Source organism: Triticum urartu, chromosome 5A (assembly GCF_056163025.1).
Source record: "Triticum urartu cultivar PI428250 chromosome 5A, HENAU_Tu73, whole genome shotgun sequence".
Lineage (NCBI taxonomy): Eukaryota > Viridiplantae > Streptophyta > Magnoliopsida > Poales > Poaceae > Triticum > Triticum urartu.
In genome coordinates this window covers 361,651,754-361,723,672 of record NC_141877.1, presented here as the reverse complement: position 1 = coordinate 361,723,672, position 71,919 = coordinate 361,651,754, and the positions used below count along the sequence as shown (strand labels likewise).

The 71,919-nt window shown below is 45.5% G+C and overlaps 4 protein-coding genes across 4 annotated transcripts; 2 read left to right on the top strand and 2 right to left on the bottom strand.

Moving 5' to 3' along the window:
* Positions 1-26,053: 26,053 nt before the first annotated feature.
* Positions 26,054-30,775, bottom strand: LOC147971399 (uncharacterized). Its single transcript, XM_087523959.1, has 6 exons — positions 30,284-30,775; positions 29,834-30,201; positions 29,676-29,758; positions 29,153-29,595; positions 26,521-26,794; positions 26,054-26,439 (listed from the first exon to the last, which is right to left on the bottom strand). Exons 1-6 carry the CDS (start codon positions 30,767-30,769, stop codon positions 26,054-26,056), a joined length of 2,040 nt encoding a protein of 679 aa, XP_087380085.1. The 5' UTR covers positions 30,770-30,775.
* Positions 30,776-32,648: 1,873 nt separating this feature from the next.
* LOC147971398 (uncharacterized) lies at positions 32,649-33,359 on the top strand. Its single transcript, XM_087523958.1, has one exon. The coding sequence runs from the start codon at positions 32,649-32,651 to the stop codon at positions 33,357-33,359; it is 711 nt and encodes a 236-aa protein (XP_087380084.1).
* Positions 33,360-33,380: 21 nt separating this feature from the next.
* Positions 33,381-33,872, top strand: LOC147971397 (uncharacterized). The gene has a single exon (XM_087523957.1). The coding sequence runs from the start codon at positions 33,381-33,383 to the stop codon at positions 33,870-33,872; it is 492 nt and encodes a 163-aa protein (XP_087380083.1).
* A 952-nt stretch (positions 33,873-34,824) lies between these two features.
* On the bottom strand, positions 34,825-38,537 carry LOC125509028 (O-Glycosyl hydrolases family 17 protein). Its single transcript, XM_048673872.2, has 2 exons — positions 38,011-38,537; positions 34,825-36,404 (listed from the first exon to the last, which is right to left on the bottom strand). The coding sequence occupies exons 1-2, from the start codon at positions 38,361-38,363 to the stop codon at positions 35,279-35,281; spliced, it is 1,479 nt and encodes a 492-aa protein (XP_048529829.1). The 5' UTR covers positions 38,364-38,537; the 3' UTR covers positions 34,825-35,278.
* Between the last annotated feature and the right edge of the window lie 33,382 nt (positions 38,538-71,919).

Genomic DNA, 71,919 nt, shown 5'->3' with positions numbered 1-71,919 from the left:
GAGGGGAACCCAAAACTTTTCAAAAAGGAAAGTGAAAGTGAGAAAGACAAGCACTGTTGAAGTGGGAGAGCTCCTTGAACTTTGTTCATGCTCACGGCAACTTTGTGAATCTTGATTACAGAATCTTTTCAACAAAAATAATTATCCCCTTGTACAATTCCATTGTATTATAGAAATAATGTGCCAAGGTTTGCCTTTAGGATGTTTACGATGCTTGTTGGTTTGTGCGGTGCAGGACAGAAACTTTGGCTGTAGTGCATGGATTTTAATTTTTTTTACTGGAACGTCAAATGGTTCTGATTCTTTTTGCACTGTCTTGTTGTACAAATTGTTTATTTTTCCTAATTTTGGCAGAATTTTTCAAGTATCAGAAGTATGGTGAATGTTCAGATTGCTACAGACTGTTCTGTTTTAGACACATTCTGTTTTTGATGCATAGTTCGCTTGTTTTGATGAAACTATCAATTTATATCAATGGATTAAGCCATCAAAAAGTTATAGTACAGTAGACACAATGCAACAACAAAATATGAATTGGTTTGCAATAGTACTTATAGTGGTGATTTGCTTTATTATACTAACGGATCTTACCGAGTTTTCTGTTGAAGTTTTGTGTGGATGAAGTGTTCGATGATCGAGAAGGTCTCGATGTGAGAAGAAGGAAGAGAGGCAAGAGATCAAGCTTGGGGATGCCCGAGGCACCCCAAGTAAATATTCAAGGAGACTCAAGCATCTAAACTTGGGGATGCTGGGGAGGCATCCCCTCTTTCTTCAACAAGTATCGATATATTTTCGGATTCGTTTCGTTCATGCGATATGTGCAATCTTGGAGCGTCTTTTGCATTTAGTTTTCATTTTTCTTTTATGCACCATTCTGGTATGAGATAGTCCTTGGTTTATTTATAGAATGCTCTTTGCACTTCACTTATATCTTTTGAGTATGGCTTTATAGAATGCTTCATGTGCTTCACTTATATCATTTGAAGTTTGGATTGCATGTTTCTCTTTACATAGACAACCGCCATTTGTAGAATGCTCTTTTGCTTCACTTATATTTGTTAGAACACGGGCATATCTTTTGTAGAAAGAATTAAACTCTCTTGCTTCACTTATATCTATTTAGAGAGATGACAGGAATTGGTCATTCACATGGTTAGTCATAAAATCCTACATAAAACTTGTAGATCACTGAATATGATATGTTTGATTCCTTGCAATAGTTTTGCGATATAGAGATGGTAATACTAGAGTCATGCTAGTGGGTAATTGTGGATTGTAGAAATACTTGTGTTGAGGTTTGTGATTCCCGTAGCATGCACGTATGGTGAACCGTTATGTAACGAAGTCGGAGCATGATTTATTTATTGATTGTCTTCCTTATGAGTGGCGGTCGGGGACGAGCGATGGTCTTTTCCTACCAATCTATCCCCCTAGGAGCATGCGCGTAGTACTTTGTTTCAATGACTAATAGATTTTTGCAATAAGTATGTGAGTTCTTTATGACTAATGTTGAGTCCATGGATTATACACACTCTCACCCTTCCAACATTGCTAGCCTCTCTAATACTGCGCAACTTTCGCGGTACCATAAACCCACCATATACCTTCCTCAAAACAGCCACCATACCTACCTATCATGGCATTTCCATATCCATTCCGAGATATATTGCCATGCAACTTTCATCATCATCATATACATGACTTGAGCATTCATTTTCATATTGCTTTGCATGATCGTAAGATAGCTAGCATGATGTTTTCATGGCTTGTCCGTTTTTTTGATATCATTGCTACGCTAGATCATTGCACATCCCGGTACACCCCCGGAGGCATCCATATAGAGTCATATCTTTGTTCTAGTATCGAGTTGTAATATCGAGTTGTAAGTAAATAAAAGTGTGATGATCATCATTATTAGAGCATTGCCCCAGTGAGGAAAGGATGATGGAGACTATGATTCCCCCATAAGTCGGGATGAGACTTCGGACTTTACAAAAAAATAAAAGAGGCCAAAGAAGCCCAAATAAAAAAGAGGCCAAAGAAGCCCACCAAAAAAATAAAAAAATAAAAAAACTAAAAAAAATGAGAGAAAAAGAGAGAAGGGGCAGTGCTACTATCCTTTTTCCACCCTTGTGCTTCAAAATAGCACCATGTTCTTCATATAGAGAGTCTCTTGAGTTACACTTTCATATACTAGTGGGAATTTTCATTATAGAACTTGGCTTGTATATTCCGATGATGGGCTTCCTCAAATGCCCGAGGTCTTCATGAGCAAGCAAGTTGGATGCACACCCACTTAGTGTCAGTTGGAGCTTTCGTACACTTATAGCTCTAGTGCATCCGTTGCATGGCAATCCCTACTCACTCACATTGATATCTATTGATGGGCATCTCCATAGCCCGTTGATACGCCTAGTTGATGTGAGACTATCTTCTCCTTTTTGTCTTCTCCACCATCATATTCTATTCCACCTATAGTGCTATGTCCATGGCTCACGCTCATATATTGCGTGAAAGTTGAAAAGGTTTGAGAACGTCAAAAGTATGAAACAATTGCTTGGCTTGTCATCGGGGTTGTGCTTGATGTGAATATTTTGTGTGGTGAAGATGGAGCATAGCCAGACTATATGATTTTGTAGGGATAACTTTCTTTGGCCATGTTATTTTGAAAAGACATGATTGCTTTATTAGTAGGCTTGAAGTATTATTGTTTTATGTCAAATGATAGGCTATTGCTTTGAATCACTCGTGTCTTAATATTCATGCCATGATTAGATATGTGATCAAGATTATGATAGGTAGCATTCCACATCAAAAATTATCCTTTTTATCATTCACCTACTCGAGGACGATCAGGAATTAAGCTTGGGGATGCTGATACGTCTCCGTCGTATCTATAATTTTTGATTGTTCCATGCCAATATCATTCAACTTTCATATACTTTTTGGCAACTTTTTATATTATTTTTGGGACTAACATATTGATCCAGTGCCCAGTGCCAGTTCCTGTCTGTTGCATGTTTTTGGTTTCGCAGAATATCCATATCAAACCGAGTCCAAACAGGATAAAAACGGACGGAGCTTATTTTTGGAAAATATGGAAAACTCGGAAGGAAAATCAATGCGAACCAGTGCCCGAGGTGGTCACGAGGCAGCCCCCCCTTAGGGTGCGCCCCCTACCCACGTGAGCCCACCGTAAGGCGGTTGACGCTCTTCTTTCACCGCAAGAAAGCTAATATTCAGAGAAAAATCACGGCGAAGGTTTCAGGCCAATCGGAGTTACGGATCTCCATATATATACGAAACGGTGAAACGGAGCCAAAAGAGAACGCATAAACAGAGAGAGACAGAGAGACAGATCCAATCTCGGAGGGGCTCTCGCCCCTCCCATGCCATGGAGGCCAAGGACCAGAGGGGAAACCCTTCTCCCATCTAGGGAGGAGGTCAAGGAAGAAGAAGAGGAAGGGGCCCCCTCTCCCCTTCTCTTCCGGTGGCGTCGGAATGCTGCCGTGGCCATCATCATCATCACCGCGATCTACACCAACACCTCCGCCATCTTCACCAACATCTCCATCACCTTCCCCCCTCTATCTACAGCGGTCCACTTTCCCGCAACCCGCTGTACCCTCTACTTGAACATGGTGCTTTATGCTTCATATTATTATCCAATGATGTGTTGCCATCCTATGATGTCTGAGTAGATTTTCGTTGTCCTATCGGTGGTTGATGAATTGCTATAATTGATTTAATTTGCTTGTGGTTATGTTGCTGTCCTTTGGTGCCCATCATATGATTGCGCGCATAGATCACACCCTAGGGTTAGTTGTATGTTCATAGGACTATGTATTGGAGGGCAAGAGTGACAGAAGCTTCAACCTAACATAGAAATTGATGCATGCGGGATTGAAGAGAGACCAATATATCTTAATGCTATGGTAGGGTTTTACCTTAATGAACATTAGTAGTTGCGGATGCTTGCTAATATTTCCAATCATAAGTGCATAGAATTCCAAGTCAGGGATGACATGCTAGCAGTGGCCTCTCCCACATAATACTTGCTATCGGTCTAGTAAAGTAGTCAATTGCTTAGGGGCAATTTCGCAACTCCTACCACCACTTTTCCACACTCGCTATATTTACTTTATTGTTTCTTTATCTAAACAGCCCCTACTTTTTATTTACGTACTCTTTATTATCATGCAAACCTATCCAACAACACCTACAAAGTACTTCTAGTTTCATACTTGTTCTAGGTAAAGTGAACGTCAAGCGTGCGTAGAGTTGTATCGGTGGTCGATAGAACTTGAGGGAATATTTGTTCTACCTTTAGCTGCTCGTTGGGTTCGACACTCTTACTTATCGAAAACTGTTGCGATCCCCTATACTTGTGGGTTATTATCGTTCTTGTCATGAGCGTGTGTGAGATCCCCTGGCAATCTCGTTGCACCCTTCCGCCGCTGGCTTAGGTCATTGGAGCAGCTCCGACGAGCTCTCCACCATCTCTACACCCTGGCAAGCTCCTCCTCTGTTTTCCCTCTCCGCCTCTCTGACGAGTGGGTATACCCCTCGACAGGCTTGGTCAACAGGTGTTGAGCCCCTCCTTTATCAGATCTCCCTCTATAACCTAGTGGTTGACCACGCACGTCCGAGCAAGGGAGACCCGGGTTCGATCCCGCTCAAGCGCGTATTATTTCTCCCCCTTTTCTTTTTTCAACATGCGTGTGTATGATGGGGTGACCCCACATCTCATAGCCACTGCCCCCAGGGCCCTACCTGCCATCCTCTAGCAACCCCTCCCTCCTTGTTATTTTATTTTTAGCCCAGTGAATTTTCATTTCTGGAAAGATGCCATATTCCATTTCGGGCTAGTCCATTTCTGGACATTTCTCTTTAGGGAAATTGCCAATTCTGTCATATTCCCTATTAGGCAGGTTTTCACTTAATGCATTTATGAGCATTTTTCTATAGCAACATATGCATATTATATATGTTTTTGGGCTAGAAAAATCCAATGAATCCATTGGTGGCATCCATTTCATCAGTTGATCAAGTTTGCACCCATGCCATTTTACATCATATTGTTGTTTTGTCATTTTTGTGTGATTAAATTCAAATATGCTATGTGGTAGTCTGGTACATGTACATCTTCATTTTCATGTCTACTTCATGCTAGAATTTATTGCATGCCATATAGTGCACTGTGATGAGTGCCACAAGCTTGTAAACATGCTATCATGAATCTGTTTCTGCCATGACATAAAATTCTACTAAGTCTGAAATTAGTCATATCACTTGCCATGTTTGCATTGATGCTATCATCATTTCTGTAGACCTTTGGAACAAGTTCAGTAAGGGGTTTTTGTTAACTGCGTTTAGTACTAGCATTCCATGTTCAAGTTTTCCATGATAGGTTCCTGTAATACGTAGTTTACTAGCTCTAAACTTTGCAACCTGATGTTGTTTGTGTCATGCTCAGTGAATTTCTGCTAAGTCTGTTAAACTCATATCATTTGCATTTTTGCCATGCTATTTTATACTTGTTCTAGTGAGTTCTAGCAAAAGCTCAGTGTTCATAATCTGTAGAGCTTCACCTATACTTCACTGCCATGTATTTTGTTTTCATGTTTGGGTGTCGTAGCATATTTAAACTTTGCATCTAAGTTGCCATGCTACTGTTTCCAACATATTGCATTGCATCTTGTCTGGCTTGTCATTTGCAAACCGTGCATCCGTTTCCAGTGATCTTCATATCGATTTCAATTGGAATCTTTCAATCTTTCCAGTGGCATGCCTGGGTAACCAAGATTATGCCCATATCCTTCATGACCCCATAGTTTCCTTCTTGTTGTCCGTCTCCTTTGTTCCGATAGATCCGTAACTCCGTACATACTGTTCTTATTATGCATCCTCGTTAGTCTTGCATATAGAACATGTTCTTGCCATGAGTGGTTGTTCACTGTATGCTTGTATTTTCTTTGGTAGGTCCGGGAGACGAGTTTGAGTACGAGGACCCTATCGAGTATGTTCACGAGGAGCAAGCTTTCGACACCCCAGAAAACATTGCAGGCAAGATGATCATTACCACCCCCCCCCATATCACTTCTATCTTTGCTTGCTATTTGTTCGTTCTATCGCTATGTCGCGCTACCTACCACTTGTTTATCAAGCCTCCCATATTGTCATGTCAAGCCTCTAACCCACCTCCTAGCAAAACATTGTTTGGCTATGTTACCGCTTTTGCTCAGCCCCTCTTATAGCGTTGCTAGTTGTAGGTGCAGTGCAGGTTGTTCCATGTTGGGACATGGATATGTTGGGATATCACAATATCTCTTATTTAATTAATGCATCTATATACTTGGTAAAGGGTGGAAGGCTTGGCCTTTTGCTTAGTGTTTTGTTCCACTCTTGTCGCCTTAGTTTCCGTCATACCGGTGTTATGTTCCTTGAATTTTCCGTCCCTAACACGGTCGGGGTTTATGGGCCCCCCTTGTCTCTTCGCCTAAAGTAAAGCTTTCCCGAGGAGATCCAACATCGGTTTTACCATTTGCCTAATAACAACTAAAATTTAGCATAGGGAGTAATTAACTCGAGGATTCTTAATCAACCCCCAGGCCAGTGCTCCTCATGAGTGTTGGTCTACCTACCTAGCAGTCGGCGGTGCCGCCTCGAGGAAACTCGAGGTCTTTTGGCTATCGTCCACTTAGCATAGACAAATGAGTCCGTAGATAGAGAGCGCACGGCTCTGGACACGGGTCTGACTCACCGGGAGATCTCCTTGGGATAGTTTTCCTTTCTTCAAAGAGCTTGTGCACCGGGATTCTGAGAATACTCGGGGTGTCCCACGATGGAGGATTGTCTCTGCGGATCGTGAGCTTGTCATGGGCTAAGTTGGGACACCCCTGCAGGGTTTAATCTCTCGAGAGTCGTGCCCGCAGTTATGTGGCAGACGGGAGTTTTTTATATCTGGTTGTAGTGAACTTGAAACCAAACTCTTTAAAATACACCAACCGCGTGTGTAACCGGGATGGTCTCTTTTCGACGAGGTTCGGGAAGAGAACACGGTGGGGTTATGTTTGAACGTAAGTAGTTCAGGATCACTTCTTGATCATTGCTACATTACGATTGATTGTGTAGCTTCTCACCTTATTCTTACATTCGTAAGTTAGACACCATACAATGCTTAGGCTGTGTTTGGTTGAGCTGCAGATTCTGTAAAAGCTGCTGTGAGCTGTGAAAAAGCTATTGTGAACTTTTAGCTGTGGAAAAGCTAGAAGTTGTTTGGCAGAAACAACTGTGAAACTATAGATTTTGTTGTGAATTGTCTGTAATGCCCTTGGGCAATGAGTGAATATGTTTATATGCAACTTGACCGTAAAATAGTGATATGGACATTGGTAGGCAATAGAACGACCATTTGCAAAGGGAAATTATGACAATATAGATGATTCATAGCTAACACATACAAATTCAATGATTATACTTTCATGTTGCATATTACATATAAATAGATATTGACCCCATAATAATATTACAAAAATGCATGCACTATAGAATATACATCAAATCTGCAGCAAATTATAACGGTCGTTCTATTGGCAAGATTATGGCCGTAGCTGCCGGAAGAAGGAACTGAGAACTAGCATCAAATTAACATCTTGTACATAACATCTTCTTAGAACTAGCATCAAATTAGAACAAACATAATATCTACGCAAAAACCTATCAGCGCATTTCATCAAACAGCTTGGGCGCGTCCAAAGCAAGAGCCCGAAAAAATTCAGAAAAGCAAGGAGGGGATTTGGGGGAGGGGGGAGGGAGGATGGAGGAGCCGGTCGGACCAATTCCTGCCAGCGGCGCCGGCCCACTAGTTGGCTCCAAACCTCCAGATCTCGCCGGTGCAGGAGGTAGGCAGTAGGAGGGAAGGAAGCGGGGAGATGGAGGAGGAGAAAGCAGGGGCGAGAGAGGAGGGAGGGTCTGCCGGTGGACATCCAAGCCGGCGCCGACGGTGGCTGCGTCTTGTTTTTTTTCCTTTTTGACGAGGAGCGAGGAGGAGGGTTGTTTGGTTGCTTGCATCACGTGCTCCTGTGAAGGAAAAGAATGAAACATTTTCCACTTGCCAGTGGCAAAGGTGGGTAAATACTACCCAACTTCTAGGGGGCATTCAAAAATAGTTGGTTGAGAAGCTGGAAAAGTTGGGGTCGACCAGCTGCGGGAATTGCACTACGAGAAGTTGCAACTTATTACGAAGTTGATTCGCTGGAGACCCCCTTTGGTTTAGCTTATGGCTTTTGGATCCAGAAGTTCGAAGCTAAAGCTCAACCAAACACAGCCTTAGTGCTTGCTGCAACTCCACCTTATATCCATACCTTACCTTACCTTTAAGCTTTGATAGTCTTGACACCGTGGGTAATAGGATTGCTGAGTCCCAGTGGCTCACAGTATACTACAAACACAGTTGCAGGTACCGATGAGACTGATGTAGGTGATGCCACTGAGCTCAAGTGGGTGTTCGACGAAGACCTTGGTCGTTACTATGTTTCCTTTTCCGGATGATTAGTAGTGGTGCCCAGTAGGGTCGATCGGGACTTAGCTTGGGTGGTTGTCTTTTATTCGTTTGATTTCATCCGTAGCCGGACTTTGTGTTCATCTTGAATGATTGTATAACTTGATGTTATTGTGTGACATTGTGGCGATTGTAAGCCAAAGCTCGTATTCTATCTATTCAGTACATGAGATGAGCAAAGATACAACCACTCTTACGACCATACCAATATGCGCTTATGCCCCAAGTCGTGCCTCGACACGTATGGAGTACAGTCGCATATTGGGTGTTACAGATATGAGCTGTACTTGTTGGCCAGGGCACCATCTTCGATTGTATTGACTTACCAAGGGTACGAGATAAATGGGAATACATTTTACACGATCGCCCAAGATAAAAAGAGCTCCAACCAAAACAGTGGTGTCCGCTTTGATGCAGCAACCAACAGGGGAAAGGACGCGTATTATGGTTACATTGTGGACATATGGGAACTTGAATATGGACATGATTTTAAGGTCCCTTTGTTTCGGTGCAAATGGGTCAATCTATCAGGAGACGGGGTACAGGTAGACCCACAGTCAGAATGACAACAGTGGATCTCAACAATCTTGGGTACACAGACAAACCATTCTTCCTAGCTAATGATGTGGCGTAGGTTTTCTATCTGAAGGACATGTCGACCAAACCGAGAAAAAGAAAAATATAAGGAAGCGAATACATCATACGATGAGCCAAAGCGCCACATAGTTCTTTCAGGGAAAAGAAACATCGTGGGAGTGGAGGACACGACAGACATGTCAGAAGATTATGAAAAGTTTCATGAAATTCCTCCCTTCAAAGTGAAGGCTGACCCAAGCATCATGTTAAACGATGAAGATTAACAATGGTTACGGCGTGAAAGTGCAACTAATCCCCGTGTGGCTTTGATAATTCATAACAACACATAGCTCATTGAACTAATATCTATTCAAGTTTAATATTTCAGAAAGTTCAATGCTATAAAAAGTAGTGATGATTATATTTATAGAACTTGTCATGATTATGATTAACCTTTTTCTGAACATTACTCTTTTAATGTGGAAACAATTTATAGTATTCGAGTTTCTTATGATACTCTCACTATTCCGAATGAGAAGAATTTTGCTTATGTGGAGAGTAGTAAATTTTATATGCTAGTAGATCATGAAAAGAATGCTTTATTTCATGGTTATATTGTTGAATTCATTCATGATGCTACTGAAAATTATTATGAGGGAGGAATATATTCTTGTAGGAGTTGCAATAATATCAAGTCTCCTCTCTATGTGTTGAAAATCTTGAAGTTATGCCTGTTTTACCTTCCTATGCAAGTTGATTCTTGTTCCCATAAGTTTTTTGCTCACAAAATACCTATGCATAGGAATTGGGTTAGACTTAAATGTTCTAGTCATATTCTTCATGATGCTCTCTTTATATTTCAATTCTTATCTTTTATGTGAGCATCATTGAAATCATCATGCCTAGCTAGGGGCGTTAAACGATAGCGCTTGATGGGAGGCAACCCAATTTTATTTTTGTTCCTTGCTTTTTGCTCCTGTTTAGTAATAAATAATTCATCTAGCCTCTGTTTAGATGTGGTTTTATGTTTTAATTAGTGTTTGTGCCAAGTAGAACCTTTGGGAAGACTTGGGTGAAGTCTTTGCGATCTTGCTGTAAAAAAACCAGAAACTTTTGTGCTCACGAGATTAGCTGCTATTTTTTACTAGAGAGTGCGATTAAGTTGATTCTTTTTGCAGATGATTAATAGACAAATTCCTCACGTCCACCAATTTATTTAAGAATTCTTTGGGTTCCAGAAGTATATGTTTGATACATATTACTAAAGACTGTTCTGTTTTTGACAGATTATGTTTTCTATGTGTTGTTTCCTTATTTTGATGAATCTATGAGTAGTATCGGAGGGTATGAACCATAGAGAAGTTGGAATACAGTAGACATTACACCAATATAAATAAATAATGGGTTCACAACAGTACCAAAAGTGGTGAATTTATTTTCTTATACTAACGGAGCTTACGAGTTTTCTGTTGAGTTTTGTGTTGTGAAGTTTTCAAGTTTTGGGTAAAGATTCGATGGACTATGGAATAAGGAGTGGCAAGAACCTAAGATTGGGTATTCCCAAGGCACCCCAAGGTAATACTCAAGGACAACCAAGAGCCTAAGCTTGGGGATGCCCCGGATGGCATCCCCTCTTTCGTCTTCGTTCATCAGTAACTTTACTTGGAGCTATATTTTTATTCACCACATGATATGTGTTTTTCTTGGAGCGTCATTTTATTTTATTTTGTTTTTCTTGCTGTTTGAATAAAATACCAAGATCTGAAATTCTTAAATGTTAGAGAGTCTTCACATAGTTGCATAATAATTCGACTACTCATTGAGCTTCACTTATATTTTTTGGAGTAGTTTGTCGTTTGCTCTAGTGCCTCACTTATATCTTCTTAGAGCATGGTGGCGGTTTTATTTTATAGAAATAGATGAACTCTCATGCTTCACTTATATTATTTTGAGAGTATTTTAGAACAGCATGGTAATTTGCTTTGGTTATGAAACTAGTCCTAATATGATGGGCATCCAAGATGGGTATAATAAAAACTTTCAAATAGAGTGCATTGAATACTATGAGAAGTTTGATACTTGATGATTGTTTTGAGATAGGAAGATGGTGATATTAGAGTCATGCTAGTTGAGTAATTGTGAATTTGAGAAATACTTGCGTTGAGGTTTGCAAGTCCCGTAGCATGCACGTATGGTAACTGTTGTGTGACAAATTTGAAGCATGAGGTGTTTCTTTGATTGTCTTCCTTATGAGTGGCAGTCGGGGACGAGCGATGGTCTTTTCCTACCAATATATCCCCCTAGGAGCATGCGCGCAGTGCTTGGTTTTTGATGACTTGTAGATTTTTGCAATAAGTATGTGAGTTCTTTATGACTAATGTTGAGTCCATGGATTATACGCACTCTCACTCTTCCATCATTGCTAGCCTCTTCGGTACCGTGCATTGCCCTTTCTCACCTCGAGAGTTGGTGCAAACTTCACCTGTGCATCCAAACCCCGTGATATGATATGCTCTGTCACACATAAACCTCCTTATATCTTCCTCAAAACAGCCACCATACCTACCTATTATGGCATTTCCATAGCCATTCCGAGATATATTGACATGCAACTTTCCACCGTTTCATTTATGACACGCTTCATCATTATCATATTGCTTTGAATTATCATGTAGTTGACATCGTATTTGTGGCAAAGCCACCATGCATAATTTATCATACATGTCACTCTTGATTCATTGCCCTTCCCGGTACACCGTCGGAGGCATTCATATAGAGTCATATTTTGTTCTAGTATCGAGTTGTAATCATTGAGTTGTAAATAAATAGAAGTGTGATGATCATCATTAATAGAGCATTGTCCCAAAAAAAATAGAAAGGCCAAATAAAAAAAGGAAAGGCCCAAAAAAAGGGTAATAAAAAGGGACAATGCTACCATCTTCTTTTTCCACACTTGTGCTTCAAAGTAGCACCATGAACTTCATGATAGAGAGTCTCTTGTTTTGTCACTTTTATATACTAGTGGGAATTTTTCATTATATAACTTGGCTTGTATATTCCAACAATGGGCTTCCTCAAATGCCCTAGGTCTTCGTGAGCAAGCAAGTTGGATGCACACCCACTTAGTTTCTTTTGTTGAGCTTCCATACATTTATAACTCTAGTGCATCCGTTGCATGGCAATCCCTACTCCTTGCATTGACATCAATTGATGGAAATCTCCCTAGCCCGTTGATTAGCCTCGTCGATGTGAGACTTTCTCCTTTTTGTCTTCTCCATATAAACCTCCATCATCATATTCTATTCCACCCATAGTGCTATATCCATGGCTCACGCTCATGTATTGCTTGAAAGTTGAAAAAAGCTTGAGATTACTAAAGTGTGAAACAATTGCTTGGCTTGTCATCGGGGTTGTGCAGGATGAGAGCATTCTTGTGTGACGAAAATGGAGCATGACCAAACTATATGATTTTGTAGGGATGAACTTTCTTTTGCCATGTTATTTTGAGAAGACATGATTGCTTAGTTAGTATGCTTGAAGTATTATTATTTTTATGTCAATATTAAAATTTTGTCTTGAATCTTTCGGATCTGAACATTCATGCCACAATAAAGAAAATTTCGCTGAGAAATATGCTAGGTAGCATTCCACATCAAAAATTCTGTTTTTATCATTTACCTACTCGAGGACGAGCAGGCATTAAGCTTGGGGATGCTTGATACGTCTCCAACGTATCTATAATTTTTTATTGTTACATGCTATTATATTATCAACCTTGGATGTTTTATATGCATTTATATGTTATTTTATATGATTTTTGGGACTAACATATTAACCTAGAGCCCAGTGCCAGTTTCTGTTTTTTCATTGTTTTTGAGTATCGCAGAAAAGGAAAATCAAACGGAGTCCAATTGACTTGAAACTTCACGGAACTTATTTTTGGACCAGAAGAAGGCCATGGAGTAAAAGAGTTGGGCCAGAAGAGTCTCGGGCTGCCCACGAGGGTGGGGGGCACACCCACCCCCCTGGGCGCACCTCCCTACCTCGTGGACAGCCCGGAGACCCCCCCTGACTTGTTCTCGACGCCAAAACCTCTTATATACACTGAAACTTCCAAAAAGAAACCTAGATCGGGAGTTCCGCCGCCGCAAGCCTCCGTAGCCACCGGAAACCAATCTAGACCCATTCCCGCACCACGCCGGAGGGGGGGAATCCCTCTCCGGTGGCCATCTTCATCATCCCGGCGCTCTCCATGACGAGGAGGGAGTAGTTCACCCTCGGGGTTGAGGGTATGTAATAGTAGCTATGTGTTTGATCTCTCTCTCTCGTGTTCTTGATTCGGAACGATCTTGATGTATCGCGAGCTTTGCTATTATAGTTGGATCTTATGATGTTTCTCCCCCTCTACTCTCTTGTGATGGATTGAGTTTTCCCTTTGAAGTTATCTTATCGGATTGAGTCTTTAAGGATTTGAGAACACTTGATGTATGTCTTGCATGTTCTTATCTGTGGTGACAATGAGATATCACGTGATCCACTTGATGTATGTTTTGGTGATCAACTTGCGAGTTCCGTGACCTCGTGAACTTATGCATATGGGTTGGCACACGTTTTCGTCTTGACTCTCCGGTAGAAACTTTGGGGCACTCTTTGAAGTTCTTTGTGTTGGTTGAATAGATGAATCTGAGATTGTGTGATGCATATCTTATAATCATACCCACAGATACTTGAGGTGACATTGGAGTATCTAGGTGACATTAGGGTTTTGGTTGATTTGTGTCTTAAGGTGTTATTCTAGTACGAACTCTAGGATAGATTGAACGGAAAGAATAGCTTCGTGTTATTTTACTACGGACTCTTGAATAGATCGATCAGAAAGGATAACTTTGAGGTGGTTTCGAACCCTACCATAATCTCTTTGTTTGTTCTCCGCTATTAGTGACTTTGGAGTGACTCTTTGTTGCATGTTGAGGGCAGTGGCAGAACCGGCCAACTCAAGGAGCCGGGGCAAAGCCTACATATAGTGATGTTGTCCAGCATTTGCCCCTGTAATTAGTGATACTAATCATGGTTTATGTGAACTACTTAGTGGAGAATGGCCGGAGCAGCCCGGGCAGCTGCCCAGGGTCACCGGGAGGTAGCTCCGCCCCTGGTTGAGGGATAGTTATATGATCCAATTATGTTATTATTGTTGAGAGAACTTGCACTAGTGAAAGTATGAACCCTAGGCCTTGTTTCCTATCATTGCAATACCGTTTTCGCTCACTTTTATCATTAGTTACCTTGCTGTTTTTATATTTTCACATTACAAAAACCTATATCTACCATCCATATTGCACTTGTATCACCATCTCTTCGCCGAACTAGTGCACCTATACAATTTACCATTGTATTGGGTGTGTTGGGGACACAAGAGACTCTTTGTTATTTGGTTGCAGGGTTGCTTGGGAGAGACCATCTTCATCCTACGCCTCCCATGGATTGATAAACCTTAGGTCGTCCACTTGAGGGAAATTTGCTACTGTCCTACAAACCTCTGCACTTGGAGGCCCAACAACGTCTACAAGAAGAAGGTTGTGTAGAAGACATAAACTATCATTTGAAGCACAAGAGCAGGGAGTTCATCATCAACACATCATCTATTACCTTTTGGAGAGTGGTGTCTCCTAGATTGGTTAGGTGTCGCTTGGGAGCCTGAATCAAGATTATGAAATTGACCCACTAGCGGGCCATGACTACAGAAGGACGACGAGCTCTGAGCAGATGAGAGGAGGGGGGAATGGGATTGAGACCAGCTTAAATAATCGGATTCTACCCCTCAGACGACGCACGAAAGTGACACTTATATTGGACCAATGGGTAATGATGGGTGTCTGCATGGGTCCCGCACATCAATCCGAAGTGGCGGACGCGCCCGGTCACATTCAGGCCTCGCATATCCACCTCCGATGTGGAGGGTGCCGATCAGCCCAGACATATAAGGCCAACTCCACCGCGCGACCCCATCCTGTCCGCGCGCGTCCGTTTGGGGTAAAACAGACGAATAGCGCGGCCCAGCGCGCGGCCTCAAACGGACAAATGTCCGGATTCCGTCCGTTTTCGAACCATCTCCGACCCAAACTCGCGCTCGGCTTGGGGTGAAACGGACGTGCGCGGACGGCCTGGACGCACGCCCTTGTCCCCCCCCCCCCCCCCCGTGGCCCGCCTATCGAGGACAGTAGCAGTCCCTCCACTCCCAACGCTTCCACCCTCTCTCTCTCCTGCCCCGCCCCGCTGCCGACGCCGCCGCTATTCTCCGGCCGCCTCCTCACCGCGCAGCCCCCGGCCGTCCCTACCAAACCACGTCTCAACATGGCCGCCACCACGCCTGATGAGGACATAGACCTGGGGTAGGGTAATAGGCCTGACCTATACGTCCTACCTAAGGTCCTTGTCTTAGAAGCAAAGAAGTTCAAGAGTAAACAAGGTGGACCCAATAAAGGCGTTGAGTGCAATCCACTCGACCCACCATTCACTCGGAGACTACTTCTTCTTCGAGTCACTCGACTATTCAACCACTCGACGTACAAGAAGACCTAAAGCCGTTCTGCACAGCAACGGTCGGGCATTTACTCGTATATTTAATGATCATTTGTAGCACTTTATTATAGATGTTACCTGTAACTCTCTCTCTTTATGAACATTGAACCCTATGTAACGGAGGGGAGCTGGGGTCCTGGCGCACTCTATATAAGCCACCCCTCTCCTCTAGGACAAGGGTTCGCACCCCTTGTAACTCACACACATATAATCCAGTCGACTGCCTCCGGGCTCTGAGACGTAGGGCAGTTACTTCCTCCGAGAAGGGCCTGAACTTGTAAAACTCGCGTGTACAACTCCTCCATAGCTAGGATCTTGCATCTACATTCCTACCCCCCATTCTACTGTCAGACTTAGAACCACGACAGTTGGCGCCCACCGTGGGGCAGGTGTCTTAGCGATTTGTTGGAGAAGTTGCGATTTTTCCAATCCCCATCAACATGGTTTCAGGCGGAGGTTTGGCCGAGGGCCGCGAGATCCGTCTCGGCGCGCTCGTATTCGTCGCCGACGACTCCGCTTGGCTCCAAGAAGCACCACTCGACGTCGAGGCGCTCCCCGTCCACGGGGCAACACACTTTCGCACGTGCGTCCATGGCGTCCTCCTACGGCAGCCATCGACTTAGTATCGGTCGGCTCCTATGCTGACCTCCCTCCCTGCAGCCCGCCGGAGCAAACGTTCCGGTCGATTGAGGCTTCAGCGGTGGGTGAGGCATGCGGTGGCTCGCCAGTCGGCCACCCCCCAAGTCACGGCAATCGAGCCCGACAAAACTCTCTACGGCCTGTTCGACCGGCTCCATAGAGACTGCATCCGTGTGCGACAGCAGCGACCCCGTGGCGGAAGTTTTGATGGTCAATGGACCACGCAGTCCTCCTGGCTTCACCCATGAAGACGGAGGTGATGGGGGCGGCGATCCGTCGTGTGTTCACAAAGAGTACTGCCCCGAACCCCTCTCTTCGCAGCGGAGGGAAGAACTTCGCCACCGGAACATGGATGCGCTTCACACTCCTATCATTGGAGAAACCCCTGAGGCCCAGGCCTTGGAGGAGGCGCACCTGGCCAACTTGGCTGAGCGCACTCGACTGGAGAACCTCCAGCGCGCACTCGACGAGCGTGCTCGGCAGCGTATCCCCGAGTCCAGTCGACGTCAACTTTTTCCGCCTTCGACTCAGGTATACCGAACTCCGATCCAGAATCTCGCAGTTGCGGTCCGAATAGCGGAGTCAATTCAACCTTCCCAGTCAAAAGCTGGTCGAGGTTTGGTGCAGATCCGGGCTTTTCTCTGAGCAGCGGGAGAGCAGAATACAACAGTATCTCAGTCACGGAATAAGATCCATAGCAAATCCGTGGTTGCAGACACAGTCTAGTTGGCTCACAGCCCGAGATCGCCCCCGAGGCGTGAGGGGCGTGGGGACCGGCGAGATCAGTACAGAAACCGCGAGTAGTATGATCACTGACTCGATCACGATGATCGTCATCGAGTGCCCACGCATCCCCCAAGGAGTGGGTCATACGTGCCTCGGCAACATGATGACAGACGTCCTCACAGTGGTGGGCGAAGGATTCCAGTCGACCCCAGGGAACCGGGCTTTGATGCGAGATCTATTCTCGTTCAGGGTCTGGTCGACAGAAACAGAGCTCAAAGAGAAGGCCACGACAGAGATTTTCCAACCAGCAGCAGAGTGCATGTCTCTGGTCCAGAGTGCTTCAGCAGAGCCATCAGGGCTGCGGTGATTCCTCCCAACTTCAGGTTGGTGACTGGAGTCAGTAAGTTCACTGGTGAGTCCAAGCCTGACACTTGGCTTGAGGATTACCGAGTGGCTGTATAGATTGGTGGTGGCAACGATGAAGTTGCCATGAAGCATCTCCCTTTGATGTTAGAGGGCTCGGCTAGAGCGTGGCTGAATCAGTTAGCGCCTGGTAGTATTTATACTTGGGAAGATCTTGCCCGAGTATTTGTCAGAACATTTGAAGGTACTTGCAAATGGCCAGCAAGGCTGACAGAATTACAGTGTTGCATTCATAAACCGAATGAAACTCTGAGAGATTATATCCAAAGATGGATCACATTACACCATACAGTGGAGAATGTGTCGGATCATCAAGCAATTTGTGCCTTCAAAGAAGGCGTTAAGTATCGGGAATTGAATTTGAAATTCGGTCGGATAGGAGATATGACTCTGACTTGGATGATGGAGATTGCCACCAAATATGCCAATGGTGAAGAGGAAGACCGACTCCGGAGTGGCAAGAACAAAACAGTCGCCCACGAAACCGGAGGAGGGAACTCTAGTCAAAAGCAGAAACGCAAAGCCGAGCCAGCTGCTCCTGGAGAAGCCTTAGCCGTGACTCAAGGAAAGTTCAAAGGGAAACCCAAAGGACCGTGGAACCCCAAGAAAGTAAAAGATCAAGATGGAAATGATGTGCTAGATTTACCATGCCACATTCACACCAAGAAAGATGAAGAGGGTAATTTCATTTACCCGAAGCATACCACTCGACAATGTCGACTCCTAATCCAGCAATTCCGAGAGAAATAGCCCAAGGAAAAGGAGAAGGAAGCTGACAAAGTTGAGGATGAGGAAGAGGACAATGATGGTTACCCCCACGTCAATTCCACTCTGATGATTTTCGCTGATGTTGAGAGTAAGAGTCGACTGAAAGTCATCAACAGAGAAGTGAACATGGTCGCTCCGGTGACACCCAGTTATTTAAAGTGGTCTCAGACCGCCATTACATTCGACCAGTACAATCACCCAGCGCACATAGCCACCCCTAGGAGGCAAGCGCTGGTGGTCGACCCAGTAGTCGAAGGCACTCGAATGACTAAGGTTCTGATGGATGGTGGCAGTGGTCTGAATATACTGTATGCAGAAACGTTGAAAGGAATGGGCATTCCTATGTCCAGACTCAGTGAAAGCAATATGAGTTTCCCTGGAGTTATTCCTGGCAAGAAGGCTGCGTCACTCGGCCAGATCGCCCTTGATGTAGTTTTCGGTGATTCCAAGAATTACCGCAAAGAAAAGTTGACATTTGAAGTTGTGGATTTCCAGAGCGCTTATCATGCTATTCTGGGCAGGCCAGCTTATGCACGTTTTATGGCTCGGCCATGTTACGTGTACCTCAAATTGAAGATGCCTGGTCCTGGCAATCGAAAGAAGGCAGAAGAGTGCTTCCAGAAGGGCTCAAAGATCGCCAATGCACAGATGGCAGTAGTGGAATTGCAGGAGTATAAAAAAATGCAGATCCGAGTGATCTGTTGAGAGCTAAGAAGCCTGCCACGGATTCAGCATTCCAGTCATCTGGTGAAACGAAGCCGATTCATATTCACCCAACAGATCCCAATGCTGCTCCGACTCACATTTCAACAACACTCGACTCCAAATAGGAAGAAGCGCTCATCCAGTTCCTCCATGAGAACTGGGACATCTTTGCATGGAAACTTTCTGACATGCCAGGTGTTCCTAGGGGACTGGCTGAGCATCATTTGCGAGTTGACCCAAAAGTGAAACCAGTCAAAGAGCATCTTCGACGGTCCATCGTACAGAAGAGAACGGCAATCGGTGAAGAAGTGGCTCGGCTTCTAGCAGCTGAGTTTATCCGAGAGATTTATCACTCCGAGTGGTTAGCTAATGTTGTCATGGTCTCAAAGAAGGATGACTCACTTCGCATGTGCATTCACTTCAAACATATCAATCAGGACTGCCCGAAAGATCACTTTCCTCTCCCTCGCATCGACCAAATAGTCGACTCGACTGCGGGGTGTGAGTGTTTGTCCTTTTTGGACGCTTATTCCGGGTATCATCAGATCTGTCTGTACGGACCCGATGAGATAAAAACAGCTTTCATCACCCCATTTGGGTGCTTCTGTTATGTCACTATGCCATTCGGCTTGAAGAACGCTGGATCCACATTCATGCAGATGATTCAGAAGTGTTTACTCACTCAGATTAGTCGGAATGTGGAAGCATACATGGATGACATTGTGGTCAAGTCACGTAAAGGTTCCGACCTACTGGCTGACCTTGCTGAAACCTTTGCCAACCTCAGAAGGTATGATATCAAGCTTAATCCATCAAAGTGCACATTTGGAGTTCCAGGCAGAAAATTACTCGGTTTTCTCGTTTCCAAATGCGGGATCGACGATAACCCAAAGAAAGTGGGTGCCATACTCCGGATGAAACGCCCTGTGCGTGTGCATGATGTCCAGAAGCTTACTGGTTGTTTGGCCGCCCTAAGTCGATTCATTTCTCGCCTCGGTGAAAAGGCACTGCCTCTTTACCGACTGATGAAGAAGTCAGATAAGTTCGAGTGGACTCCTGAAGCTGATGCAGCATTTGCAGAGCTTAAAGCCCTGCTTTCCACCCAGCCGGTGCTTGCTGCTCCAATCAGCAAAGAGCCTTTACTGCTTTACATTGCAGCCACTAGACAAGTTGTCAGTACGGTACTTATGGTCGAGCGGGAAGAAGAAGGAAAAGCTTACAAAGTTCAGCGCCCAGTATACTATGTCTCTGAAGTTTTGACTCCATCAAAGCAAAGATATCCACATTATCAGAAGCTTGTTTATGGGATTTATATGACCACGAAGAAGGTTGCACATTACTTCTCTGACCACTCCATTACAGTCGTCAGCGACGCTCCATTATCAGAGATTCTGACCAACATAGATGCAACTGGTCGAGTGGCAAAGTGGGCGATTGAACTCCTTCCCTTAGATATCAAGTTCGAGGCAAAGAAAGCTATCAAGTCCCAAGCAATAGCGGATTTCCTCGCCGAGTGGATCGAACAGCAACTGCCTACTCAAGTTCACTCGAAGCACTGGACCATGTTCTTTGATGGTTCCAAGATGCTGAATGGTTCCGGTGCTGGGGTGGTACTGGTATCCCCCCGAGGAGACAAGCTCAGATATGTCCTCCAGATTCACTTTGATTCCTCCAATAACGAAGCAGAATATGAAGCACTCTTGTATGGGTTATGTATGGCCATCTCACTCGGCATCCGTCGCCTCATGGTCTATGGCGACTCAGATTTGGTAGTCAATCAAGTGATGGAGTGGGACGTCAGAAGCACAGCCATGACTGGCTACTGTAACACGGTGAGGAAGTTGGAAAAGAAGTTTGAGGGGTTAGAGCTCCATCATATACCCCGACTGAAAAATCAAGCAGCCGATGATTTAGCAAAGATAGGCTCCAAGAGAGAAGCCATTCCCAGTAATGTGTTCCTGGAGCATATTCATGCACCTTCAGTTCAAGAAGATCCCTTCACTGAAGAGCCCCCACAGCCAAAGAGTGCCACCGATCTGACTGAAGTTGAGATTCCAGCCGTAGTCGACCTAATCATGGATATTTTGGTTATTACTCCCGACTGGACAGTGCTGTACATTGTGTATATCCTTAGGAAGGAACTCCCAGAGGATGAAGAAGAGGCTCGACAGATCGTTCGTCGATCCAAAGCCATTACTGTGATAAGAGGACAGTTGTTCAGGGAAAGTGTAACCGGAGTCAGCCAGAAATGCATAACCCCGGAAGAAGGTCTAGCGATCCTCAACGACATCCACTCGGGGACCTGTGGCCACCATGCGTCCTCTAGGACCATTGTGGCTAAAGCATACCGAGCTGGATTTTATTGGCCACGAGCAAATGAAATGGCGAAAGATATAGTCGACAGATGTGAAGGCTGCCAGTTTTACTCCAATATGTCCCACAAACCTGCGTCAGCCCTAAAGACCATTCCACTCGTCTGGCCCTTTGTTGTTTGGGGATTAGATATGGTTGGACCGCTGAGGACTGGTAGGAGCGGCTTCACTCACGTGCTTGTAGCAGTCGACAAGTTTACCAAGTGGATTGAAGCCAAGCCTATCAAGAATCTGGAAGCTAGTACCGCCGTCAGCTTCATCAGAGAATTGACGTTCAGATACGGAGTTCCACACAGCATCATCACTGACAATGGATCGAACTTTGATTCAGATGAGTTCAGAGCCTTCTGCGCCTCCCAAGGCACACGAGTTGACTATGCTTCAGTCGCCCATCCCCAGTCGAATGGACAAGCAGAGAGAGCAAATGGCCTGATTCTCAAAGGGTTGAAACCCCGACTAATGCGAAACCTCAAGCATGCAGCGGGCGCCTGGGTTGATGAACTTTCATCAGTTCTTTGGGGATTGAGGACAACTCCCAATCGGTTGACTGGCCGAACTCCATTCTTCTTGGTCTATGGAGCTGAAGCTGTTCTACCGAGTGACTTGCTTCATAATGCACCACGAGTCAAGCTCTTCTCTGAAGATGAAGCAGAGAAAGCTCGGCAGGACGCAGTCGACCTCCTAGAGGAGGAAAGAGAGATGGCCTTGATCCGGTCGACCATTTATCAGCAAGACTTGCGTCGATTCCACGCTAGAAATGTAGGTCGAGCCTTTCAAGAGGGAGACTTGGTTCTTCGAGTGGATCAGCAGAAACCACACAAGCTCGCTCCTGCTTAGGAAGGCCCCTTCATTGTCACCAAAGTGCTCCACAACGGAGCATACCACCTTTACAATGTCAAGCATAAGAAGGACGAGCCACGGGCTTGGAATGCGGAGTTGCTCCGCCCCTTTTACACTTAAATACTCATTCGAATAAAATGTAATAAGAAATACCTTTGTAATTTGCTTATCAAAGACAAGAGCTTTATAGTCCTCTTAAACGATTGTTGTTGCTTTTATTTGCGTCTGAAATCCCCTAGTGGGTGACTTAGCTGCGAATCCGTTTCGCCTAAGTTTAAAAGAAAATCCTACCGAGTGGTGAGAAAGCCTCCCACTCGGAGGCTTAGCTGCGAATCCGTTTCACCTAAGTTTAAAAAATCCTACCGAGTGGTGAGCAACCCTCCCACTCGGGGGCTTAGCTGCAGTCCAGTACTTGCCTAAGTTTGTAAAACCCTACCGGGTGGTGAGCAAGCCTCCCACTCGGGGGCTTAGCTGCAGTCCAGTACTCGCCTAAGTTTGTAAAATCCTACCGAGTGGTGAGAAAGCCTCCCACTCGGGGGCTTAGCTGCAGTCCAGTACTCGCCTAAGTTTGTAAAACCCTACCGAGTGGTGAGCAAGCCTCCCACTCGGGGGCTTAGCTGCAGTCCAGTACTCGCCTAAGTTTAAAAAATCCTACCGAGTGGTGAGCAACCCTCCCACTCAGGGGCTTAGCTGCATTCCAGTACTCGCCTAAGTTTGTAAAATCCTCCCGAGTGGTGAGCAACCCTCTCACTCGGAGGCTTAGCTGCAGTCCAGTACTCGCCTAAGTTTGTAAAATCCTACCGAGTGGTGAGCGACCCTCCCACTCGGGGGCTTAGCTGCAGTCCAGTACTCGCCTAAGGTTAAAAAATCCTCCCGAGTGGTGAGCAACCCTCCCACTCGGGGGCTTAGCTGCAATCCAGTACTCGCCTAAGTTTGTAAAATCCTACCAAGTGGTGAGCAACCCTCCACTCGGAAGCTTAGCTGCAGTCCAGTACTCGCCTAAGGTTAAAAAATCCTACCGAGTGGTGAGCAACCCTCCCACTTGGGGGCTTAGCTGTAGTCCAGTATGTTGGGGAACGTAGCAGAAATTCAAAATTTTCTACGCATCACCAAGATCAATCTACGGAGTCATCTAGCAACGAGGGAGGAGTGGATCTACATAACCTTGTAGATCGCACGCGGAAGCGTTCAAGAGAACGGGGTTGATGGAGTCGTACTCGTCGTGATTCAAATCACCGATGATCCTAGCGCCGAACGGACGGCACCTCCGCGTTCAACACACGTACGGAGCAGCGACGTATCCTCCTTCTTGATCCAGCAAGGGGGAAGGAGAGGTTGATGGAGATCCAACAACACGACGGCGTGGTGGTGGAAGTAGCGGGATTCCAACAGGGCTTCGCCAAGCGCTGCGGGAGGAGGGAGATGTGTCATGGGAGGGAGAGGGAGGCGCCAGGGCTTGTGTTGGATTGCCCTCCCTTTCCCCCACTATATATAGGGCCAAGGGAGAGGGGGAGGGCGCAGCCTTGCCCCTTCCTCCAAGGAAGGGTGCGGCCAAGGGGGGGAGGAGTCCATCCTCCCCAAGGCACCTCGGAGGTGCCTTCCCCCTTTAGGACTCTACCCTTTTCCTCTTCTCTTGGCGCATGGGCCTCTTGGGGCTGGTGCCCTTGGCCCATATAGGCCAAGGCGCACCCCCTACAGCCCATGTGGCCCCCGGGGCAGGTGGCCCCACCCGGTGGACCCCCGGGACCCTTCCGGTGGTCCCGGTACAATACCGGTGACCCCGAAACTTGTCCCGATAGCCGAAATAGCACTTTCTATATATAGTTCTTTACCTCCGGACCATTCTGGAACTCCTCGTGACATCCGGGATCTCATCCGGGACTCCGAACAACTTTCAGGTTACCGCATACTAATATCTCTATAACCCTAGTGTCACCGAACCTTAAGTGTGTAGACCCTGCGGGTTCGGGAGACATGCAGACATGACCGAGATGACTCTCCGGTCAATAACCATCAGCGGGATCTGGATACCCATGTTGGTTCCCACATGTTCCACGATGATCTCATCGGATGAACCACGATGTCAAGGACTTAATCAATCCCGTATACAATTCCCTTTGTCTATCGGTACGATACTTGCCCGAGATTCGATCGTCGGTATCCCGATACCTTGTTCAATCTCGTTACCGGCAAGTCTCTTTTACTCGTTCCATAACACATCATCCCGTGATCAACTCCTTGATCACATTGTGCACATTATGATGATGTCCTACCGTGGGCCCAGAGATACCTCTCCGTCACACGGAGTGACAAATCTCAGTCTCGATTTGTGCCAACCCAACAGACACTTTCGGAGATACCCGTAGTGTACCTTTATAGCCACCCAGTTACGTTGTGACGTTTGGTACACCCAAAGCACTCCTACGGTATCCGGGAGTTGCACAATCTCATGGTCTAAGGAAATGATACTTGACATTAGAAAAGCTTTAGCATACGAACTACATGATCTTGTGCTAGGCTTAGGATTGGGTCTTTGTCCATCACATCATTCTCCTAATGATGTGATCCTGTTATCAATGACATCCAATGTCCATGGTCAGGAAACCGTAACCATCTATTGATCAACGAGCTAGTCAACTAGAGGCTTACTAGGGACATGGTGTTGTCTATGTATCCACACATGTATCTGAGTTTCCTATCAATACAATTCTAGCATGGATAATAAACGATTATCATGAACAAGGAAATATAATAATAACTAATTTATTATTGCCTCTAGGGCATATTTCCAACACAGTACTCGCCTAAGTTTGTAAAATCCTACCGAGTGGTGAGCAACCCTCTCACTCGGAGGCTTAGCTGCAGTCCGATACTCGCCTAAGGTTAAAAAATCCTACCGAGTGGTGAGCAACCCTCCCACTCGGAGGTTTAGCTGTAGTCCAGTACTTGCCTAAGTTTGTAAAATCCTACCGAGTGGTGAGCAACCCTCTCACTCGGAGGCTTAGCTGTAGTCCAGTACTCGCCTAAGGTTAAAAAATCCTACCGAGTGGTGAGCAACCCTCCCACTAGGGGGCTTAGCTGCAGTCCAGTACTCGCCTAAGTTTGTAAAATCCTACCGAGTGGTGAGCAACCCTCCCACTCGGAGGCTTAGCTGCGGTCCAATACTCGCCTAAGGTTTATAGTCCGTCCTTATTCGCAAGGACAACGAGGTGCAGGTCGACTACAACCTTCTCCTTTGGAGCTGCGCCACAAATACAACGTGCGCTCCATCACCATCCGCAAGGACGACGAGGCGCAGGTCGACTACAACCTTCTCCTTTGGAGCTGCGCCACAAATACAATGTGTGCTCCACCCCCATCTGCAAGGACGACGAGGTGCAGGTCGACTGCAACCTTCTCCTTAGGAGCTGCGCCACAAGTACAACGTACGCTCCATCCCTATCTGCAAGGGCAACGAGGTGTAGGTCGACCGTGACCTTCTTCTCCGAGCTACGCCATAAATACAACGTGCACTCCATCCCTGTCCGCAGGGATGACGAAGCGCAGGTCGATTGAAGTCTCCACTTCAGGGCTACATCTCAAAGAGCAAATTACACGTGAAGGCAAATATAAGCATATTCAGAAATAAACCAAGTTCAGATAGATCCTAAAAGTTCCAGACGACGGATCAAAAGTATTCGAGCATCAAGCCCGAAGGAGTTTAACAGTTACACAATCACTCGGCATTTCGAGGCAAATAAAGGTGGAGCATAATGTTTTTCGGTCACGCGTCAGGAGAAGGACTGGCTGGGTCGCAGAAACTGTCAAGGTCTATGATGTTTGCAATACAGGTGGCAGCTTCAAGGAAAGTGTCCATGAAGGACTAGAAAGTGTGTCTCTTGGTGCTAGCAACCTTGAGTTCCGCCAGCTTGTCTTCTTTGACGTCTTTGCAGTGCACTCGGGCCAGGGACAACACGACGTCAGTGCCACAGCGAGCGGATGACTTCTTCCATTCTTGCACTCGGCCGGGGATTTGATTCAGTCGAGCCATCAGGGACTCGAGATCTTGGGATAGTTCCGCCTGAGGCCAGAGTTCAGCATCAAACCGAGTCATCGCCGCTTTCAGGCGGGCAAGATAAGTAACCGCGCTGTCCATGCGAGATTCCAACCGCAGCACATTCATCGCAACATCATCCTTGACTGGACAGTTTATGGGGTCAAGACCCGTCTCGACCCGCCCAGTTTCCACTTCAAAGTCTTGACATAACTCTGCACAGTCAAGTGAATGGTGAGTCGACAATATAATTAGACCTGACAGTCGACAGAAACAAGTCAGTCAACCATCAGTACCTTCAAGGTTTAAGACTAGCTTTGCAGCAAGCTGGCCCAGATAAGACTCCAACTCGCCCTTCTTAACTTTGAGGCTCCCAAACTCGTCAGTTAGCTTGTCCTTGTCCTTCTTCAGTCGCTCGACCTCCCGATTGGCATCAGAAACAGCAGTCTTCAGTTTGGAATTCTCTTCTTCTAGCTTGTCGACCGAAGCAAGCTTCTTGTCGGCAAGCGTAGTTTTCTCTCGTGCTTCCTTCTGTGCAGCAGCAAGATCCAGATCCTTCTTCTCCAAAGCCTACTTCATTTTCTCTAAAGAAATAGCATTCTTCAGACTGGATTGGAGTTGACGGTTTTCACTACGTACATCTGCTCGAGTGGAGTCACTCGGTTCAAAAAAACGGAAAGGAAAAGCGCCAGCAACAGTAAGATAAACAGTTCATGATCAGTGACCTCCCATGGCAGCTACTTCATCGCGAGCAGTCTTGAGATTCTTTTTGGCCAGTTCCAGATCAAGGTTGAGGCAGATTTGTTGCTGGTTCAGAGTTGAGCACCGAGATCACAAGATTTCTGCGGCCAACACATAAGACTTGTCAGTCGACTGAAATGAAAGACATCGCTGCGACAGCTACTCCAAGACTACCATCGAAAAAAAGAAGAGAGGTTCAGATTCTCAGACCACAGTCGACTGCTGATACGTCTCCAACGTATCTATCATTTTTGATTGCTCCATGCTATATTATCTACTGTTTTGGGAAATATTGGGCTTTATTATCCACTTTTATATTACTTTTGGGACTAACCTATTAACCGGAGGCCCAGCCCAGATTTGCTGTTTTATGCCTATTTCAGTGTTTCGAAGAAAAGGAATATCAAACGGAGTCGAAACGGAACGAAATCAACTGGAGAAGTTATTTTTGGAAGGAAACCTACCGGATAGACTTGGACCCTACGTCAGAAGATGAAGGAGGTGCTCACGAGGGTAGGGGTGCACCCACCCCCCTGGGGCGCGCCCCCTGCCTCGTGGCCCCCCTTCGGTCCACCAACGTACTCCTTTCACCCATATATACCTACGTATCGTAAAACTTCTAGGGAGCATAATAGATCGGGAGTTCCGCCGCCAGAAGCCTCCGTAGCCACCGAAAGCCAATCTAGACCCGTTCCGGCACCCTGCCGGAGGGGGCAATCCCTCTCCGGTGGCCATCTTCATCATCCCGGTGCTCTCCATGATGAGGAGGGAGTAGTTCTCCCTCGGGGCTGAGGGTATGTACCAGTAGCTATGTGTTTGATCTCTCTCTCTCTCTCGTGTTCTTGAGATGATACGATCTTGATGTATCGCGAGCTTTGCTATTATATTTGGATCCTATGATGTTTCTTCTCCCCTCTACTCTCTTGTAATGAATTGAGTTTCCCCTTTGAAGTAATCTTTTCGGATTGAGTCTTTAAAGATTTGAGAACACTTGATGTATGTCTTGTCGTGGATATCTGTGGTGACAATGGGATATCACGTGATTCACTTGATGTATGTTTTGGTGATCAACTTGCGGGTTCCGCCCATGAACCTATGCATAGGGGTTGGCACACGTTTTCGTCGTGATTCTCCGGTAGAACTTTGGGGCACTCTTTGAGGTCCTTTGTGTTGGTTGAATAGATGAATCTGAGATTGTGTGATACATATCGTATAATCATACCCACGGATACTTGAGGTGACATTGGAGTATCTAGGTGACATTAGGGTTTTGGTTGATTTGTGTCTTAAGGTGTTATTCTAGTACGAACTCTAGGGCTGTTTGTGACACTTATAGGAATAGCCCAACGGATTGATTAGAAAGAATAACTTTGAGGTGGTTTCATACCCTACCATAATCTCTTCGTTCGTCCTCCGCTATTACTGACTTTGGAGTGACTCTTTGTTGCATGTTGAGGGATAGTTATGTGATCCAATTATGCTATTATTGTTGAGGGAACTTACACTAGTGAAAGTATGAACCCTAGGCCTTGTTTCCTATCATTGCAATACCGTTTACGCTCACTTTTACCATTAGTTACCTTGCTGTTTTTGTAATTTCAGATTACAAATACCTTTATCTACCATCCATATTGCACTTCATCTCTTCGCCGAACTAGTGCACCTATACAATTTACCATTGTATTGGGTGTGTTGGGGACACAAGAGACTCTTTGTTATTTGGTTGCAGGGTTGCTTGAGAGAGACCATCTTCATCATGCGCCTCCTACGGATTGATAAACCTTAGGTCATCCACTTGAGGGAAATTTGCTACTGTCCTACAAACCTCTGCACTTGGAGGCCCAACAACGTCTACAAGAAGAAGGTTGTGTAGTAGACATCAACTGCCCGCAGTCAACTATGGTCTCGGGGACTACACCCAGTGGGTGCATTTAGCGTGCCTCCACTGGTTTTAATTCCACTCGGCATGGTCCGCCCAGCGCGAGTTGTAAAAAATAAAGTTCAGATTCTCAGACCACAGTCGACTGCCCGCGTTCAACTATGGTCTCAGGGACTACACCCAGTGGGTGCACTCAGAGTGCCCCCACTAGTTCAAAGATTCAGCTTGAGTCGACCCAAAGTGATTTATACAATTTCAAAACAGCCACACCCCAGTGGGTGATCAGACGAGAAATATGACCAACTAACCTGGACATTGGTTTGCAGAGCAGCTCCAGCATTGAAGGCCACCTGGCTGGCCTCATGCACCACTTTCATTTGCCCCATCACAAGATTTAACTGAAGAAGAGCTTCCTTGGCAGCAGTCGATGGGTCGTCCAGAGTCTGATACGCAGTAAAAAGCGATGTTGGCAGAGCAGTCGAAGCAGCTGCAGGATCTGAAGCGTGGAGTTGTATTGGTGCAGTAGAAGTCTGAGCAGCTGGTCCTGATGGACAACCAATCGACAGTGGGACAGCGAAGGTGACGTTGGTTCGAGCCGGATCTGTCGATTGCTCGACTGCCGCCCCAGGCGTCACGGTCGACTGAAGAACCTGGACCTCAGGCGCTTTCCCGCCCAGTTCCTTGTCTTTCCTCCTCCCCCTCAGCGATACATCTTCTTCATCATCCGGGAGCACAACAACGTCCCGTGGAACTGCAATAAACAGAGAAAGTCGTACGGATAGCTGACAAACAATCCAGTCGTCCAAATAAATTCGAATCGGGCAGACTTACTGGCTTTGGAGGTAGCTGCATCGTCGGTTTCCTCGTCGATCAGATTCTTGTCAATGTCTATGTCAGTCGCAGCTGAGGTCGGGCTGTAAAGGTTCATCATCCACTCGGTCAGAACAAAAAAGTCGGTCGGAACAAGAAAATACAGGAAGAACATTTACCCAGAAGCAACAGGAACGTCCATCTTGATTCTAGGCAAGGTCTTCCGAGCCTTCGAAGGATTGACCTTGGGCTGATTGGTGACCTTCTCAGCCAATTCTGGAGTCGGAGACCGAGCGCGTTTTTGAGATGGAGCACTCGATGCCACAACTTTACCACGCCTGCCCATGGGGTCATGGTGCTGCTTGGATCGACGTTCAGAACGAGGCGGTGAGTCAGCTACTTCCTCCTCGCCCGACTCATCGCTCTCATCTTCATCATCGTCGGCTGGTGACTCCCACTCGCCGCTCTCCTCCGCACTGTCCTCGCCCTCTTGGTCTTGCTCCAGAGCTTGTTCACCATTGGGCATTGAATACATCTCCGTGTAAATCTACAAGACAAGGAGCCGACTATAAGTCAGTCGGACAAACAGTCGGAAAACACATCTAAAAGCTCAGTTGAAATGGCCAAACCTTGTCTGGTTGGTTTCTGTCGCTGAAAGGGTTGACTCTCCTGGTGCCCCTGGGGTTGTCCTTGTTCCCGGTGATACCCCTCAACCACTCGGCCACTGTTTTGGCCTCCACCTCCTCCGGATGAACCCGAGCGGTATCACCAGCCCCGGAGTACATCCACATGGAGTGGTCACGAGCTTGGAGTGGTTGGATGCGCCGACTGAGGAACACCTCTAGTAGATCCATGCCAGTGACACCTTGGTTGATCAACTGAACCACTCTCTCGACGAGCATGTCTGTCTCCGCCTTCTCCGCGGCAGTCACTTTCAACGAAGATGGAGGTTGAACACGATCAAAAGAGAAAGGGGGAAGTCCAGTCGACTGGCCTGGCGTCACGATGTACTGGCAGTAGAACCAGGTCGACTGCCAACCCCTGACCGACTCCGGAAGAGTCATCGAGGGAAAAGAACTTCTTTTCCTCTTCTGAATACCCAGACCCCCACACATCTGGATAACATGGGTTTTCTCGTCGTTCGAGTTCGCTTTCTTCACTATTTGGGAGCGGATGGTAAAGATGTGCTTGAAAAGACCCCAGTGCGGTCGACACCCCAGGAAATTCTCGCACATGGATACGAACGCGGCAAGATACGTGATGGTGTTGGGAGTAAAATGATGGAGTTGGGCCCCAAAGAAATTCAAGAAACCCCGAAAGAAGGGGTGTGGAGGAAGCGAGAAGCCGCGGTCGACATGGGTGGCGAGCAGAACACACTCACCCGGTCGCGGTTGCGGTTCCGTTTCCCCCTCCGGCAGCCGCACAGACTCGTGGACGATCAGCCCTAGCTCGACCATATCGTCCAAGTCCTCCTGTTGAAGCGAAGATCGGATCCAATCTCCCTGGATCCAACCCGACGGCAGCCCCGAGCGCGATAAAGACCCCCGATTCGTCTTCCTGCTTTTCGCTGCCACCGTCGCCTTCTTCGCGCGTTCCAGCGCCGCCGTTCTCTCCTTCCCCATGGCGGCGGAGCGGTGGCGTCGAGAGTGGAGAATCCGGATGGGGTGAAGGAGCAAGAGGAAGAAGAAGGAGAATGGGCACGCACAGTGCGGATGCCTCGGTCTCGCCGCTTTTAAAGGCCCACTTCCGAGTGGCTGACGAGTGGGTCCGGGCGATCCTGTCAAATCTCTCAAACAGTCACGCACGGGATGCGTGGCGAAAAAGGTGGCGCGGAAATCGAAACGCCCTGTCTATCCACTCCGCTTACCACGGCACGTTCCGTCTGGCGCGCTCCTACCGAAATTTCGAATCCCGCAAAATCTGGGATCCTCGGCAACTGATTACGCCAAAGATTTCGCATCAAAGATGACACTCGACAAGCGACGTTATAAAAACCAATCGGTAATTGCTGAATCGATCAAGGCGGCTGAAACGAAGCCGAAAGTTCCAACACTGGCCTCCATTCAGAGATGAATTCTTGAGAAAGGCAAGAGTCAAGGCAAGATCAACTTCAACCTTCTTTTCACTCGGGCCTCAATCCATTCGGGGGCTAATGATGAGGACATAGACCTGGGGTAGGGTAATAGGCCTGACCTATACGTCCTACCTAAGGTCCTTGTCTTAGAAGCAAAGAAGTTCAAGAGTAAACAAGGTGGACCCAATAAAGGCGTCGAGTGCAATCCACACGACCCACCATTCACTCGGAGACTACTTCTTCTTCGAGTCACTCGACTATTCAACCACTCGACCATGTAAAAGACCACTCGACGTACAAGAAGACCTAAAGTCGTTCTGCACAGCAACGGTCAGGCATTTATTCGTATATTTAATAATCATTTGTAGCACTTTATTACAGACGTTACCTGTAACGCTCTCTCTTTATGAACATTGAACCCTGTGTAACAGAAGGGAGCTGGGGTCCTGGCGCACTCTATATAAGCCACCCCTCTCCTCTAGGACAAGGGTTCGCACCCCCTGTAACTCACACACATATAATCCAGTCGACCGCCTCTGGGCTCCGAGACGTAGGGCAGTTACTTCCTCCGAGAAGGGCCTGAACTCGTAAAACTCGCGTGTACAACTCCTTCATAGCTAGGATCTTGCCTCTACATTCCTACCCCCCCCCCCATTCTACTGTCAGACTTAGAACCACGACAATGCCCGTGCTTTGGCCGTAGTTTTGGCCGTCGATCGGAGGTTTGGCCGTTGCCGTCTTTGCCGGTCGCAAAGGGGAGACGACCGCCGACGACATACCACGGCGGCCTCGGCAGCTTCCGACGAGAGCTCCAGAGCGGCTAGTAGCCGACCAGCAACCACCCCTGCTGCGTCGAGGTGATCATCGCGGCCTCTTCGCCACCACGACCGCAAGGTGTTCGGCATTTTTCCCACAAAGGTATGGACAGTGGAGACGAGTTTTTCTTCCATCACTTCCTTTGTTCATCGGATGATTCATCGTCGGATGATGAAGATCTTGTGGTGGCTGCACTGGTCGTTCACGACCACATTCAACGGCAGCTTCCTCGGTACAGGGGGCCAGTCCCTGGCCGTGCTCCCAACCTGAACCGCAACAGGGAGAGAGGCCACGCCCTACTCTATGCCGATTACTTTGCCAACACCCCGCTCTTCAAGACGGATAAATTCCGTCGCCGTTTTCGAATGGCAAGGCATGTATTCAATCGTATCCGAGAGGGAGTGGTTGCTCATGACCCATACTTCGAGTGCAAGACGGATGCCCTTGGCAAGCTTGGATTCTCCTCTTACCAGAAATGCACCGCGGCCATCCGCATGCTTGCATATGAAATTCCAGGCGATCTGGTGGATGAGTATGTGCATATGAGTGAGATAACATGTCTGATGTCAATGTATAAGTTTTGCCAGGTTGTGATCGAGGTGTTTGGCCCAGAGTACTTGAGGCAGCCAACTGCCACTGATACAGAGAGATTGTTGGCGGCCAATGCAGCTAGAGGCTTTCCAGGCATGCTTGGCAGCATAGATTGTATGCACTGGGAGTGGAAGAACTGTCCATTTGCTTGGCAGGGCCAGTACAAGGGGCATGTCAACGGGTGCACTGTCATATTAGAAGCGGTGGCATCGCAGGATCTTTGAATATGGCATTCTTTCTTCGGCATGGCAGGTTCTCACAATGATATCAACGTGCTGCAGCGTTCTCCAGTCTTCGCGAGGCTTGCAGAAGGCCAGTCCCCACCTGTCAACTTTGAGATCAACGGCCACCAGTACAACAAGGGATACTATCTAGCAGATGGTATATATCCTCAGTGGTCAACTTTTGTGAAAACAATCTCGAAACCCCAAGGTGGGAAGAGAAAGAGATTTGCCCAAATGCAAGAAAGTGTTAGAAAGGATGTGGAACGTGCTTTTGGTGTGCTTCAATCCCGGTGGGGTATCGTTCGAAACCCTGCACTGTCATGGGATGAAAGGAAGCTTTGGGATGTGATGACTGCTTGTGTGATCATGCACAACATAATCGTCGAGGACGAGTGTGATGAGAGTATCTTCGACCAAGGATTTGATTATCAAGGTGAAAATATTAAGCCACTGCACCAAGACCCGGCCACATTTGAACAGTTTGCCCAATTCCACCATGAGATGCGTGATTGACACACTCATTTGATTCTTCAAAATGACTTGGTTGCGCACGTGTGGGATCACATTGACAACCAATAGATGTATTGATCCATTTTATGTTCAATTAAGACAATTTCGATTTGGTTGTAAAACTATTATAATTTTCAGACAAATATTTAGATTGTAAAACTAGTTTTAATGAAAATATGAACATTTTTGACCTTGACGGACAGAATGGGACAAAGGGATGACACGACCCCATCACCCTACCCAAACGAATAGAATTCAAACAAAACAGACGTCCGTTTCGGGTCGCGCGATGAAGTTGACCTAAGGCAGGTTCGAGGAGACCGTTTGGTCATGATATTACATCAGAATCAGCCGCCCGGAGCCTGACTGTACATGCTCTTAGACAACATGACTAGTCGACCCGGGGTCCACATGTGCTGCGATGTCAAGTCCAACATATACACTGCGGCAGTCGGCATATCAGTCGGTCCAAGTCAAGCAAAGCGGCTGGGCGGCATCTTATCACAAGTCGAGCCAGGCCATACACGGACGCATATATACTTACCACCACATCTCCTTGCGTTGCAAACACGTAGATCTCCCCTGAAAGCTCTGAACCGTGAAGCATATCAAGAGGGGAACACAGCAAACAAAACAGGAGGCATGAGGAGGAACACTCTCCTTGCCCTGGCGTCCTGGCTCATGCTGCTTCTGCTTGCGCTCTTCATCACAACCACCACTGCTTCACTGCGTAAGTCATGAGTTCAGGGTTCAGCTCTTCCCTCCTTTTTCTTTTCGACCTTGGTTAGTTAGACAGTCATGTCGTTGGCATGCTCACATCATCTTCATGGCTTCTTCTCTTTTTTGGCTGAGCTTCACCTTGCGCTCCGTTTCGTTTCAGCGTGCCAGTGCTGCTGGATCGTGGAGCATCCGACGAGGACCTGCGGCCACGCCTGCTGCGGCGACAACTGCTGCCCGCCCGCTCCACCGCCGTCGGCACGCTGAAAAAGGATGCCCAGGCTTGTTCATCGGAAGTAAAAATAAAAATAAAAATAATCCAGAGGGAATGATGTTGTACTCATACTTACCTGCTCTTCTGTGAGCATGTAATGGTCTCTATAACTTTCCAGCAATAAACATCCCTTGGCTCCTTCAGACTGACTACTTCATTCAGGTGCTACATCAAATCAAAACTACTCACCACTTGTCCTCTAATCTAAACTAGTGCAGCAAGTATTACTACTGGCAGATAGAAATTTAAACAATAAATTAATCTCCATATATGACTAAAATTGTCTTCTTCGCTAATCTTACGATAATCTAGGGCTCATAATCTAGGATTCATATCTAGTCATCTAGAAGTCAAGCGTACAAGCTAGTAGTATTTCACAAAGGCACGCCTATCATGCCCCAATAGATCATTTCAACCATCAGGCAGAGCTCATCATCCTAAGGTACATGAACAACCACAAAGCGAAAATCGACACCCCACAGAAGACCCCACAGCAATTGCCACAAGAGGCAGCCGCAGAGCTCTTGCTATCATCGATGCCAACAAGAAAGCGGCATTCACCCATAGATGGATCAAGGAAAGTTATCAGCCCATGCCCATCAAAATCACAGCTCTTGGCATCCTGCTTCTGCATCTGGTAGTAGCTGTTGAAAGCAAAGGAGACGTTGCCCTTCTCCCCGATGCCGTTGCACGACCCTCCGTAGTAGAGGGTGGTGCAATCCGCCATGTCGCAAGCAAGCTTCAGGTGAGTTGACGCGTTGTCGAGGCTCTGAGCCGGGTTCGCGACGCACCACCGCGACGGAAGATAGGGCACCTCTTTAGCATTCTTCAGCACCGGGTTGCCTAACCCAAGGTTTAACGGGTACTTGGCCTGCCCATCAAAAGAGAAGATCCCCCAGTGTCGCTCAAAGTTTCCAGGTAGGGTACTCTTCTGCTCCTCATCAAGAAGGCCAAAAAGATAGACATCAGCTGGGGGTACACCAGGGCGGAGGGGAGTCCCTTTGTTGCTCATGATACGGTTGATGAGCCCTTGGTTGAATGCCCTTGCTGCAGTCAAGTTTGCACTTGGTGCTCCCTGAGTCGGCCAACCCACCTCACCAATTGCAATGGGTAGTTGCCCGTAGCCGAGTTTACCCAGAGCAGAAATCAACGTGTCGAAATTGCCGTCGAAAGCATTGTAGTACACGTTGGAGCCATCTACAAGTGGATGAGTTGATCCCTCAAAGAAGGCATAATCTTCTGGGAAGTCGGAATTCTGGTAAAGACTGAGGAATGGGTAGATATTGACCACGAACGGAGCTCCATTTGAACTGAGATAAGCGGCGAGCTGGGTCATTATCTGGGTCAATTCAGTCCTGAACACTCCTTGCGACGGAACGGCGCCCTCATATGCGTCGGCGTTGCACGGGACTACTAGCTTCACGTAGCTAGCAAGATTAGCCTTCACCAGTGATTGCTGAATGTTTGCCATTGCTGGAATAACGTATGACAGAAATTGACCCTGGTAGCTTGTCAGAAATGGCTCATTTCCCACAGCAATATACCTGTATCAAATTTGTAAATTATTAATTCTCGACGCAGTCAACAAGTATGGAATAGTAAAAAACCGAATAGTCATGTGCCCATAAATGGATAAAAGGATAAATGATGTCACCCAGGACTACAAAGATCTTCTTTTTTTTTGCGGGGAAGGACTACAAAGATCTTATTCACTATTGTACATGAAATTTGGCAAATTAAAACACAGAGACTATCACACATGCAAGTTTTTATCTACGACACCATCATAACTTAGCGCAACATTATTGTAACCTAAATTAGCAAATCTTCTGAATCCAAATCCGTGATCAGTGAAAAACAAAGAGTATCCAATGACAGAAATAATTGGACAATCTAAATTACTTGAAGGCACTCAAGTAGAATTTCTGATAATTTTTTCGATGTTGCCATGCTAGCAGCAGACAGGGATTATTAACAGAAAGCTGAGTACAATTGTTCCCGGGATTACATAGCCTAAAGCAGAATTTGATCACAGTGTGGTATTGCACTTGTTCATTTAATCTTTCAATGTAATGTACTCCCTCTGTCCCATAATGTAAGACGCTTTTTGACACTATACTAGTGTGAAAAAACATCCTACATTATGGGACGGAGGGAGTACAAAGTAAGGATAGTCTTCAAATAGGATAATGACGATTAGCAAGCATGTCATCAGACTAAATCTAGGGCTCACATCAACCCCGGCGACTTAAAAAGATATCCATGACATATTTTTGACTACTCATATATGGGTATACCCTTCCACACACATATAGAATCCACCTTGACTGAGTATGGAGTTACCATTTGTATTGAAAGGTACTTCCAAGTTCCAACAACATACCCACCCTCATCTTTAAATATAGAATATCTTATCTGATTTTGAAACTTTGATAGATTTAAATATAGAATATCTTATCTGTGATACTGACTCATAGTTTACAGCTGATGTTTATTAGTATCAAATATGCAATACTCATGGCAGGTGATTCAGCGCACCTAAAGTAATCGTTTGGGTTGGAACAAGTAGGCTATGGGTATAGCCTTAGTAATGACTTAAAGTCCAAACGTACATTATAATCAATCAAGAAAAACAACAGATTTTGCCGTTAATGTACCCTAAAGCAAATATTTCAGGAACAAAAGAGAGTACTACATTTTCAAGAGAAGCCTCTACAAATTACAAATGAAGAGAATGCCTACTTATTATTGGAAAGAAATGACTTACTTATCAAGTTATCCACGAAAACAATGAACTGAGCATTGACAAGTAGAAACAAATATATAATGCCGGGCATCAAATTGCAGATTGAAGCAATATATTTGCTAAAAGCAAGAACAACACATCAGCATTTCGATTGAACTAAGCAGCTCCTGAGCAAATGCGAACAAATTAAATCAAGTCGGCACCAGATTCCCTTTTCCACTCGAGCTACATACAGATACCACGACCCCATTTCTCCAACAGAAAGAATAACCTCAAATAATGAATTCTACATTTCCCTCTCAAGTAACAGGAATCCCGAAATAATAATAATCACTGATGCTAAAATGCTTCACGGCGAGAGATCTCAAGAAAAATCGCCAAGCCAAGCGCCGGGACTCACTCACCGGATGTCGACGCCGCCGCCGCGGCCGACGTAGCGCGAGACGTTCTGCGCGACCCAGGCGTCGGCGGCCGCCGGCGACCCCGCGATGCCGGCGAGCTCGCCGTTGGTGAGGCCGACCATGACCTCGATGCCGCTGCGCGCGAGCGCGCGCAGCACGCCGGCGTCGGCGTCGAAGAGCTTGACCTTCCCGATCCGGTTCGCGCGCAGGAGGTCCACCACCACCGCCGGCGGCGCGCGGTGCGACGACAGGGTGCCCCAGTTGACCCCCACGGCCGCGTCGGCCGCCAGCAGCCGCCGCTCCCGCGCGCACGACAGCGCCAGGACGACGGCCAGGAGCGCCGCCCAGGCGGCCATCGCGGGGCCTGGATCCGCGGGGTGGCAAGCTGCCCGCGAGTGGTTTCTTGGATGTTGTGAGCTCCGCGGCGGGATTTGGGAGTTGGTGGTGGTTGAGAGGAGGACGAAGATAGTGGGAGTGAGCTGAAGCTCTGGGGTCTGGGGCTGGCTAGTGTGAGGTTGAAGCTTCGAGAGTGGAAAAGGTGGGTGAAATCTGAAAGGACCAGAGAAGGGCAAATAGGTCAATATACAACATTGTCAGGTAAATAGTGCGAGCGTGGCAGGGTTGACATAGGCCTACAGAGCCGTTGGATCAGGAAGATCGAGGACTCGGGTTTAGGCCAGCCGCGCCCCAACAGCCCAGGCCTTTTTTTTGCCGTTCGTGTCTAAAAAAATAGGCAGTCATATTTCCAGAAGCACGTTTTTGGCTGGTTTGAATTGAAACTAGTGTTGGTGGACCCAGACCGAACTCGATGCGCTGGGGGCGCCGGAAAAAGCGGTTTTGACGTAAATGCGGATAGGTCAGCCGAGTCAGCGAGACGCCGCTTCGTCGTCCTCATCGCCTCGGTTCCCGCGGGAATCAATGCCAAGGATGTCGCGTTGCCGCGCCGGTCAGCCTCCATTGATGCCTCATGGGCGGCGCAGTGAAGACGCTATCGACGCGCGTCCCGCCCACTCCCGCCACGCGTCGCCCGACATGCAGGCTCTCACCGCCTCGCTTCGGCTATAAAAGTTGGCCTCCCCGCCGGTGAACGCCACAACCACGACAACTCGCCTCGTCTCACCACAGAAGCACCCCCCCCTCCCTCTTTCCGCCGACGAGCAATGGCTGAGTGGTACCCCGGCGACGCCGCGGCGGCGAACGGCTTCGGCCGGCGCCATCTCCACGAGGACGAGGCGCGCCTCCTCTCCAAGGCCGACCATCCGGCTCCCCCGAACATGCGTGTGCCGGGGGCGTGGAAGTTGAGCACCGGCTGCGTCCCGGTGCCACCGGTGCCCGAAGGGGCTGCACGGCGGGTCGAGATCGCCCGCATCCGCTCGTCGCTGACGGAGGAGCAGCGGAACGAGCCGAGGTACGCCGCCGACAGACACACACCGTGGACGATGTACTTCGAGCGCCGCCGTGAAGACCAGACCGCCTCAGTGGCGCCGAGTGCATGAAGCTCATTTGTGATGTCAGTGAGGTGATCAAACGTCAGCTGAACATTCTCATTGTCATTTCTCTTGAAGCGGTTGAAGAGGTTGTGCAGAACACTAATCCTTAAGTCTCTCTGGGTTGAGACACCTTCGTTGACCTTGGAGAGCCAGTCCCAGACTAGGTTCGCAGTTTTCAGAGCACTCACACGACCATACTGTCCTCTGGTCAGATGACCACAGATGATATTCTTGGCAGTAGAATCCAGTTGAATGAACTTCTTGACATCAGCAGGGATGACACCTTCACCGGCCTTGGGGCCGTTCTTGACGACATACCAGAGGTCGACATCAATGGCTTCAAGATGCATGTGCATCTTATTCTTGCAGTAGGGGTAATCAGTGCCATCGAAGACAGGGCACGCATCGGAGACTTTGATTATCCCTGTAGTCAACATAGCTAAAACTTCAGGTGGTTAAACCGAATCACACAGAACAAGGGAGCACCTTGCTTTGATACCAATTGAAGGTGCTAGTTATCGACTAGAGGGCGGGGGGTGAATAGGCGATTTTATGAAAGTCTTCAAAACACGGGGGCTTTGAAGACAAACAGTAGAAATGAACCTATTGATATGTAGCGGAAGGTAGACTACACTAGACAAGCCATGGTCAAGTAAGCAATGAAGTGAAAGCATGAAGACTATCAGCAGCTAGGTAGTATGGATCGGGATGGAAGATAGTATGAAGCCAAACAACAACAGTCTTCACACAGTGAAGTCAATCAGATCATGCATACATATCCAGCTACAAATTATCAACAAAACAATGCAAATCCGTCAAGTGATGTACAATATTAACAACTTACTTGTTGGGTGACTTTCACACCACTAGGCCACCGTGCGATGAGTTGCCTCAAGTGGCAGCAATACTATGACAAGGCCTCTTGGCTGGTGTACCATCGATGGTTGAGGGACTTTATTTCACAGTTGTGGATGACTGCGCCGGAGTAGGGAGCCAAATGCGTGTGTTCATGAAACAAAGTGTGAATGTTGGCCCAAAAAGTTGTGCACTTTTGCTCCGTGCCATGGATCGGATCAAGGCTAGTGGTCAAACATGCATAGCACAACAGCTCATCCTCCTACATATTGAAGCTTTCTCCTCTACCCATCTTCTTTGGATCACCAGCGAAATCATCCGGATCATCGTCCTCGTCGTCCTCCTCCTTCTGCCACTATGTGTCCGCACCCAGCTGGGTGTAGGTGTCAGACTGGGTGTAGTCATGTTGCGTGCTCAACTGGATATAGGCGCTGGACTAGGTGTAGCCCTGCTACGTGCCCGGCTATGTGTAGGTGCCAGACTGGGTGGGCTCCTAGTCATTCACCTGACCGTCCTCATAGCAACCTCCTCCTTCACCTCCCTCATGGATGATCTCGAACATCTTCCTGTCCATGTCGTCGTACATAGGCTCTCCCGCTTTTGGCATACCTGTGAATAGCGTGTGGGCACCCATCTGCTCCATGCCCATTGTTCGTGTCTGGACAAGCTGCGCCGATGAACACTATGAGAAAAGTAGCAGCGCCATGTTGACATTAACGATGAAAGGCACTTTGTCGGGTGGCAGCTGTCGTGGACTTCCTACTTGAAAGTGCTAGTTATCGACTAGAAGGGGGTGAATAGGCGATTTTTATGGAAGTCTTCAAAACATGGGGGCTTTGAAGACAAACAGTAGAAATGAACCTATTGATATGCAGCGGAAGGTAGACTACACTAGACAAGCCATAGTCAAGTAAGCAATAAAGTGAAAGCACGAAGACTATCAGCAGCTGGTAGTATGGATCAGGATGGAAGATAGTATGAAGCCAAACAACAACAGTCTTCACACAGTGAAGTCAATCAGATCATGCAAGCAGGCAATGACTTCACGAAGACAAACAGTAAGTAAAGAGAGGTAAAGGATAGAAACAGTTGCTTGGTGAGGACAAGGATTTGTTGGACCAGTTCCAGTTGTTGTGACAACTGTACGTCTGGTTAGGGAGGCTGAGATTCAACTGAAAAGACCGCATCTTCACCTTATTCCCCTTGAGCTAAGGACACACAGTCCTCACCCAATCACTTTGGTAAGTCTTCAAGGGAGACTTCCAAACCTTCACAGACTTCGTTCACTGGCGATCGACAATGAGTCTTGGATGCTCAGAACATGATGCCTAAGCGATTGGAGGATTCACAGTCCTCAAGTGTAACAAGTCTTCAGATCACGCAAACAGAAAGACTTCAGTGATGCCTAACACTCTTTGGCCTGGGTGTTTAGGGCTTTGTCCTCACAAGGATTTCTCTCTCAAAAGCTTTGGAGGTGGGTTGCTCTCAAACGACAAAAGCCTGCACTAACTCTGAGCAGCCACCAATTTATGGTGTAGGGGTGGGCTATTTATAGCCAGGAGGCAACCCGACCTAATTTGTTCGAAATGAACCTGGGTCACTAAGGAACTGACACGTGTCCAACGGTCAGATTTCAAACACACGCGACAGCTTGACTTGGGCTACAAGTAAAGCTGACTTATCCAGCTCTGGATAAGATTTGCTCTCATTGTCTTCGGTCGGAGACATAGGATTTGGTTGAGCATCACTTCAGTCACTCTGACTTTGTTCACTTGGGCCCCACTTAATAGTATGGTGGTTCCTATGACTCAACAAAAAAGAAAAGGAAAGTACGAAACAACTATGTCTTCGCAATCCATAGTCTTCATGCGATGTCTTCTCATGCCATAGTCTTCAATGTGAATCTCTTCACAGACCACCATTATCTTCAATGTCTTCACACATTTTTAGGGGTCATCTCTGGTAGGTAAACCGAATCAATGAGGGACTACTACCCGTGTTATCCTGCAATTCTCACAAACACATTAGTCCCTCAACCAAGTTTGTCGTCAATACTCCAAAACCAACTAGGGTGGCACTAGATGCACTTACAATCTCCCCCTTTTTGGTGATTGATGACAAACTGGTTGAAGTTTTCAACGGGGATAAAAGTATGTGAAAATTTAGAGATTTAAGGCATTGTCTTCATAAGTAGAAAAACGGCTCCCCTAAAGATGTGCATATAAGTAGTTTGCTCTTGAATGCAAATGCACATGGCGGGTTTTACTTGTGGAGATCCTCTTCAACATATGAAGACAATTCATCATGCATATAAGGATATAACAAAGATAATGACATGCACAATGAAAAATGGATGTCTGCGGAATGACTTCATGTGGAATTTATCATCGCATCACAGAGTGGCAGACAAGGTAGCAGACGACCATCAAGTTTAAGTGTTGCAACCCAAAGAACCAAATGTATCAAAAACGAGAGTTGTAACCACTTAGCAACAAAAATAGCAACCACCCATATGGACCTGCTTGAAGACTATCAACTCATATGAATCTCCCCCTTTTGTCAGTAAGGACCAAAAAGTTTTGAAGACATAGAGCATCTACTCGTTCCCATCAGGAGTAGATGAAGGTGTAGGGTCGACATTGGAGTTCGGTGGTGCAGAGGGGCCTGGTGCAGTGCCGAGACGCAGTGAAGCCATGGCTGGTGAAGTGGCATCGTCTTCTTCTTCGACGACTCTCGCAACAATAGTTGCAGCCGAAGATGAATACTCAGACTCTTCAATGGGTGGAGTTCGACACCAGCTTGCATTGCGAGGAGGAGTGGAGTCAAATTTGAAACCCTCAGTGAAGCCATCTTCGCGAAGATCTTCTTCAGGGAATAGAAGTGTGAGACTCTTCCAGGACCTCCTACAGGCTTCATGGGCAACAAATGAGTTAATGGTGGCCAAGTTTCTGATGTGATTGACGTCCACCAAGATGCTCTACATCTGACGCTTTAGCCAGTCATGGTGCTTATCTTGTTTCTGATGCAAGGCCACAAGAAGCTCTCGGTCATTGAGCACACGAGATCGCTTCCGAGGCCTTTGAGCAATGGTGCTTTCAGTGGCATCAGTAGTCGCACGATGAGGTGCACGTGTATTGCCAGCCAGAGGATAGACACGAGTTGCATCAAGGACTCCCTTAATTGGTTGCGTGAAGCTTTGGCGATCAATGTTATGAAGATAAAGTGGCTCCTTGGCAGGCTCAGGGTAGATGGCTTCGACAGACATATCAACCTCAGGCAAGAAGATAAGATGGTTGCGCGCAGAGGGCTGATAGTTGACAGAAGAGTGAAGCTTGATTAAGCGCATCACCCATGGAGCATAAACTTTAGGCCAAATAGATCAATTCCAGATGCAGCAAGTTGCCTGATGAAGAAATCTTGAGCATTGAAACTGATGCCATTGAGAATATAGAACACCGATGTCTTCATCGTGCCTTCAAGCTTGGCTGCAGGAGAATGTCCTTTGATGGGCCATAGAGTTTGCCTTGCAATGTGATAAATGGTTCGGGGCAGATACTCGAGGTCTTCGACAAAGAATTCCTTAGGATATTCAGCATCTTATGGCAGTGGCTTCATCATGCTGAGCATCTGACTCATGTTGGGCTCAGGCTTCTGAAATATGCTCTCCAATGCATTCCTGTGTAGCTGACAACCAGGTTCATAGAACTCACCTGGAGTGGGCAGGAAAGTAAGCTCGATGATATCTTGAGCTTTGGCTTCATGGTGCACATCACCTGTCATCCACTCAAGGACCCAAGTCTTCGGATCCCTGTTGTAGCCACGAATGTGAAGAGTAGCATAGAACTGTGACAGAAGCTCTTCATTCCAATGCTCTTTGTCAGTGACAAGCTGCAGAAGGCCGACATCTCTGAAACAGTCTAGAGCTTCTTCCAAGCAGGGCAGTCTAGCAATGGCTTCACAATCCAGACGCATATGAGTAATAACTGCGCTGCGGAAAGCTCCAGAAGCAATCAGATGAGATCTTTGGCTTCGAGTACGGGTTCTTGGCACTGTCAAAGAATGTGTTGTGTTCCCTAAAGCTGCTTACACTGAACGATCCTGGCAATGTTGCAGCACCGGAACCTTGGTAGTCTGGGCTTTGGCTTCTGGACCTGAGGCCTGTGCTCCACATGGTATTCATATTGTGGTCCGGGAGCAGTGGGAGGAACCAGAACAGGCCATCTACAGTGACAGGTTGGCCGCGATCAAATGTCTGCTCAATAGTGTGAGGCCTTGGGGGTGGAACTGCAGCTTCGGCATTGACTGTGGCTTCAGGTTGCACACTAGCTTCAGGTGCAACATTAGCTTTAGGCGCCATAATATTTTCAGCCATGACAACGTCATTGGCTTCAACAGTGTTGTTTGGGGCTGCCTTAATGTTTTCAACCTCCTCTTCAATAACAGGAGGGTCAGGCACTGACACGTTCTCTTCGAGAACAATTTCTTGAGTGACTGGGGGTGTGGCAACTCTTTCTTCTCTTCTTTCTTCTTCGGCTGATGTAGCCGGAACGTCTTCAACAGCTTTGGCTTCAGACTAAGAGACATTCACAGTAGGAGTGGCTTTAGGAAACACTACGCGTGCTACTGAGATTTGTTGCACTTCTCCCTCTAGAATGCTCAACATGATGACCTGTGGCCTAGGGCCTTTGCAAAGCCTGTGGAATGCGGGAGACGCCTATGGTGATGGAGTGGTCTGGACCATGTAGTCGTCGTCAAGTACCGGAGTGGTGACTTGAGGTGGTGGAGTACTGGGTATGTCTTCATTACTTGGGGTCTCTTTTTGAGGGTGATCAGCCCACGAAGCATCCTGAGCAATTGGCGTCATGGGACGACCAATGCTGATGAGTTCGCTGTTCATGAGAACAGGCGATGATACCGGTTGGTGCTTGGTCTGAGGAAGGACTTCATCATCTTCTACATTGTCTTCACGATCAACGTCTTCAGCTGTGATGGGGTCAACATCTGGTACTTCTTCGTCTTTAGGAGCCTCTGGGGTAGTAGGCTCGTGAACTACAAGTTGACGCTCTTGGTTGTAGGAGGCAGGACGTGCAACTGAGATGGGCTCAACAACAAGTGGCTTTGTGGCAGCAGCAGCAGTACTCTCTTTCTTTGAAGACTTAGTCTTCTTCTTCTGGGATGGAGCATCATCAGAAGCATCCTTGTTCTTGCGCTTCCTGGCTTCGTCTTCAGCTGCCCTAGTCTTCTTCAGTTATGAAGCTGTTGAGGGGACCTTAGGCTTCAAGCCTGTCATGCTGGCAGGGAAGACAATGCTAGGTGCTTCCTGCCTTGGTGCTTCAGTGCGTGCCACAGCATACTTCTTCTTCTTTTCGGCAGCCATTCTGGGGTCGATACCAGGACGCCCCAGAGCCTTGCATTTCTCAGCCTCATTGTGTGAATTAACACATTTCTCGGTGAAGTATTTCATCCGCTCTCTTGAACCTTTAGCTTCCTCGCACTTATTGTGAAACTGCTCCTTGAGCTCATTCATCATCACCTTGAAGCTTTGAACTTCTGCCACACTGAGCTTTGCCATGTTTTTCTTGAACTGCGCCTTTTCATAATTGATTTTGTTCTTCAGCTCAACGATTTTCTGAGCCATGGCCAGTTCATTAGCAATGGCTCCGTGGAAGGTGACGCTAATTGATACGTCTCCGTCGTATCTACTTTTCCAAACACTTTTGCCCTTGTTTTGGACTCTAACTTGTATGATTTGAATGGAACTAACCCGGACTGACGCTGTTTTCAGCAGAATTGCCATGGTGTTGTTTTATGTGCAGAAAACAAATATTCTCAGAATGACCTGAAACTCCACGGAACATCTTAGAAAAAATAATAAAAAATCCTCGCCAAAGATGAAGACCAGGGGGCCCACACCCTGTCCACGAGGGTGGGGGGCGCCCCCCTCTAGGTCGCGCCCCCTACCTCGTGGGCCCCCTGGATGCCCTCCGACGCCAACTCCAACTCTATATATTTGCTTTCGGAGAGAAAAAATCATAGAGAAGAAATCATCGCGTTTTACGATACGAAGCCGCCGCCAAGCCCTAAAACCTCTCGGGAGGGCTAATCTGGAGTCCGTTTGGGGCTCCGGAGAGGGGGATTCGTCGCCATCGTCATCATCAACCATCCTCCATCACCAATTTCATCATGCTCACCGCCGTGCGTGAGTAATTCCATCGTAGGCTTGCTGGACGGTGATGGGTTGGATGAGATTTATCATGTAATCGAGTTAGTTTTGTTAGGGTTTGATCCCTAGTATCCACTATGTTCTGAGATTGATGTTGCTATGACTTTGCTATGCTTAATGCTTGTCACTAGGGTCCGAGTGCCATGATTTCAGATCTGAACCTATTATGTTTTCATGAATATATGTGAGTTCTTGATCCTATCTTGCAAGTCTATAGTCACCTACTATGTGTTATGATCTGGCAACCCCGAAGTGACAATAATCGGGACCACTCCCGGTGATGACCATAGTTTGAGGAGTTCATGTATTCACTATGTGATAATGCTTTGTTCCGGTTCTCTATTAAAAGGAGGCCTTAATATCCCTTAGTTTCCAATAGGACCCTGCTGCCACGGGAGGGTAGGACAAAAGATGTCATGCAAGTTCTTTTCCATAAGCACATATGACTATATACGGAATACATACCTACATTACATTGATGAATTGGAGCTAGTTCTATGTCACCCTATGTTAATGACTGTTACATGATGAACTGCATCCGGCATAATTATCCATCACTAATCCGGTGCCTACGAGTTTTCCATATACTGGTTCTCGCTTATTTACTTTCCCGTTGCTACTTTTACAATCACTACAAAATACCAAAAACATTACTTTTGCTGTCTTTACTTTTGTTGCCGCTACCACCACTATCATATTACTTTGCTACTAAACACTTTGCTGCAGATACTAAGTTTCTAGGTGTGGTTGAATTGACAACTCAACTGCTAATACTTGAGAATATTCTTTGGCTCCCCTTGTGTCGAATCAATAAATTTGGGTTGAATACTCTACCCTCGAAAGCTGTTGCGATCCCCTATACTTGTGGGTTATCACTAATGTCCACTGGCAGCTGAAGATCATCGATGCTTATGCTCTGGTCGCTGAACCATTCATCAATGAAGTTGTTCAAAATGTCAACGTCAAAGAGAGGCAGATCATTAAAGATCTCCGCCTCTTGCTTGCTCTTGATCAGAAGCTCAAGGGCATCATCACCAAGCTCGTCATCGCTGGACAGATCAATGGTTTCATCTTCGTTCCGCAGAACGGCAAAAGGTGTAAGTTCATGCCCAGAAATCTTCATGGGCTTCTTCTTCTTGGGCTTCTTCGTCTTCTTGGAGACACGAGAAATATCTTCAGATTGCACACTGGGTTCAGGAGGTGCAGTGGCCAATGGCTTCGCACATGAAGCTTTTGGTGCGGCAGGGGGCTTCGAAGACTTAGACTTCTTGGGCTTCTGCTTTGGTGGTGCTGGCGCATCTTCAGAATCTGCGTCGTCAGCTGAGTGGTCCATGGTAGCCCCCTGTACAGTTAGGTAAGTGATGAGGCCTTAGAGGTTGTAGAAGGGGCCAATTTCATTGGGATTGGCATCACGTGTGCCATCAGCCCTTGGTGCAGACGGGCCAGGGTTGAAATTGAGTCCCAGGTCGTTCTTGTTCTTTGCAGCAGACTCCTTTGCAAACTGGAAGTTGCGCGTGAAGAGATTGTCTTCACGACACCACAACAAAGATGATGGGTTGGCATTTTCGGGCTGTGGCCCTTGGAGCATGCACGGATAGAAACCTTGAACAATGGCTTCGGGCTTGGACTTGGGATGAAGACCTCTGTATACAATATCTCCCTAGGGGCCCTTGATGGCGTTCTTTTCAGCATATTCGACAGTTACAAATCTGTATCCGTACCATTCCTCTACCCAATATCTTCGAATCCATTGGATTCGGTTCTTGTGTTCTCCATAGGTTTCCTCAGGATCTATCTTGTACATTTCAAAGAGATCTGGTGGTGGGTCATTGGTTGTATCCCCACGGCGCTGCCTGCCACCCTTTCTAGCTGATTTCTCAGTGGCCATAGTATTCAAGCTGAAAGGCTTCAAGACTGTGAATGGCTTCTGTTTGCTGGTCAGACAGGAACTGGCTTCAGGAGAATTGATGTGTCGCTGTAAGAATTCTGCAAACAAATGCAGACTGTGAGAACCAAGGGATTCTCCCACGGACATGTACCTGTGACAGTATTAGAGGTGCAAGGGAAGGGGAAGAGGTCATATGCATTCTCAGAAGATTTTGAAGATAAATCAGTTTGAAGATATTGACCTCATAGTGCGAAGACATTCACTTATTTGAAGAGAGTCGATTCCAGATTTGTACGAATCCATGAATAAGTACAAGAGAAATCTAACTAGTTGTGAAGCATAAGTGAATATACTTGGCATGATATGAGATGCAGACATGGACAGATCCAAATATGAAAGTGAAGAAACTACTTTTGGTTGAAGTGGATGGATTTGACGGATCAAAAAGGGCAGTAAAAGTAAGATTTAATTACCATACGAAGAACTCCTAGACGAAGTTGAGAGGGAGGCCGAGCAGTTCAATCTCCCGCGCCCTAACTTGGCGGCGGAAGAAACCTACGGCGGCGGCGGAGAGGACGAGGTCCGCGGCTGGTGTGAGGACGGCATCAAAGAAGTTGCGGTAGCTAAGCGCTTTGTCTCCGGCGTCATCGCGAGCTAGCGGAGGCGCTAGGGTTTGTGCGAGGTGGTGAGGTGGAAGAAGAGATAATGACCGCGGTGAGTTGAGTATTTATAAGGAAAGGGACAGCACAGCGTAATTATGCAGGTGCCCCTGGTGGTTCACATCTGAAGGACATGTGGCATGCATGCAACACATTGGAAGTTGTTCCATGTTCCCAGGCACGCCTGGATTGTCGGGTGGTCGGCTTCTCCGGGTTTCAGGCAATAAGGATATACCATTAAAACACATTCAACTTTTGTCTCTGTATCTTCTGCTGACAAGGACGCAGAGAAGACTTTCGACAGTTTCAACATAATGCATATGATTTGGTTAGATAGAATTTGAGCTAGAAGCATAGAAGGGGTTAGGGTCTGATCACATTCACTTAGATGAAAAGATTCAAATAAGAAGACATAGCTATAAGTGAATACAGTAGAGGACATAACACAAATATATGTGTGTATATATATATATCAGTATGAGACCAAATCAACACTGTGAAGATAAACATGACATCAAATCAGTGTTGAAGACAAACCAAATGCGAAGACTATGCAAATGTGACGCCAATAAAAACACTACAAACAAGAGTTTGGTGGTGGTGTTACCCACCGTATAGAAAGTATTAGACCCAGACACGGCGCACAATTATCGTGGCGCTCTGAAGTCATATTCCGCATTAATGTATTCACACTCAGAGTGTATGTCTTCATTGATTGAAGATATACTTTACTTCGTGTGTTGCACATCTAAGTCATCACATGCATAAGCGTTAGGATGTGTGTCCAATCACAGGACATTCGAGGATTCTAAGATATTTAGCTCACACCGCAACTTGCAAAACCTTTTCTCATCCAAGGGCTTTGTGAAGATATCTGTCAATTGCTCTTCAGTGCTGACGTGAATGATATCAATATCTTCCTTCATGACATGATCTCTGAGAAAGTGATGACGAATTTCAATGTGCTTTGTCTTCGAGTGCTGAACTGGGTTGTTGGCAATCTTGATGGCGCTTTCATTATCGCAGTAAAGTGGTACTTGCTTCAGATGGATACCATAGTCCTCGAGAGTTTGCTTCATCCATAGAAGCTGAGCACAGCAAGATCCAACAGCAATGTATTCAGATTCATAAGTGGAGAGAGACACATAGTTCTGCTTCTTTGAAGACCAACAGACAAGTGATCGTCCAAGAAAGTGACATGTGCCTGATGTGGACTTGCGATCAACCTTGTCACCAGCATAATCAGCATTTGAGAATCCAACTAGATCAAACTCTGAGCCCTTTGGATACCATAATCCTAGTGTTGGGGTGTAAGCCAAATATCGAAGAATTCGCTTCACAGCTAAGTGATGCGATTCCTTTGGTGCTTCTTGGAATTGGGCACACATACAAACGCTAAGCATGATATCTGTCCTAAATGCACATAAATAGAGTAAAGAACCAATCATGGAGTGGTATACCTTTTGATCGAACTCTTTACCATTGTCGTCGGGGCCCAGATGACTTTTGGTTGGCATTGACGTCGTGTATCCCTTGCATTCTTGCATTTGAAACTTCTTCAAGCAATCTTTGAGGTATTTTTCTTGAGATATGAAGATTCCATTGTGTTGCTGACGGATTTGAATACCTAGGAAGAACTTCATCTCACCCATCATGGGCATCTGATATTGCTCTTGCATCATGTGCCCAAACTCATCACTGTATTTCTGGTTAGTGCAGTCGAAGATAATGTCATCCACATAGATCTGGCACACAAACAGTTCACCATCATATGTCTTCGTGAAGAGAGTGGGATCCAGGGAACCAAGTTTGAAGCCTTTGCTCTTCAGGAAGTCTTTAAGTGTGTCATACCAAGCATGAGGGGCTTGTTTGAGGCCATACAGTGCCTTTTTGAGCTTGTATACCATATCAGGATGTTTTGGATCTTCAAAGCCAGGTGGTTGTGCAACATACACTTCTTCTTTAATCTTTCCATTGAGAAAGGCACTCTTCACATCCATTTGATACACGAGGATGTTGTGATGGTTGGCATAGGCTAGCAGAATGCGAATGACTTCAAGCCTAGCCACCGGAGCAAATGTTTCATCAAAGTCAATCCCTTCAACTTGAGTGTATCCTTGAGCAACAAGGCGAGCCTTGTTTCTGACAACTTGACCATGCTCATCTTGTTTGTTGCGTTAGATCCATTTGGCGCCAATGATATTGTGCTTGCGAGGGTCAGGACGCTTGACTAATTCCCACACATTGTTCATCTCAAACTGTTGAAGCTCTCCTTGCATAGCTTGAATCCATTCAGGTTCCATGAAGGCTTCAACAACTTTGTTGGGTTCAGATATAGAGACAAATGCAAAGTGCCCACATAAATTTGCTAGCTGAGTTGCTCTTGAACGAGTGAGTGGACCAGGTGCATCGATGCTATCAATTATCTTCTCAATCTGTACTTCATTTGCAACACGAGGATGAACTGGACGAAGATTTTGCCCTTGCTGATCATCGTCTTCATCTTCAGTATTGGCTTCAGGCTGACCAGAGTCTTCAGGTTGATTTGGTGCAGAAATGATAAGTTCCTCTTCAGCCTGTGCCTCTGAAGGTATGATTTCTCCAGTGCCCATAAGCTTGATGGATTCACTTGGTGAGACTTCATCTAGCACATTCGGCAGGTGCTCTCTTTGCGAGCCGTTAGTTTCATCGGACCGCACATTCACAGTTTCAACCACTTTATAGTGAAAGAGGTTGAAGACTCTGTAGGAGTGTGAATCCTTTCCGCAACCAAGCATAAAACCTTCATATGCTTTCGGTGCAAATTTTGAAGTGTGATGCGGATCTTTGATCCAGCACCTAGCACCAAATACTCTGAAGTAGCTTATGTTTGGCTTCTTACCAGTCAGTAGCTCATATGATGTCTTCTTTAGAAGCTTGTGAAGATAAACACGGTTGATGACATGGCAATGTAGTATCAATAGCTTCAGGCCAGAACTTCCTTGGAGTCTTGTACTCATCAAGCATCGTCCGAGCCATCTCAATGAGTGTCCTGTTCTTGCGCTCCATGATGCCATTCTGCTGAGGTGTGTATGGAGCAGAGAACTCATGAGTGATGCCCAATGTATCAAGATAGGTGTCGAGGCCGGTGTTCTTGAACTATGTGCCATTGTCACTTCTGATGTGCTTGATCTTGATGCCATAGTTCGTCATGGCACGATTGGCAAATCTTTTGAAGACATCCTGCACTTCAGTCTTGTAGAGAATCATATGCATCCAGGTATATCTAGAGTAATCATCAACAATAACGAAACCATAGAGACAAGCAGTGGTAGTAAGAGTGGAGTAATGAGTAGGGCCGAATAGGTCCATGTGAGGCAACTCAAATGGACGTGATGTCATCATGATTGTCATCGAGGGTTGCTTGGCCCTAGTCATCTTCCCAGCTTCGCAGGCACCACACAGATGATCCTTTTTGAACTTGACACCCTCGATGCCTACGACATGCTTCTTATTCGCGAGAGTGTACAAGTTCCTCATGCCAGCATGCCCTAGCCTCCGATGCTAGAGCCAGCATTCTGAAGCTTTTGCTAGAAGACATATGGCCAACTTTGGTCCTGCTGAGAAATCTACCATGTACAAATCATCTTTTCGGTACCCTTCAAAGACTAGAGACTTGTCAAATTCCGTTAGAACAAGGCAACGATATTTTCCAAATATCACAATCATGTTCAAGTCACAAAGCATTGAGACAGACATTAAGTTGAAACCAAGGGATTCAACAAGCATCACTTTATCCATGTGCTGATCCTTTGGGATTGCAACTCTACCTAGACCCAATACCTTGCTTTTACCAGTGTCAGCAAATGTGATGTGACTCTTGTCAGATGGACATAAGGTTGAGTCCATGAGAAGACTTCGATCACCAGTCATGTGGTTAGTGCATCCATTGTCCATAATCCATTCTGAAGCCTTTGGTGTCATACCCTACAGTGTAGTTAGGGGGATAGGCTTCACCAAGGGTATTGTGAAGCATAAACATTTGACGAACGAGTGGATTATGAAAGCTCGGATCCAGGTTAGGACTGGTAGGATGGTTGGCAAGCGATTCAAGAACAATATACACAATAAGACCATTTGGGCATTTTATCTCGCGCCCCACAAGATGTTTTAGGTCCCCAGCAATAGCACCAGACGCCTTTGATTTCTGGCTGGAGACCCTTCCCTGCAAAAGAGAGTTAAGTTTTCTTAACCACCCACATTTTCAGGGGTGGCTTCTAAGCAATGAGTCTAAGTGTAGCATCTGAGAACTTTGGCTTTTGAGCCCTAGCAAATAGTCTTGCAGGAGGTGAATAATACTCATAAGAATAGGCAGAATAGTTCTTGGTCTTATGAACATGGTGGTTTGATGAAACACACTCATATTCATAGGACTGAGTATGGTTTCCCTGCAAAACATTAGTGTTAGGGTGACTCTGGTGAGTCCTCTGTCTGTATGAAGCCTTTGGTCTGGGGTTTGTCTTCTTCCTAGTTGGTGTCATGATGACATTCACCTGAAGATTTTCAAGAAAACTCTCGGGAACCCAGATCTTCTTCAAAGGTGGTCCATTCATGCAGTTAATTCCAATATACCTGGCAAACACTTCACCATTCTGATTCTTAAACAGTTTATAGTTTGCATCAAATGATTCATCAATGATAATCGGGTTAGCACAAGTGAAGCCAGATAAGGTAGATGGATCCACTGAAGGTCCATTTGCAGCAACCCATGTGGTTTTGGGGTACTTCTCAGGTTTCCAGTAAGAACCATCAACATTCATTTTCCTCTCGAACCCTCTTTCCTAGGGTTTCAATTCAGAATCTGTTTCTTGAGGGCATCACATAGTGTCTGATGCCCTTTGAGACTTTTGTACATTCTTGTCTCAAGCAATGTCTTCAACCTGGCATTTTCATCAGCAATATTAGTGGTATCCTCATCAGAGGGGTTAGTTACCACATCAGTAGTTGAAGATATTACAATAGTAGTAGCAGTAGAACATCCAGCAATAGAAGTAGTGTTATCACGCTCAAGGCATTTTAGACATGGTGGTTCAAATCCTTCGCGAGCGGAACTGATCTGTTGAGCGCAGAGTGACTCATTCTCTTTTTGAAGATCTTCATGAGCCGCTCTCAAGTTCTTGCTTCCTTTGAAGATAATCGTAGGAAAGCTTTTCATGAGTTGTTGAGAGCGTTTCATGACGACTTTCAAGTTCCTCATGCTTAACATGAAGATTTTTAATGTCTTCAATTAAGGACTGAGATCGGGTCATTTCCGCGTCCAATAGGTCATCGCTTTTGTCTAGCAATTTTTGAATATGTTCCATAGCATTCTGTTGCTGTGTTGCAATTTTATCAAGTGTTTTGTAAATAGGTTTAGATTCACATTCAGATTCATCTTCACTTGATGTTTGATAGTAAGCATCGCGTGAGTTTACCTTGGCACCATGTGCCATGAAGTAGTAGGTGGGTGCAGCGTCATCCTCATCATTAGCATCAGCGTTGGTTACGAGGCCATTGTCTTCAGTGTTGAAGATGGACTTGGCGACATATGCTGAAGCTAGAGCCAGGCTTGCCACGCCTGAATCAGATTCCTCTTTAGACTCCATCTCCACCTCCTCAGATGCAGACTCCTCCTCTGAATCCATCTCCTTGCCAACAAACGCACGATCCTTGTTGGATGAGCTCTTCTTGAGTGATGAAGACTTCGACGAAGACTTGGAAGAATACTTTGAGGATTTCTTCTTCTTCTTGTCATCAGAATCATATTCCTTGCTCTTCTTCTTCTTCTTCTTCTTATTATTATTATTATTCTCATTGTCCCATTGAGGACATTCAGAGATGTAGTGACCAGGTTTCTTGCACTTGTGGCAAGTTCTCTTCTTATAGTCATGGGAGGAAGCTTCATCATTTCTTGAGCTGGATCTTGAAGACTGTATGGAGCCTTTCTTCTTGGTGAACCTCTGGAACTTCTTCACTAGCATGGCAAGTTCCTTTCCAATGTCTTCAGGATCCTCAGAACTGCAGTCAGATTCTTCTTCAGATGAGGAAACAACCTTTGCCTTCAAAGCACGAGTTCGGTCATAGTTGGGACCATAGATATCTCTTTTCTCATATAACTGGAACTCATGTGTGTTGAGCCTCTCAAGTATGTCAGACGGATCGAGAGTCTTGAAGTCAGGGCGTTCTTGAATCATCAGGGCCAAGGTGTCAAATGAGATGTCGAGTGATCTCAAGAGTGTCTTGACGATTTCACGCTTGGTGATCTCAGTGGCGCCGAGTGCATGAAGCTCATTTGTGATGTCAGTGAGGTGATCAAACGTCAGCTGAACATTCTCATTGTCATTTCTCTTGAAGCAGTTGAAGAGGTTGTGAAGAACACTGATCCTTAAGTCTCTCTAGGTTGAGACACCTTCGTTGACCTTGGAGAGCCAGTCCCAGACTAGCTTCGCAGTTTCCAGAGCACTCACACGACCATACTGTCCTTTGGTCAGATGACCACAGATGATGTTCTTGGCAGTAGAATCCAGTTGAATGAACTTCTTGACATCAGCAGGGATGACACCTTCACCGGCCTTGGGGCCGTTCTTGACGACATACCAGAGGTCGACATCAATGGCTTCAAGATGCATGTGCATCTTATTCTTGCAGTAGGGGTAATCAGTGCCATCGAAGACAGGTCATGCATCGGAGACTTTGATTATCCCTATAGTCAACATAGCTAAAACTCCAGGTGGTTAAACCGAATCACACAAAACAAGGGAGCACCTTGCTTTGATACCAATTGAAGGTGCTAGTTATCGACTAGAGGGCGGCGGGGGGGGGGGGGGGGGTGAATAGGCGATTTTTATGGAAGTCTTCAAAACACGGGGGCTTTGAAGACAAACAGTAGAAATGAACCCATTGATATGTAGCGGAAGGTAGACTACACTAGACAAGCCATGGTCAAGTAAGCAATGAAGTGAAAACATGAAGACTATCAGCAGCTAGGTAGTATGGATCAGGATGGAAGATAGTATGAAGCCAAACAACAACAGTCTTCACACAGTGAAGTCAATCAGATCATGCAAGCAGGCAATGACTTCACAAAGACAAATAGTAAGTAAAGAGAGGTAAAGGATAGAACCAGTTGCTTGGTGAGGACAAGGATTTGTTGGACCAGTTCTAGTTGTTGTGACAACTATACGTCTGGTTAGGGAGGCTGAGATTCAACTCGGAAGACCGTGTCTTCACCTTATTCCCCTTGAGCTAAGGACACACAGTCCTCGCCCAATCACTCTGGTAAGTCTTCAAGGGACACTTCTAAATCTTTACAGACTTTGTTCACCGGCGATCCACAATGACTCTTGGATGCTCAGAACGCGAGGCCTAACCGGCTAGAGGATTCATAGTCCTGAAGTGTAACAAGTCTTCAGATCACGCAGACAGAAAGACTTCAGTGATGCCTAACACTCTTTGGCTCTGTTTGTTTAGGGCTTTGTCCTCGCAAGGATTTCTCTCTCAGAAGCTTCGGAGGTGGGTTACTCTCAAACAACAAAAGCCGTGCACGAACTCTGAGCAGCCACCAATTTATGGTGTAGGGGTGGGCTATTTATAGCCAGGAGGCAACCCGACTTGATTTGTCCGAAATGACTCTGGGTCACTAAGGAACTGACACGTGTCCAATGGTCAGATTTCAAACACACGCGGCAGCTTGATTTGGGCTACAAGTAAAGCTGATTTATCCAGCTCTGGATAAGATTTGCTCTCATTGTCTTTGCTCGAAGACATAGGATTTGGTTGAGTATCACTTCAGTCACTCTAACTTTGTTCACTTGGACCCCACTTAACGGTACGGTGGTTCCTATGACTCAACAAAGAAGAAAAGGAAACTACGAAACAACTATGTCTTCGTAATCCATAGTCTTCATGCGATGTCTTCTCATGTCATAGTCTTTAATGTAAATCTCTTCACAGACCACCATTGTATTCACACATTTTTAGGGGTCATCTCTGGTAGGTAAACTTAATCAGTGAGGTACTACTACCTGTTTTATCATGTAATTCTCACAAACACATTAGTCCTTCAATCAAGTTTGTCGTCAATACTCCAAAACCAACTAGGGATGGCACTACATGCACTTACACTACCGAGCTACTTGGTGGCGTAGAAGTACGGAGCCTTGTAATGCTCTGGCCATGGCGACGTCTACATGGTCGGCGACAGCTGCGGGGCACCGTGGCCCAGGCCCCAACGTCCACCACATCCACGATCATCATGCTCGCAGCCACCAACACGCCCTCCGCTGGCCTTCTGCTTCTTGAGCGTTTCCACCTTTGTGGCATTCGATTTGACACGACGGTTTTGTTGTGTCGCCAAGTTGATCTTCCGGGCGAGCGTCATGCTCATATCCTCCACCACCTTCATCTCCGGCAGGGTCACCTCTGCGTCCATGCGTTCAGCGGCAGGAGGAAAAACAGAGTGGGAGGAAAGGGCGGGAATTGGGTGGAGAACGTCGGGAGGGAAGAAGAGAATGGTGGATTTTGCCTCAGAAACGATGTGACCAGCTACAAGAGCTCGTGATCCGCCTTAGTTCTGGGTGGGCCTGGGGTGTCGGAGTCCAACGTGGCTCGTGTTTGGACTCCCGCAAAGCACCCTAGGTTTGGTTCCGTTTTACAAGAAAATTGTGGTCTAGATTGCTCCGCAGATCAATGGGGATCCACGTTGAGTCGTTGGAGATGCCTTTACAAGAGACATGTGTATTACGTACCATGCATTGTTTGTAGCATTAAATCTACATCTTAAACTTCACGCACGTTCCTCACAAATTTCATTTACCCATTACAATACAGTATGCCAATCTTCGGTTGTACTTTGATTATCTTAGTTTTTGATCTTTTAATGACCCTCCTTTTAATATCGTCGGCATCAGAGGAGGAAAGCGGGGCGAACGGCACAAGACTGGAGGCGTTAGGGATGAGGAAGAAGAAACATATTCAAATTACCCATAAGAATTCAATCAATTATGTTTAGTCACCCTAAAATGTACCCACATTTGAGGGTGAAAGCATAGTAGCGAAGGACGGAAAAAATTAAGGCAGGGCGAACTCTGGACGTAGCTCCACCGACTACCAAACAGGTGATTCTGGACCCACACGACGCCTCGGGAGACTGGACCACCTTTTAATCGGCGCAGCGGCTGGTGCAAAGGACACCAGTCCAGGACCATGCACCTTGCCGAGCACCACCTGGCGAAGACCTCGACTCGACCCCTCATCTTCTTCACCATTCACAATAGCGCTCCAACACCTCCGGTGTCATTCCTACAGTAGATCAGTATGTTCTTTTTATTTTCAATTAAGAAAAGGATTAGTATGTTCGTGCGTCGTGGTTTTGTTGGCGGCGGCAACAACCCGGGGGGGCGGGGGGCATCGCCCATTACATTGTATTTAACCCCCCAAAAAGCACGCGAGGTGTGATTTGAACCTATGATCTGCTCGTCTACTGTTAGCTACGGCAACCACTCACCCTGATGTGATTAGTTACATTCCTTATATTATTTTCTTCTTTCCTTCTTTTCTTTTTTCTCTTTTATTGTTCCCTTTTCTTTCTTTCTTTTAAATACAATTTTTTTAATCAAAATCGGTGAACCATGTTCAAATCCATGAACTTTTATTAAAAATCCTATGATTTTTTTACAAATTGATGATTTTTTTTGAATTCGTGATTTTTTAAAATCCATGAACTATTTCCAAAGTCGATGGAATTTTTTTAATTTGCGAATATTTTTCAAAATCGCCGTGAACTTTTCCCAAAATTCATGAACCTTTTTTTGTGAACTTTTTTATATTCACAAATTGTTTTTTCTCAAAAGTCAATGGATGACCGGTCAACCATCGACCGCTCAACCTTGACCGTGGGACAAATGACAGGGTAGCCTTGATACTGGGTCGGGCCAGATTGCGGCGTGTGGGCGCCGGTTCTCCTATCCGGTGCTTAAGACCATCTCCAATAGGTGCACAAAAATTTCACGCGATAAAATAGTTTTAGTCTGCCACTATAGCACTTTTAGCGCGCCGGACCCAATATTGATTTTCTAGATGTCCAAAAATGCGCGCTCAAAAAAACATATAGTGCAAATTGTGAAGCACCCACAATACAGCGCCCCAAAATTGTAGCATGTGATAGCACTTTTTAGTATGTGTCCAAACCTTTTTTGCGCGCACACTATTTTACAACTCCTGCTGGAGCTATCCGGCGCCAAAAAAACCCGAATTTTAGCGCGCGGAGCAATTTTTGGGTGCCTGTTGGAGATGTTCTAAGGGTGTGTTTGGTTCCAGAACGAAGTGTAATGAAATCTTATGGTTCCATTCCGCTGTAATGGGTTCGTTCCGTCCTTCTGTTTGGTACGGATAATTTAAAGGAATGAAATGATTACATTTTGATGTTTGGTTTGATGGTTTGATGAATGGAATGGAATGGAGTTGTAAGTGGTCATCCATCCATCTGTGCAGATAAACATTTTTACTTATTAAACCGGTGCCTCTTAAAAAAGCAAAAACAAATGTGAGAGACATAGATTTACGTTTCATGGAGGCACATATTTGCTTTCGCGAGAGCATAGTCATGCCTCTAAAAAAGCAGAAAAAATGCATTTTTTATGTTTTTCCCTTTCGCGAGAGGCAGAGATTTACTTCCGTGAAGGGTGCCTCTCGGAAAATGAAAAAACATGTTTTTTTCTTCCTCAAGAGTCATATATTTAGTTATCGTGGACGCATGGATTTGCTCCGCGGGACGCATAGACGTGCCTCACGAAAAAGGAAAAAAAATGTTGTTTTCTTTTTTTTTTCACAAGAGGCACATATTTAGTTTTTGTGGAGGAACGGATTTGCTTCCATGTAAGGCACAACTATGCCTCTCAGAAAAGCAAAAAAAAAAATACATGTTTTCTTTGTGTTTTGCTAGAGGCACAAATTTACTTCTTACCATAGTTTGTTTGGACAATGTTCTTAGTAATCAGGTATGCGACCTTTTTCCAATTATGAAATGGCTAAAGGAGGCACAGAGATAAGACAGAACTGAGACATAAATTTGCTTCCGCGAGAAGCATAGTCTCAAAAAAGGAAACAAAATGGGTTATATTTTTTTTCGTGAGAGATATAAAATTACTTCTCATGGATGCATAGATTTGCTTCGTGTGATTTGTGCCTCTCAAAAAGGAAAAAACATGTTTTTTCTTCCATGAGAGACATAAATTTGCTTCTTGTCGACGCACAGATTTGCTTCTACAAGCGTACCTCTTCTGAAAGAGAGATAAAAAACATGCTCACGGTTTGGTGTTTTTTATCTGTCTTTTATGAAAGAAAGTTTTGTCGAAACTTATTACCATAAGATCTAGTTTTGAAGATCTTAACGTGAGGAATCCAACAGTGAAAATAGTTTGAGATTTGAACACACGGTTTAAGAGATAAAACGTTATAAATAAACGAATCTACAAAAAAAATAAAAACTCTTAGTCGCCATAGTGGCGCGTCTCATCTAGGAAGGTGGTGTGACCTTTCCTGAGAGTACTTCCTAATTAATGATTTTGGTGTGTGTGTGTGTATATATATATATATATATATATATATATATATATATAGTGTTACTATTCATCACCCAAGATGCAAAATAAGTTATTCTTCATCCGAGGTAATCTTACGATCGCTTTTTAAATAAATTATGTTTAGAATATAAATAGTTACGTGCAGATTGATTCAATATGTAAAAATTGGTTTTAAAAAAATAAAAATATAGTTATAAGACCAGAAAAATCACATTTTATGTATGTTTTACATTATGTTTTTACATTCATAATTTTACGTAACATAAAATATTTTTTACGGCGAGTACATATTTTCTTACGTTCTCTTTTTATGTATGAAATAAGACAAGATTTACGAAACATAAAAATACGATGCATTGATGTCAAAATAGAGAGGGGTGAAGAATAACTATTCCTTAACCAGGGTGACGAATAGCGTGACCCTATATATATATATATATATATATATATATATATATATATATATATATATATATATATTCTTGTCTGGCCCAAGGAGTCCTCTACCACTAGTACATACACATTAGGATCTATCTAGGTCTCAGTCGACTTAGACTTCGCAAAGTCTAAGTCGCTGACGTCATCTCTAAACTAGTCGCACGTTAATTTCCGTTCGCTTGGCTGGAGTTCGCATTCCTTGTTGGCCTGCGTTGACCTGTGTTACCTCACCATGTGGGCTGTTGTTGGGCTGTATTGTATTTTCCTGTTTTTCTATTTGTGCTTTTTACTGAATCGCTAGAATATTGTCCCATTAGGTGTATTGCTATACAACACGATGTAGTTCGTATTTCTTTTACGCTAGCATTGCTAATGCTCTGTTCCTTCTTTTCTTTTCATCTTGTTACTTTTTCCTTTATTTATCATTTTTAAAAATATTATTTTTATTTTTAAATGATAAAGAAATCTTTAATATAACAAAGAAAATAAATAGAAAAACAAACAAAATGAAAAGAAGAAGACAATTTAGTTGCCTGTGATCGACAGATAAGCAACTATATGCGTCCGACTAATGTGCACATGTGTATCATTTTTGTTCTCTTTTTTTTTTGCGTGTTGTCTAGATTTCCATTCTATGTCCTAGGTTTTCTGATTTAACTTTTCCTGTTGTTTGTTCAATGTTTTTATTTTATTTCATTTTTAATTACATGTTCACAAAAAAAAGGAATCACATTTTTGCATTCGTCGTTATACTTCAGAAAAAGTGTTTGAACATTTCAAAAATGTCCAACGTGTATTGATAAAATAGTTGTGTAATTATAAAAATATTCAAAAAGATTTAAAAATATTCACCATATATTTTAAAATATAAAAATGTATTTTTAAAATATTCAATGTGTATTTGAAAAGATAATGAGGGTGTAGGGAGCCGCTAGTTGTTGGTACTTGTATCCCTTGTTATGGGTCATGTTACACCATGTAGTTACAGTTGAGATATGGCGTGCAATAGTTTTTTCATAAAAAATTGGCAGAACGCCACTAAGTTGCAGCCGTGTTGAAAAAATGCAGTTCCAGCCAGGATCCATACTTGAAGTTGCATTCCTAGTGTCTGACATGCAATTGGCCCGCCCCCTCTCCCGCTGCCCCCTCCGACAAAACAAAGGTCCAGTTGCAACTAATGTTGGGGGACATGCAGTTGCGGTCCTGTGCGACCCTTGCAATTGCGGGGCTGTTGTCGGGCTTGCAATTGGCCGGCCCCTCGTTAGAACAAAAAAGTCCAGTTGCGGTTGGGTTACAAGACATGTAGTTGCGCTCGGGTGCGACACTTGCAGTTGCATGCCTAGTGTCAGACATGCAACTGGCCCGCCCCCTCTCCCACCGTCCCTCCGACAAAACAAAGGTCCAGTTGCAACTATGCTGGGGACATGTAGTTGTGGCCGGGTGCGGCGGTTGTAGTTGCGGGGCTGTTGTCGGGCTTGCAACTGGCCCGCCCCTCCAACAGAATAAAAGTCCAGTTGTGGTCGGGTTACAAGACATGCAGTTGCGGTCGGGTGCGACACTTGTAGTTGCATCCCTAGTGTCGGACATGCAACTGGCCCGCCCCTCTCCCGCCGCCACCTTTGACAAAACAAAGATCCAGTTGCAACCATGTTGGGGGACATGCACTTGCGGTCGGGTGTGGCGCTTGCAGTTGCGGGGATGTTGTCGGGCTTACAACTGGCCCGCCCCCGCTACCAGCGCCCCTTCGACAGAACAAAAAAGTTCAGTGGCGGTAGGGCTAGAAGACGTGTAGTTGCGGTCGGGTGCGACACTTGTAGTTGCATGCCTAGTGTCGGACATGCAACTGGCCCACCCCCTCTCCCGCCACCCCCTCCGACAAAATAAAGGCTGAGTTGCAACCATGTTGGGGACATTGCAGTAGCGGTCGGGTGCGGCGCTTGAAGTTGCGGGGCTGTTGTCGGGCTTGCAACTGGCCCGCCCCCTCTAGTGGCGCCCCCTCCAACAGAACAAAAAAGTCCAGTTGTGGTCGGGTTACAAGACAAGCAGTCACGGTCGGGGTGCGACACTTGCTGTTGCATTCCTAGTGTCGGACATGCAACTGACCCACCCCCTTCGACAAAATAAAGGTCCAGTTGCAACCATATTGGGGAACATGCAATTGCGGTCAAGCGCGACACTTGCAGTTGCATGCCTAGTCTCAGATAGGCAATTGCCCCCTCTCCCGTCGCTCTTCTAAAACAAATGTTAGTTGTAGTCATTTGAGTAGACATGCAATTGCACTCGAAGACGAAACTTGCAGTTGCATGCCTAGTGTTAGACATGCAACTACCTGTCTCTCTAGCCGTCCCCCGATAAAAAAAAGTTAGTTGTAATTGAGGGTGACACTTGCAGTTGCATGCCTAGTATCAGACAGACAACTTGACCATCTCTTACCGGCCACCACCGAAGAACACCAGGTGACCCTTCCTCAGATTGTTGTCTGCAACAAAGCTTCTCCACCATCTTCCATATGTTGCACTTTGGTGAGGATCCTCACTTTGCACTGTACAATCATGAATTGGCCTCAAAATGTGAGATTCTCTCTTGTTACTGTTGTTGGAACGACCACTCTCGTTACATTTTACAACCTATTTTGTTGAATATACACAAAAAGTAAAAAATGTATCATGACAAATAACTTAAAAATAAGATAAAAATAAAAAAATAAAATTAAAAATAGATTTGCTGAGTTATCGCTGCGTTTTTAAACTCCCATACATAAATGCCAAAACCGTTACACTTACTCTTATGGTTGCAACGGTTCAAGCATACTTCATACGCCATCTCTTGAGCCCATAAAATATAAAAATAGGGATATTGGCAGACATGCAACTACCCCATCCCAGATGAGACATTACATAGTTGCATGCCTAGTGATAGACATGCAATTGCGTACCAACTACCCCCTCCCCTGATGAAACGCCATATAGTTACAGTCGGGTTGAAACACCACTGAGGAGTTGCAGTCGCATTGAAGACATGCAACTGCAGTAGGGTGCAATTGAGCAACCACAAATTTCAAAATAAAAACTAATTTTAATAAACAATATTTAAAACAATATCACAAAAATGTTTAATTTTTTAATAAAATAGAGAATAAAAAATAAAATGAAAATACAGTTGAGACAAATAATCAACGCGACAAGGAACATAGGCAAAAAAAATTAAATCTGAAATCCTCTATTTTTAAATACCATGCCAAATGATATGAACAAAGAAAAATAAAAATAATATGAAGAAAAGATATACAAAAAAATGTTGCACATAATATACACACCTACTTTCGAAATAAACATAATCAGCGTGTTTTTTTTGAGAAAAACATAATCAACGTGTATCTCGGGACAAAAAATATGGGCTGCCGTGAAACATGCAGACCAAAAAAAAAACAAACAAAAAGAAAGAACGGTCTCCTATTCTATCTCCTCCCCCCCCCCCCCCCCAAAAAAAGCGGCAAGCCGCCCAGGCCCTTCCGACACGAGTGTAAGACAAAAATATAAAAACAGCTAGCTGCCTTCTATATGGGCCGGTTTCTCATCCAACAAACGGAGCACACAGATCTTAAAGCACCAAAATATCCAACTGTTAGGGGACTCGACTGAGACTTCGCGAAGTCTCAGTCGACTAATTTTTAGCAGCACCGTACACATTATATGTGTGAATTCGTGAACAGTTCTTCAAGGTGGATATCATTTCACATGTAAATCGAGTGAAGGGGCAGCATCGAAACTCCTTGTCATCACAATGTAAAATAATTATTCTCATGCCTCATATATTTGGATACTATGTGCATTTTAGGTGGGATATTAATTGCATGTGTATGTTACGTAGGATATAAATTAGGGAAACGTTTACAATCGGACTGCCGGCCGAACTTTCGGCCGGTCCACGCTGGCTGTCTCGCGCACTTGCATCTCTTCCTGCACATGCGCGTAAGTCCGTGGGTCCCCACACACACCAGTCCTTACCCGCAAGCCGCGGCACCCCTCGTCCACACAATTCTCATCTCGTATACATTGCTTTCTTGGTCTTCCTCCCTCTGCGATGGATTTCCCCCGTTTTTCCTCCTACGGCTCCATGCGGTGGCCTCTCTTCATACTCCCCTAACCCCCTCTCGCCGATGGAGCTACTACTAGCCATGCCAGGAGCTGCAACCCCGACACACAAGAGCTGCAACCGGTGGGCGGAGGAGCTACATCCAGTTTTTATTGGAGGGAGTTGCAAACGGTGTCAGGGGGAATTACGACCATGAACGGCGAGCAAGGTGACCATGGGGTGGCGCTGCACCGAGCAACAACCTGCATCATGTTTTTTTGCTATGTGCTTCATCCGGCATCGCAATTTGCTACAACCGACATCATATTATGCTACCAACGGTGTCGCATTTTGCTACATCGCACATGGTGTCGCGATTTTTGCTACAATCAGCATTTCATTTCGCTACAACTAGCGGCATGGCGAGCTGCAACGGGCAGCATGGTGAGGTCCGTTGGCTCGGCGGTGAGACGATTTTTGCTGGAACCAAGGCTCGATTTTGTTGGAACCAGCGAGCCAGGATGTTGCGACGGAGTGCTACAATGAACGGGCATCAGTGGCGACGGCGACGACGACTGTTTGGCATCAGCGACGGCGGTGATGACTACTATTTTTTGCTGCAACCATTTTCGGCGTTTGCTATGACTGGTACCGAAAATTGATACAACCACCTACAATGGAGCTGCAACCATAGCCATGGTGGAGCGCAGTGTTATTTGTTGCATGGTGTTTTTGCTACAACCGCCATCTCTAGTAGCCGACGAGCACGGGGGGAGAGGACGACTAGGGCGGCGCGGGTGGGTGACGAGCGGGGCGACCTAGGGATGAGCGCGGGGGGAGGAAGAAGAAGACGCGGGATCTGAATCGGAGACGAGGGGGAAAGGAAGAAGACGACGTGGTGATCCAATCGAACGGTTACGCGGGCTGTAATCGAGCGGCTGTAGGCCGACCAGCCGAAACTTTCGGCCGGTGCGCCGGCGCCCAGCACTGGCCACTATAAATTACATGTTGAAAATTGATATACTTCCTTTGATCCATATTTATTGAAGTCGACTTAGTACAACTTTGTACAAGAGTATTAATTATTCGACATAATATTTAATAAGATGATGTTGAGTTTAAACGTGTCCAAAAAGTGAAGCACAAATGCGCTTCTACGTGAAGCACAAATTGTAGTTATGTGCTTTCTCAAAAAAGTGAATTGTGCTTCCGCGGTTTTTCCGGTTTACGTCTTTATTTTAGCTTTTTTGTTTTTAGATTTTTCGGCTTCTATCTTTTTGTTCCTTTTTTGGTTCCCAGTTTTTTATCTTTGGTGTTTTTTCAATTTCTATTATTTTGTTTCCGAGTGAACACAGATGTACTTTTGTGCTTCCCCAAAAGTGAAGCATAAGTTAGTTTACTTGGAAGCATGGGTTACTAAAGATTGGAAGCACAAGTTTCCACTAGTTGGAAGCATAAAGTTCTTTCGAAAAAAGTCTATGAAAACCTATCAACATTGTATCTAGTTTTGAAGAGCTCGATGCAAGAAATGCAATAGTGAAAATAGTTCGTTATTTTGATGCATGGTTCAAGAGATGAAATGTTTTGGAAAAATGTGTCTTAGAAAAGAAAAACATACAAACTCAGCCATGCATGGAGGGAAATCCTACCAGAAATCCCTGGTTGCGATAAGTGTCACATCACCAACAAAGGAGGTGAAAATGACCATTGCAAGGAATAACACTTAGTTAGTGATTTCGACACACCTCATCCCCCGCGATGTGTTATTTGGACCGTCCCAATAAAGGACCACGAGGCTTCACTAAAAATTGACACAATAACGAAAAGGGGATTATCCAAGTGAACTATTGTTTTTTACAAGACGATTTCAGAGCGAACAGCATAATCTAGGAGTGTTCTCTCGAATAAACCACTTAAATTGAACAGTCAAGAATTATGATATAAGTGATATTTGTCATGCTAATCTAAAATATTTGCCTAAGATTGGCTAGGATTTGTGAAGGAAATATGCCCTATAGGCAATAATAAAGTTATTATTTATATTTCCTTATATCATGATAAATGTTTATTATTCATGCTAGAATCGTATTAACCGGAAACTTGATACATGTGTGAATACATAGACAAAACAAAGTCTCCCTAGTATGCCTCTATTTGACTAGCTCGTTAATCAAAGATGGTTAAGTTTCCTGACCATAGACATGTGTTGTCATTTGATGAACGGGAATGATGTGATGGACAAGACCCATCCGTTAGCTTAGCATAATGATCGTTAAGTTTATTGATATTGCTTTCTTAATGACTTATACATATTCCTTTGACTATGAGATTATGCAACTTCCGAATACCGGATGAACACCTTGTGTACTATCAAACGTCACAACGTAACTGGGTGATTATAAAGATGCTATACAGGTGTCTCCGAAGGTGTTTGTTGGGTTGGCATAGATAGAGATTATGATTTGTCACTTCGAGTATCGGAGAGGTATCACTGGGCCCTCTCGGTAATGCACATCACAATAAGACTTGCAAGAAATGTGATGTAACATTCCAATTTTCAATTTGGATGTTATTTAGATCATTCATATGCATTCATCATTTGTGCATTTTGGAATTTATTTATTATTTGAATTTTGATCCTAGAAACCTTAAGCAACTCAAGGACTAATTGAGATAGTTGGAGGTTTTCACAAAAATCCATTTTTGAATTTTCAAAATTGGCAAATTGGATCAAAGAGTTTATTCAAAATATTTTTCCAATAATTTCAAATAAATAAAAATAAAGAGAGAAGATAATATGACTTCTTCAAAAACAGTAAAGAAATGTTGGAAATTTATTTTTGAATAAAATTATATTTTATTTAATTTTATTTGCGTGTTTAATTATTTTTATCAGTGCAAAAAGTTTATTTTTTTTATTTTAGGCATTTAGGCCCAGAAAAATGTTCACCAGGTCAATAATAAGGCCCTAAGTACGTGTGAATTTTTCTGCAATTTTTAAAAATATATTTATAGTGTTTTTCTATTTTTCTGTATTTTCGGAAAAATGTTTTATTAAAAAAAAGTTTCTGGACCGAACTGGGCTGAAGCCCAGCCGCCAATCTCCCTCATGCGACCGACTCCAGGCGGGAGTCCGCCACCGCCACGGCTCGCCGACGCCGTCTCCCCGCCGGACTCCTCCTCCCCTGCCCCTTCTCCAAGTCGCCCCTCCTTATAAGCCGCTGCCCCGGCCCCCTCTCTCTCCCAAGCCGCCACCGAGCCGCCCACCGCAGCCGCTGCCGCTGCCTCGCCGCCGCCGCTCGCAGTAGCCGCCGCCCGCGCCGCTGCCGCTGCTGCCAATGCCCGAGCCGCCTCCGCTTCGCCTCGCCTCGCCGTCGCCGGAGCCCGCCGTCGCCGTCGAAGACCGAACCAGTAAAAAACCGCCCCGGTCCGGTTTATTTTTTAGTTATGGTTTTCCTCGGTTTTCTTTAAAAACCCGATTGGTTTTATTTAACGAACGTTCGTTCGTTTAGGATCTTTGATGAACAGATTCGTTAAATTAGTTTCTGTAGCAGACATTCGTCCAATAGATTTTTCTTTTTCTATTTATTTTCAGCCAGGGAGCTATTTGTAATTATTTTTTTCACAAATTGGTCCCTATTCTTTAAACGATCACAACTTTTTGCTTTGTTTGCCCAAATCCAATGAAACCAACGCCAAATTCTTTGTTATGATCCCCTCTATCCAGATAACCAACTTAAACATATTTTTGAAAGTTTAAGATTTGGTTTCAAACATATTTGAATTTGAATTTCTTTTGATCGTAACTTGAGTTTCGTAATTCCGATTTGGTTGATTCTTTTTGCAAATCGAAGTTCTTGACCTAAGCTTTCTGTTAAGGTTTTTCCTTTGGTTTTCTTTGCATCTTCATGCTTGAGTGCTTATGTATGCTAGTGTTTGTCTACGATATATTTTCCGGAATGCGAAGCTTGCTACTACGAATCTCTAGGGTTTTTTGATCGTCAGCAAGGCAAGTTACACTTTGATCATACCCTTTTATTACCTAGTTTTTATGCATTAGTTACACCCTCAAACATTGCATGAGTAGGATTGGGAACATGTGGTTATTGTTATGTAGTTGATGAGGTACGAACCTAATACCTTTGATCACCCAGGAATATACGTTATGCTCATATTGCTTAGCCATGCTCGTAGACGGGGATTGGTATGTGAGAATCATGCAAGTTGTGAGAGATATTAACTAAGGGAAACTTAAGTTGGCTACTTTAATACACATCTGGGTGGATTGGTTGCGGGCACCTGGGGAATCCATTGTTGTCCCAGGAGATCCCGGGGTACCCGTGTGATCATCCTATGGAATGCCACCCATGCTCAAAGGGATCATAACATTATTCATGCTCAGAAACTTCCGTGTGCAGCCAAAAGCCATTATGGGCTCTGGCATAGTTGAGTAAGTTGTGGGAAACCTTTCCATGATAGGCTAGCAGCTGTAGGGGAATTGTAGGTGTACCGGCCTATCTATCGGTTAAGGGGACCTCTTCAGAAAGGCTATGACTCGATCTTCCGATCATGGATGCGGTCGAGTCTTGTGGGGAAAAGTGTGAAACCTCTGCAGAGTGTACAAACTAATCATGATTAGCTGAGTCCTCGGTTATGGACAATTTTGAGTATCTGGTATTTGGGTTATGGGTTGATCTCATCACTTTACTTAATAAATTTGTTGGGTTGCTAGTATTATTATTGATACTTGATTAATTTTGGGATTGAGTTGGGGTTACCTTCTCAATAATGGTATACACTTGGTAGTAAAATAAAATCTATTCCTTTGCTGTAGGAAAAAAATAGCTTTATGCAAATGTTAAACTTAGAGCCTCCACCAGCCAAATATGCATGTAGTGATAGCTATTGTTCATCATTGCTCTATAGTGTGATCTTGCCAGCATATTCCATGTGCTGACCTACACGGATGCAACGTCTCATGTTGCAGAATTTTCAGACGAGGATTAAGGTGCGATAGGTCGTTGTCTTGCACTCAGTTTTGCCGTGGAGTTGGATGGACTCATTTACCTTTGAAGCTTCCACAGTTATTTTATTAGATGGCCTTGAGCAATATTATTTTAATAATCACTCTTTATGAGGACCTCGATGTAATAAGTGTGTGATTGGACTCTGTTATAATTCCTTGAGTACTGTGTGTGTCAGCATACTGATCCAGGGATGAACTTAAGCACAAAGAGTACGGTCCATTGGGATCGGGTCGCTACAAGATGGTATCAGAGCACACGCTGACTGTAGGACGCGACCACTAGGAAAAGACACATGATACTCTTCTCTACTCATTTCTAATTCTTCTCTATTTCTACTCTATAGATGTCAGACCCCAGGAACAAGTTCACTCAGCCGGATGACGACACCCCTTTCGAACGACACTTGAAGGAAGTCACCAAGTACCTGAACCTTGGCATACCAAGCTTCACCGGAAACTTCAACACAACTTTACCAGAAGAGGAGTGTTGGACGATCCAAGTTCGTGTCCCTAGGAGGACTTGTGCACCAATTACCGAGCCCATCGAGTTTTCTTTTAATGCACCAACCTGGAGCTTAGGAAAGAGCATGGCCGCCCACATCAGCATTGGACGCATAGGCGAGGTATACAACAAGGATCTTAATGACACCATCTATCAGATATGTGGATGCCGAGATGAGCAATGGGAGATGATTCACACCAGAAAGGATGGATCTATTGTAGCCTACATACAGGAGTTGAACCAACACATTCGTCGATATGAGAACCAGATGTGCGCTAACGTGATAGATACCAAGAGGGTGATGACCTGGAATATGGAGCTAGAAGAGGAACTCAAAGCAAAACACGATGGATACGAAGAGGAAATTGCTGTGCTACTGGAGCGAATGAAGACTTGAGGAAGAAGATAGGAATATCTGTAGTGAGACCGGAACCTGAAGTGGACATTCGTTCTGAAGACTACATCATACTTGATGACACCGACACCGACAGTGATGCTGAAGAAGATAGAGATGACGAGGACAGTGATGATTTTGAAGACGAAGCTGGAGATGATATTATGGAGTCTTCCACCGATCAAAATTTCTAGTCGACCACCATATTACTATTAGAATTCTTCCAAGTAGTTAGAAATCGTTCGCGAGATCTTGCAATAGTAGCTTAGAAATGATTGAATGAATCTTGTTTGAATTGAGTGGTGTGGATTGAATATGTTTGTCTCTGTTGGGGAACGTAGTATTTAAAAAAACTTCCTACGATCACGCAAGATCTATCTAGGAGAAGCATAGCAACGGGTGGGGAGAGTGTGTCCACGTACCCTTGTAGACCGAAAGCGGAAGCGTTAAGTAACGCATTTGATGTAGTCGAACGTCTTCGCGATCCAACTGATCAAGTACCGAATGCACGACACCTTCGTGATCTGCACACGTTCAGCTCGATGATGTCCCTCGAACTCTAGATCCAGCTGAGGCCGAGGGAGAGTTTCGTTAGCACGACGACGTGTTGACGGTGATGATGAAGTTACCGATGCAGGGCTTCTCCTAAGCACTACAACAATATGATCGAGGTGGAAATTTGTGGAGGGGGGCACCACACACAGCTAAGATCAACTTGTGTGTATATGGGGTGCCCCCTCCCCCGTATATAAAGGAGTGGAGG

What these genes read in the sequence shown, in the direction of transcription:
- LOC147971398 (XM_087523958.1), top strand. Translation starts at nt 32,649, where the DNA reads ATGGACAGTGGAGACGAGTTTTTCTTCCATCACTTCCTTTGTTCATCG.
- LOC147971397 (XM_087523957.1), top strand. Translation starts at nt 33,381, where the DNA reads ATGGCAGGTTCTCACAATGATATCAACGTGCTGCAGCGTTCTCCAGTC.
- LOC147971399 (XM_087523959.1), bottom strand. Translation starts at nt 30,769, where the DNA reads ATGTGTGGGGGTCTGGGTATTCAGAAGAGGAAAAGAAGTTCTTTTCCC. An exon ending in ACAGAAACCAACCAGACAAG is followed by an intron (nt 30,202 to 30,283) that starts GTTTGGCCATTT and finishes CTTGTCTTGTAG; the next exon opens with ATTTACACGGAGATGTATTC. An exon ending in GCTAGTCTTAAACCTTGAAG is followed by an intron (nt 26,440 to 26,520) that starts GTACTGATGGTT and finishes TTGACTGTGCAG; the next exon opens with AGTTATGTCAAGACTTTGAA.
- LOC125509028 (XM_048673872.2), bottom strand. Translation starts at nt 38,363, where the DNA reads ATGGCCGCCTGGGCGGCGCTCCTGGCCGTCGTCCTGGCGCTGTCGTGC. An exon ending in GGCGGCGGCGTCGACATCCG is followed by an intron (nt 36,405 to 38,010) that starts GTGAGTGAGTCC and finishes AATTTGATACAG; the next exon opens with GTATATTGCTGTGGGAAATG.